The following is a 65,217-nucleotide window of genomic DNA, read 5'->3' as shown; positions in this document are numbered from 1 at the left end:
CTAGGGGTGGTTGAGAATAGTCACAGGAGGCAGGGGCAATGCTGCATGCTGTGCAGCAGGTAGTGCTGGTGCTCGCTGCGGGCGGTGTGCCGTTGGGCCAACCTGAAAACCAGGTTGGCGGTGTGGACTTCAAATAATGCCGCACAGAGTTGGCGCGTGCGCAAATTGAGCTCTCGGCTCAGGATCTCATCTGTGCATGCGCTGCCTCTGGCCCATTGATCTACCAGCAGCGGACTTAAGGAAAATAGTGCCTGGAGGTGGCGTGTGCGCAGATGACCTCTCGGCTCGTCATTGAGCTAATAGCACAATATTCACACATGCTGACTACATTTTTTTTTTTTTTGAAGGCCGCACTGCCGACAATTACTGTATGTTCCTGCCTCACAGCAGCCGCAGTGAGTATCCGGATCACCTGCCGCACCACTGTACTCCACCACTGTCCCTGCTCCCCCGGTAAGACCTCACTGGATTATAAGATTATAAGACTAATACATATATATATATATATATATGAGAGAGAGAGAGGTGTGTGTGTGTGTGTGTGTGTGTATGTATATGTATATATATAAGCTAAATTACCATATTTTGTATTTTATAAGACACACTGGATTATAAGACGCACCCCAAATTTAGAGATATATATATTATATATATATACACACACACACACACACATACACAGTACACACACACACATATACATTATATATAATGCTGCTAATTATGCACGCACCCCCGCCCATCACCCCGCCCACCTGTCAGCGCCGGTTTCGCTGAGAGATGATGGGCGGGAGGATGGGCGTGCATATATATGTTACAGCCTGCTCGTGCCGCCGATGACACGCTGCACCGCGGCACTGGATTATAAGACGCACCCCAAATTTAGAGATATATATATTATATATATATATACACACACACACACACACATACACAGTACACACACACACACATATACATTATATATATATATATAATATATATATATATATATATATATATATATATATATATAATATATATATAATATATATATATATATATATATAATATATATATATATATATATATATATAATGTATATGTGTGTGTGTGTACTGTGTATGTGTGTGTATATATATATAATATATATATCTCTAAATTTGGGGTGCGTCTTATAATCCAGTGTGTCTTCTAAAATACAAAATATGGTAATTTAGCTTAATTTAAATTTATTTTAATGCTAGTGACAAGACAGCCCTTATTGAGTAGACCTTATTTCGATGTGATGGCTTTTTGCCTTGTTTTTATTTTTTCAAAATAGTGTCAACCAAATGTTATTTATGTGTACAATGTACTTACTACAGGGTATTTGCTAATTTTCTTTTTACCCTTTTTTGACTGATATTGTATATTTATATAATCACCGGTGTCCTTGGCTTTGATACAGGCTCACACGCTGAGACCGCATCTCTCCCTGCACTTGATTGGACCATTTAATTAGCCATCAAGTGCCTCTAACAACCGCAGGTGAATCTGAAATCTATGACAGCGGCATTTAACACATGCGCACAGAAGGGGCGTCATTGATCCTGCTCATCGGCACCCCATCACCTGATCACGGGCTGCTGGTGGGTTGTCATAACAGCCGGAGGTTAGCTGATAACCCCTGTCAGTGTCATTATGATCCTTCTGTTAATGCCGCATAGACTGCTCAGCACAGTACAAGAGATCGGATGATCGTAGCTATAAGTCTCCTTAGGAAACTAGTATATCCAGTAAAAAGTATTAAAAAACTGTTTAAAAAAATGTGAAAAAAAAATCACAAAAGCTCAAATTCCCCCCTTTTTTACTCCAAAAAATGGACATATTTGGTATCACTATGTTCAGAAATGTCCGATCCATCAAAATAATTAATTTTGATCGGTGTAATAAGATTAAAACTGCAAAATAAATTTTTTGGGGTAACGAACATTGCAACAAAAGGCAATTAAAACATCGATAAAAATGGAAGATTTTGACAAGTTTGTTTTTTTTTTTTGACAAATTTCAGATTTTTTTTTCACCACTTAAGTAAAAAAATAAAAAACTTGACATGCTATGCATACTCATATGTTGTTGTGAAGTCCGTTTTACCATATATTGAACATGGTAAATCGATAAACAAAGAAACTATCGTGGAATTGCACTTATTTTGCAATTTTATCGCAATTGGAATTCTTTTCCTGTTTTTTAGTATACTGTGTGGCAGGATGAATGGTGTCATCTTAATATACAACTTGACCTTTAAAACAATTAGCCCTCATATGGATATATTTACTGAAAAATAAAAAAGTTATGGCTCTTGGCAGAAGGGGAGGAAAAAATGGAAAACAGAAAATTGCCGGAAGGTGAAGGCGTTAATGTGTGCACATTGCGAGTTCACCAACTCATTGCACTTATACCAACGTGATCCAGCTCATTTAGTTGGTTTTATTTTAGTTTTTATTTATTTTAATTGCTGAGAATTATTTTACTTTTGAATATTCTTTTGAACTAAGCTTTTTGTATTTTCTCATGAATTTATATGATTGCATATTTGTCAGATAGATCCACAGGTATATTCAAGATTAATTCCAGATGCTTTTCAATCATGTTGCATTAATTAACAATTAAATATCACAGAAACTAGAGCCAATCTGACATATTTTTAATCAGCACTATAACCTTAATATAAAATCGTTCAGACATTGTTGGCATCAAAATCACTGTCTACCAGTGTAATTAAAGAAGTGGTTCACCGATATTCATTACTGGCCACATCGATATTATGTTGAGAAATAAGGCTTCTCTCAAATACCTTGTGTTGCCTATAGTGCCTGTAAGTGGCGCTATTATGGACCGCTCTTCTCTATCGCCTGACCGCCGGGCTCCATGGCCTCAGGGATCCGGTGATGTCACGTCAACTTCCTGTTCACCTGATATCACCATGAGTTACTGGGCTGTGGGCGGTGTTTCCTGTTTGCTTGCTCTGCTGTGAAGGAGGAGGGAGCAGGGAGATGCTGGGTTGTGATGAGCGGGGAAACGTCGCCCACAGCCCAGTCACTTAGAGAGACTGCGGCCCGCCTCAGTTGACGTCACATCACCGAAACCCAGAGGTCATGGAATCCAGGGGTCACGTGAAGGGGGTGAGTAGAGCACAATAGCGCTGCCCACCGGAGCTATTGGCAACACAAGGTATTTGAGAGAAACCTTGTTTCTCAACATAATATTGATGTGGCCAATATTGAATATGGGTGAACCACCCCTTTTAATATACCATGCTAAATACATCTTAATGTATTCTGTAGTGATGAGCAAGCACTACCATGCTCGGGCGCTTTGTACTCGTAATGAGCAGTTAATGGTTGGATGGGCACAACTCGAGTGCCTGAGTATAATGGACATCAATGGGGAACTCAAGCATTTTTCTGAGATTTTCCCCATTGATTTCCATTATACTTGGGTACACGAGTCATGACCATAGAGCATTAACTGGATTTTATTTTGGATTTTCTATCTCTCACTGTTAAAATTAACCTACCCTTAAAATCATAGACTGTTCATGTTTGTCAGTGGTCAAACTTACAAAATCATAAAGGGATCAAATAATTATTTCCTTCACTGTAGGTTAGGTCATGGGTTGACCTTGATGGACTTAACTCTACCTTCAACTTTAAACACAATGAAACTATGAGTAGGTGGTACTACCGGTAGCATTCCTGATCTCTTCCTCTCTAGAGAGGCTACTTGCATGAATAGAAGGGACATTTAATAAAGGATCAAGTTTCACAGGGTTTGTTTGTAATGTGCTTTATTTTTCATTTCAGGTACATTGGAGCAATAGAAATGGTTTGTAAGAGTGAATAGACCCTTGAATTCTGCACAGAAATGATCTATATCCTTATTATACGAGGGGCTGCTCATAAGTCTTTGGCTTTGTGATCTTTTTTTGTTTCTGTGGTAACGAATGTTACATCACATGAAAGCCTTATGTGTCGAATATATGTTTTCAACAATTTGTGTTTGTTACTTATGGCAATAGTGTTCTACACATGTGGGAAAAGAAAATGGCGGAGTCTAATGTGATATTCACAGCAACTGAGAGCAGAGGAGTGATAAAATTCTTGTTTCTGCAAGGAAAGTCCGCAAAGGATATTCATGGTGATATGTTGCAGACATTGGGGGATTAATGCTTTTCATATTCCACAGTTAAGAATTGGGTTGCCAAATTTAAAACTGGCCACTTCAGCACCAATGATGAGGAACGTCCTGGACGACAGAGAGTGGTTGTTGTTCCGGAGATCGTCGATGCTGTGAACAACCTCAAACTGGAGAATCCACAAATTTTAAGCTAAAGCAATAGCAGACATCATGGGGATTTCCCGTGAACGTGTTTGTCTCATTATCCATGAACATTTGGACATGAGGAAGCTATCTCCAAAGTGGGTCCCGAAATGTTTGACAACAGATCAGAGACGCATGCAAGTTTCTGGACTGATAAGAATTTCCTGGATCGATTGGTCACTCTGGATGATATCTGGATTTATTTGTATGATCTTGAAAACAAGGAGCAGTCAAAAGAGTGGAGGCACAGTGGTTCTCCTCGTCCAAAGAAGTTCAGGGGGCAAAAATCAGCCACTAAGGTGATGGCGTCTGTGTTTTGGGATAAGGAGGGCATGCTGCTAGTGGACGACCTTCAAAAGGGTTCCACCATCAATACAAGGTATTACATTGAACTTTTGGACCAATTGAAGGCAACCCTGAAGGCCAAAAGGAGCAGCAAGCTGTCCAAAGGAATCTTGTTCCTGCAAGACAACACCTCCGCTCACACTGCACAAACGACCACGGCAAAACTGGCAGAGCTGGGCTTACAGCTGGTTGACCACCCACCTTATTCACCAGATCTAGCTCCCTCTGACTATGATCTGTTTCCAAACCTCAAGAAACACCTTAAGGATACCAAATTTCACACCACTTGGCTCCTTTGGATGCCTGGTTTGAGGCACAACCAAAATCCTTCTTTTTGCTAGACTTAAGGGTACTGTACACACTGCGACCTCGCTAGCGATCTGATTAGCGATGTGAAATTCTAGATCGCAAGTGCGATCTTTTGAGGGCGCACATAGGTTATTTTACGCATGTGCGATCTCGGAAGATTGCACTTGCGATGTAGAATTTCACATCGCTATTGAGATCGCTAGCGAGGTCGCAGCGTGTAAAGTACCCTTTACTGTACTTGGAATACCGGTGTAAGAAGTGTGTTGTCATCAGTGGAGAGTGTGTGGAATAATTGTAAAGTTTTTTTTTATTCTATCTCGTTTCTTTCTGGGCAAAGCCAAAGACTTATCAGCAGCCCCTTGTATATTCCTGTATAGCAATGTAGCATCGCTGAAAATACTCCTACTAAATCGACTTGTACAAAGATTTGATGAAAAAGAAAAGAAACAAAGCCGTGTCTGACAGCAGGAAGGAGGTGGTTACACGAGTTCATCCGAGCTGCATCTTACTTCTGCCTAGAGAAGACTGAAAGTGGAGTCATCTCATCATGGTTACTTGGATTTATGCTGCTTTTTACCTTTTTCTCCGTAGTGAGTATTTTATCTTTTGATCATGATCACTGTATGTTGGATTGTCCGTCTGACGAGGCAGGATTCACATGATCTTTATGGTTATATTGGTTTTCTTCATGTTTATACTTTATACTATGTTTAAGGGGATTTATGAATTAAATTTATACTGGGCCTATTGTCAGCGAGAGTGAAATTCAACATCCTTTTGATATATGAAAACACTTCATGCAATGTTTTTCCAACTTAAATCACTGATATTGCATGTGCCCCAATTTTGCGAGGGTCTAACGGCTGTGAGGCCGATACAGCCACTGATACCTTATTTTAGTAATCATTAATACGCTGTCATTGGTATAATATCAGGGGTAAAATGTCTGCTGTTCCTAAAAACAAACATGAATGGGGCTGTTCTTACACAGTGCCGTATTCCACATCCTTTTAGAGACATTGTCGACATTGTGACTCACCAACATAAAGTCCACATCACTGTCTTTTAAAGTGTGGGAGGAAATCCTCGCAAATACGGGGAGAACAGACAAACTCCTTACAGATGTTTTCATTAATTCTACTAGAAACCAGAACCCCAACAATGCAAACAATGAAAGTCACTGTGCTAACCTTAATAGATTACGTAGATCTAGAAGCTAGATTACTTGTTTTGATGGTTTCCCAGTTACAACTTAAAAAATAAAAGCAAATTGCAAAATTTCGGGTTTCTCTACGACCTCTTCACTTTACCTTTATTCCTGGCACAATTCATATTCATACCTGTGGTTTAAAAAGCTCTATGATTTTTTTTTTTCCTTGCATAGATATTCAAATAATTTTTACATATTTTTTAGAGATACACAGGCTTAATTTTTATTGTATTTTCACCTTCTCTTTTTTTATTGGTGGGACAACAAAGCAAATACGTGTCTACCATATTTGATTTTTTTTTTTTAAGGACCACGCAGGACAACTAAAATATATTTTAAAATTTGTTCCCCTTTCTGTAACAGAATCTATCTGATAAGGTGGGGTTTTTTTTCCAACAGGAGTGGAGCTGGTGGAGATTTGGATTGGCAATGACTTTTATTTCCTTTTTTTTATCTTGCTTTTATTTTTATTTATTTATATATTTTCAATTTGTCTCACAGTTTTATTTTTTAATGTAATTCTTTATTATTTATTTCACATATTGTGTTTCCCCTAAAGTCATAAAAGACCTTCAGGGGTCATTTCAACATTTAAATTATTTATTTATTTATTTATTTTTTAATCTGATTATCCCTTTAACTGACGCTGGTATATTATCCCCAGTTACAGTGGAAATGCTGCCTGGCTGAATAGCAGAGATGACTGGTTCTCATAGGACCCAGAAGCTCCTGCTCCCTTCTTAAACCCAGCAACCTAATGACCTTGGGTCATGAGGAGGAAGCGCTGTTAAAGCTGTCTTATGACTGTATTTATAGCGCTTGTTTAGCACTGTGTATACAGCGATTGAGAAGGCAATGACTGTAATAAACTGTCTGTGTCTTCTCTATGGGGAATCCAGCTGTATCCTATAGCTGGCTCCCCACTCCCTTAGGTGCACAATCACATACAGAAGCTCAACTATGCAATGTCACTGCAGAGCATAATGCAGACCACCCCAACAGTTAAAGTTTATGGGCAGTGCGGTGGCTTACTTATTTAAAGAGGTGGTCCATTACTCAACATTAATGGTCACATCAACGTAAAGTTCATAGAGAAGACTTTTCTCAAATACCTTGAGTAGTGAACTCTGCCTGTGAGCGGCGCTATTGCCGTCCGCTCATCCCCATGAAGTGACCCCTGGGCTCCATGACCTCTGAGATCCGGTGATGTCTTGTCAACTTCAGTTGACCTGACATCACTGCGGCGGCCCAAGTCTCTCTGAGTGACTGGTCTGTGGGCAGAGTTTCACCACTCAGCACAGCCCAGCATCGCTTTCGCTTGTGGCGCTCTACAGCGAACGAGAACGCGTGAGATAATGGGCTGTGACGAGCGGTGAAACTCCGCTTACAGCCCAGTCGCTCACTGAGACTGGGGCCGGGCTTGGTGATGTTGGGTCAACTGGAAGTTGATGTGACATCACCGGATCCCAGAGATCACTGAGCCCAAGGGTCACAAGATGGGAATGAGCGGGCTTCAATAGTGCCGCTCACAGGCAGAATTTACTACACAAGGCATTTGAGAAAAGCCTTCTCTATGAACATTACATCGATGTAGCCATTAATGCACCCCTTTAATCAAACATCGTATTAGGCTTAATTTTTATCCAGCCTTATTTTTTAAAATCATTCTACTGCCCCTGATTATATCATACGTCTTATTTTACATGATTACTTTCAGGCTTTATTTTTTGTACCTTTTTTTATGATCATTTTAATCCATATAAACATAGTAAGGAAACTTAGAAGGTCCGTACTTACTCCAGCACTTAAAGTGTTGCATATTGTCTACCTGCTTTGCCTTCTGACCGCCATTGAGGATAATATGTACTAAAAAGCAATAAATGACTGGAAGTGCCAGATTGGAAAGAGGAAAGATTATCTAGTGCAGCCAGAGAAACGATTTATAGTAGAGAATTCTGTTTTAGTAGAGAATCCCGTATGTGTCATTATTCCCATATTTCAGTTCTGGCATAGGAATCTCCAAACGCACGTATGAACAGAGACCAATGGAGCACCCCCTACATTTTTGACAACTTCATGCAAAAATTGGAAAACGTAAATTTCAAAATAAGTTTATCAAAATTTAGATAATATAGTTAATGTATAATTTTCTAATTTATCTCTGTTACGTGAAAAAGTGCCCACTAAATGCTAAATCAATCCTTACAGTTCAATAGTTTGTAATTACATTTACAATATCATGCACCAACTTTAATGCCACCACGATTACATTATAATTATAATATTTCTAGGGAAACCTTGGTAATTTAGCATGTTTTATTTTTGCATATTTATTTGTCAATTTTTTCCAATTTGTTTCTATATAAATTCATGAGAACCTACATATGTCTGTGTGTATAATGTGAGGGACTTTGGCGTGTGGAGGAAACTGGAGAACCTGGAGGAAATTCACACAACCATGGGCAGAACCTGCAAACTCCTTTACGATGGTGTCTTTGGTGGGGTTTAAACCAAGGACCCCAATGTTGTAAAGCTACAGTGCTAGCCACTGAGCCACCCAGATGCCCTAATATGCCAGTTTTACGCAAATCAACATTCATTGTCAAAGTATAGATCACGATGTCTGGAAGAATGGCTGCAGGTCTCTTGACCCAAGCTCAACATTACCATAGTCATTGTACCATCATACAAAGTCCATGCTACCAGAATTGATTAATATGTGGTGCGACATACAGTTAGGTCCAGAAATATTTGGACAGTGACACAATTTTCGCGAGTTGGGCTCTGCATGCCACCACATTGGATTTGAAATGAAACCTCTACAACAGAATTCAAGTGCAGATTGTAACGTTTAATTTGAAGGTTTGAACAAAAATATCTGATAGAAATTGTAGGAATTGTACACATTTCTTTACAAACACTCCACATTTTAGGAGGTCAAAAGTAATTGGACAAATAAACCAAACCCAAACAAAATATTTTTATTTTCAATATTTTGTTGCAAATCCTTTGGAGGCAATCACTGCCTTATGTCTGGAACCCATGGACATCACCAAACGCTGGGTTTCCTCCTTGTTAATGCTTTGCCAGGCCTTTACAGCCGCAGCCTTCAGGTCTTGCTTGTTTGTGGGTCTTTCCGTCTTAAGTCTGGATTTGAGCAAGTGAAATGCATGCTCAATTGGGTTAAGATCTGGTGATTGACTTGGCCATTGCAGAATGTTCCACTTTTTTGCACTCATGAACTCCTGGGTAGCTTTGGCTGTATGCTTGGGGTCATTGTCCATCTGTACTATGAAGCGCCGTCCGATCAACTTTGCGGCATTTGGCTGAATCTGGGCTGAAAATATATCCTGGTACACTTCAGAATTCATCCGGCTACTCTTGTCTGCTGTTATGTCATCAATAAACACAAGTGACCCAGTGCCATTGAAAGCCATGCATGCCCATGCCATCACGTTGCCTCCACCATGTTTTACAGAGGATGTGGTGTGCCTTGGATCATGTGCCGTTCCCTTTCTTCTCCAAACTTTTTTCTTCCCATCATTCTGGTACAGATTGATCTTTGTCTCATCTGTCCATAGAATACTTTTCCAGAACTGAGCTGGCTTCATCAGGTGTTTTTCAGCAAATTTAACTCTGGCCTGTCTATTTTTGGAATTGATGAATGGTTTGCATCTAGATGTGAACCCTTTGTATTTACTTTCATGGAGTCTTCTCTTTACTGTTGACTTAGAGACAGATACACCTACTTCACTGAGAGTGTTCTGGACTTCAGTTGATGTTGTGAACGGGTTCTTCTTCACCAAAGAAAGTATGCGGCGATCATCCACCACTGTTGTCATCCGTGGACGCCCAGGCCTTTTTGAGTTCCCAAGCTCACCAGTCAATTCCTTTTTTCTCAGAATGTACCTGACTGTTGATTTTGCTACTCCAAGCATGTCTGCTATCTCTCTGATGGATTTTTTCTTTTTTTTTCAGCCTGTTCTGCTTCACCTCAATTGAGAGTTCCTTAGACCGCATGTTGTCTGGTCACAGCAACAGCTTCCAAATGCAAAATCACACACTTGTAATCAACCCCAGACCTTTTAACTACTTCATTGATTACAGGTTAACGAGGGAGACGCCTTCAGAGTTAATTGCAGCCCTTAGAGTCCCTTGTCCAATTACTTTTGGTCCCTTGAAAAAGAGGAGGCTATGCATTACAGAGCTATGATTCCTAAACCCTTTCTCCGATTTGGATGTGAAAACTCTCATATTGCAGCTGGGAGTGTGCACTTTCAGCCCATATTATATATACAATTGTATTTCTGAACATGTTTTTGTAAACAGCTAAAATAATAAAACTTGTGTCACTGTCCAAATATTTCTGGCCCTGACTGTAGCTTTACACTGAAAAATCAGCTGATTGACATGGGTATGAAGATTGGGACCTCGGATGATAAGCTGATTGCCATGAGAGCCACATTAGCTGAAGGTGTTATCCCTGGTTTGGTGAGACTTCTGCGATCCAGACCCTATGTGACGGCTTAACTCAGGTACATATAGGACACACAATTATATGACCTCTCTATGGAGATAGCTAAATTAGTGGCTCATGTGTGGCCACCTCTTATACATTGGATAGCCTTACCACACAATCCTAATTTCCTAAAGGCTGGAGATCCATACTGATGTCAAGAGCAAAGCTATAAAATGCTTAGCCCATAGCTTGCTTTAGAAAGATTGGGTCAGAACTACAACTTCCACTATAGTCTGGTCAATGGTCAGTAATACTGGGAATTTGGATTGGAAGAATACCCCTAGAAATTGAGTGTGGGTGTTAGAAGCCATGGGACACATCTAACAGAATGAGTTGCCATTGGACTACGAAAGTATGTAATTTATTCTTTATCACCTTCTCATTATACAGATATGGCCGTAGCGGAAACAATTACCCAAGAACCACGCACCCTAACGCTGCCTAAAATGGACACTGCCAGAATAAGCTGCCACTGGACCGATGAAGGGGCTCGGCAGGTCCGTGTTGAATGGAGAAAGCAAATCTCAAGCACAGGAGAAGACAACGGGACCGTATTATGTTCTGTACTGAAAACCGAGCAACACCGCAATTCATCAGTGAGAAATAATAATATTACATGTAGTGTGACCAATAATACCGCACTGCTGACCATAGAGGGAGTCACAGAGGACGATGGAGGCCGGTATATCTGTAAAGTTACAGGGGAAATACCGAAACTGTATAAAGCAGAAGGAAATGGGACACAATTATATGTCCAGGATAGTAATAATGGTGGTAAGTAGACACAATCTTGTGGACCAAACCCCTTTGATAAGTTTTTTTAGTATATACAGTATAGCGGTCATAAAGGTGGTTGCCCAGTTCGGGAACCTTTCTTCGTGCTACAACAGACAGACCACTAAGCAGAGAGGATCCTTTATTATACAGCCATGACATTATTTGATTGAGTGCCATGGATTTTTGCATTTGCCGCTCAGTGGTGTCTGCAAAACGTTTATTTCTTTAAAACGTTTTTCTTGAATATCCATAGAAAATAGACAAACAGCCAGCCCACCACTTCCACAATCCGGAGTGTGTCACGATGTCTATATGAAAGATCCCGGGTCCGGGATGGATTTGCTTTTGTCTATTTGAAGTTTCCTCGCATGTGGTGTTTACGGCGTGTCCCTAGGATATGCAATAAATATGTAATATATTTAGTGGCTCCCAAACAATCAACTATGATTTCTGGTCTGATTTAAATACCACTTTTACCATCTAAAAAACAATAAAAAAAAACCAAACAAAAATATTACAGAACTATAAAAAGGACATACGATATATATTCAAGTAGAAGATGAGTTTTTCAGCCCATTTTTTTATGCTGAAAACACCCCCCTCGGCTTATACTCGAGTGAGGTTCCCACAAAAAATTATTCTCACCTGTCTTCCGTTCCTGCGGTGTCCTCTTACCTGCTTCTTGCAGACCACAGGCACATAGACCCCTCCATGATCGCATTTGACGAATGGGACTGCCACTGTCGTCATTGCTATACTGCTGTGAATACTTTACTCGAGTATATACGGTAATTACCATTGGTTCAACAGTAATGATAAAATGAATGCGTTATTTATCCCAAAACGGCCAGAATCGTTGTTCATTTTTATCTGGCTTTCACAGAAAGTAGTAAAAAAAAACCCCGATCCATAAGTGGTACATACTCCAAAATTTGATATATATCTTACTTGTCCAATGATAGAAAATAAAAATAAAAATTTTAGAGGTCTTGAAATTCAGCCATGCTAAAACATCATAAAAAAGTGTTTTAATTGTGCAAAAAATAGTAAAACACAAAAATTATTTTTCAAATCTGTGTCACCATAACACCGTAAATGCTAAATGGTTAAAAATGTGAAAATAAAAATGTCAGAATTGTAGTTATATTTATCTTTCTCTGCAAAGCGTTAAAGTGATTGTATCAGAAAATAACCTTTTGTTAAAATCCATATATATTTTTTGTTTTAGTTTGATTTTAATTTTCATATCAATATCTGTTAAATTACATTTTATGAATGGTAGATTTTATATTATATACTGTGCTATAGAGGTGTTATCTATCATTATAATCCTGACTGTACAGATAATGAGACTACTGAAAAATCTCTTATTATAATCCTGACTATGAAGATAAGACTAGTGAAAAATCTCTCATTATAATCCCGACTGTGACGATAATGAGACTGTTGAAAAATCTCTCATTATAATCCCCAATGTGAAGATAATGAGGCTGATGAAAAGTCTCTCATTATAATCTTGACTGCGAAGATAATGAGACTGTGGAAAAATCTCTCATTATAATCCTGACTGCGAAGATGAGACTGCTATAAAATCTCTCTTTCTAATCCTGACTGTGACGATAATGAGACTGCTGAAAAATCTCTCATTAAAATCCCGACTGTAAAGATAATGAGACTGCTGAAAAATCTCTCATTAAAATCCCGACTGTAAAGATAATGAGACTGCTGACAAATCTCTCATTGTAATCCTGACTGTAAAGATAATGAGATTGCTGAAAAATCTCTCATTCTTGAAAAATCTCTTTATAATCCTGACTGTGAAGATAATGAGACTGCTGAAAAATCTCTCATTCTAATCATGACTGTGACGATAATCAGATTGCTGAAAAATCTCTTAAGGGGTCTTTACATGCTGCGACATCGCTAACATTATATTGTCGGGGTCACGGTGTTTGTGACGCACATCAGGCGCTGTTAGCGACATCGCAGCGTGTGACATGTACGAGCGACCTTCAGCGATCCCAAAAGTGGTAAAAATCGTTGGTTTTGGAGAGGTCGTTCTAAAACCAAATATCGTTGTTTGGGCACTAGCGATGTTGTTCCTCATTCCTGCGGCATCACACATCACTATGTGTGACACCGCAGGAACGAAGAACATCTCCTTACCTGCGTCCACCGGCAATGCGGAAGGAAGGAGGTGGGAGGCATGTTACGTCCTCATCTCCGCCCCTCCGCTTCTATTGGCCGGCCGCTTAGTGACGCCGCAGTGACGTCGCTATGACGCCGAACGCACCTTCCCCTTGAAGGAGGGATTGTTCGGCGGTCACAGCGTCGTCGCTGACCAGGTGTGTGCTGTAACGCTGCCGTAGCGATAATGTTTGCTACGGCAGCAATCACCACATGTCGCACGTACGACAGGGGCGGCTGCTTTTGCGCACGAAATCGCTAGCCATCGCTGGCGATGTCGCAGCATGTAGAGCACCCTTAATTCTAATCATAAGACTGCTGAAAAATTTCTCATTATAAGCATGTCTGTGAAGATAATGAGACTGATGAATACTTTTCAGTACAGAACAAGGAAGTGTGGAATGTGAGAAAAATGAGATTTTTGTTACATAGGGATATCGGAAATTGAAAAAGAAAAAAACAATCATTATCACTAAGTAACTTTAAAAACACGTAAATGCATAACATAAAAATCTGGCCTAAGCATAAAGTAATTTTATTGATGACACATTTTTTAACCTGTTCCTATCATCTGTATGCATGTATCGCACAAGTCGTGAGAGGGTGTATGGTGCGTAGTCAGAGGGCTTTTCCAGCATACTGTATGATGGCTGTTCTGGAGATAAATTGAATTAACATTTTCCCCATTGAAAAAAAAATAATTATATGACATTTTTGTTATCTTTATCAGAACACAACATAAAGAATAAAGTTAGCAACACCAGAATTGCATTTTATTGGTAGCCACATTTTTTTTCTTCATACAATCCATATTAAATCTGAAAAAACAATTGCGTTTCATTCCATTTCCCTGTGCTTGGGATTGTTTTCCCATTTTCCAGTACATTGTTTGATAAAATGAATGGAGTTATTCAAAATGACAACTTGTCCTGCAAAAAAAATATAAGAAAAATAAAAAGTTATTGCTGTTGGAAAAAATGGAGGAAAAAACGAAAACGCAGAAATAAGAAAATTGGCTGCGGAGGGAAGGAATTATTAAAATTCAAATCAAAATCTTATCCCACACATCATGGCATTGACAGTTACAAGAAAAACAAATACTGATTTTACTGAATTGATGGAAAAATTAATTTATGGCTGCTGAAATGCAAAGGGGAAAAAAGTAATAAAATTTCTGCATTATTAAAGGGAATCTGTCACCAGGTTTTTGCTCCTCATCTGAGAGAACCCTGATGAAGGGACAGAGACCTTGATTCCAGTGATGTCACTTTCTGGGCTGCTTGCTGCAGTTTTTATAAAATCACTTTTTTATCTGAGGCACATCTACCAGTTCTCTGAATGCTGAGCTCTGTATTACCCGCCCACACCCCTGATTGCCAGCTTTCTGTGTACACTGTGCATAGGCAGAAAGCCGAGATTGCCAGCTTTCTGTGTACACTGTGCATAGCCAGAAAGCTGCCAATCAGTGGTTGGGGTGGGGTTATACAGAGTTTATGAATATGCTGGACTAACCTAGCAGCAGGTTTACTAGTCCTTTAATGACAATAATGATTTCATAAAAGCTACAGCAACCAGCCCAGTAAGTGATACATCGCTGGAATTAGGGTCTCAGTCTCTATATTGTAATGTTCTTAGATTAGGTGGAAAAAAGTTGATAACAGATTCTCTTTAAGGGCTCGTTCACATGAGTGTATACATTGAACCAGATTTATCTGATTTTTTTTTTTTATCAGATAGCACTCAGCAGTGCTGATCTATAATTTTTTTTCTTAGCGCAAATCAGATGCCATTCACCCATTCAAGTCTATGGGTGTGTGGAAAATATCAGACTGCACTTGATTGACATCCAAGTGCAGCCCGACACAATGGGAAAATGGAGAAATTTTGTTTCCCTCTTCTCCTCAGAGTGTGCTCGGAGTTTCTAATCGGAGAGAATCAGATCACGCTGTGCTGATGCTCGGATCAAACTCTGTCCCTTACATAATCGATCGAATTTTCTCAAATGAGAGAATCTACCATCATGTGACCCTGGCATTCATCTCAGATCAGGTTCTTAAGAGGTAAAGGAATTTTCTAGGCAAAAAAGTAATCCTTAAAGGGAACCTGTCACCTAGAATATACGTTCTGACCTATCAACAGACGCATGTGTGCCCTAATTACACCTCCCTACCCATCCTTGTGTTGTAAAATTGTGTAATATGAAAGTAATAAAAAAAGTTTTATTACTTTCATATTTCCTATGTAAATTAGAGAGCCGCAGGCCACATGGGCGGCGCCTTGCCCTATGGACGTCTGCATACTTTCCGTGGTATCACGCCCCTGTGGGCGTGATACCATGGAGTCACATGAGCGACGTCCCCGTTGCTCATTCTATCCTGCGCGCGTATATACTTACCATTGCGGCAGGCTTCTCCTCCGGGTTCTCCTTGTCAGTTTCAGATGCGCACTGCGCAAGCGCAGTGCGCATCTGAAGCCGGCGAGTGAACACCCGGAAAAGAAGCCTGCCGCAATGCGCACAGGATAGAATGAGCGACTGGGACGTCGCTCATGTGACTCCATGGTATCGCGCCCACAGGGGCAGGATATCACGGAAAGTATGCAGATTTCCATAGGGCAATGCGCCTCCCATGTGGCCAGCGGCTCTCTAATTTACAGTACATAGGAAATATGAAAGTAATAAAACATTTTTTATTACTTTCATATTACACAATTTTACAACACAAGGATGGGTAGGGAGGTGTAATTAGGGCACACATGCGTCTGCTGATAGGTCAGAACGCATATTCTAGGTGACAGGTTGACTTTTAAGAGGTTGTCCACTGCTTTAACATTGATGACCTATCCGTAGGATAGGTCATCAATGTCTGATTGGCCGGGTTCCAACACTCGCACCCACAATGATCAGCTGTTCTTTGTGTCAATGGCGGCAGCAGGTAGATGGAAATACTCAGTTGCGGAGCTGCCTTGTCAACTTATAGCAGCCGGGTACTGCACATCCACCTCCTATTCAAATCAGTAAAGACTGACCGCGGCCGCTATCAGAAGAGGGGCAGCTCCAGAACTGAGCATTTCTGGCCACTTGCAGCACCAGGAACAGCTGATCGCTGGGAGTGCCGGGTGTCGGACCCTGGCCGATCAGACATTGATGACTTATCCTAAGGATAGGCCATCAATGTTAAAGTAGTGGACAACCTCTTTAAATATTGAAAATATTGAATTACATATAAGCTACTACTATAGTTCTATTAGGATAGATGCTATTGTCTTGTTATAACTGCTGCATCCAAGGTTCCAGGGCAGCTTTTGTTTTGTTGGTTCATGACCAGCGCAGTAAGAGAAGGGGACTGGCTTATCTAATGAACTATGAAGTCAGACACCCCCCTTCACGTACTGTGCCATCATCATGTCCCATCACAAGAAATGCTGACCTCTGCTGAGCACAAACCAAGATGCCAGGACTCTAAAAAGAAAACTACAAGAGAAATACACTTGACCGACTAGAACTGTGTTAGCAAATTATATAATTTAGTATTTAAAAATTTAAAAATAAGTTATTTTACTTATATACAGTGTGTCCACCCATATCATGTCCACTGCCATTAACTTGAGAACGGCAGCAGCTATAGGCATAGAAGTGGTGTCTAGGTATAGTAAAGTAGCCATCCGCTATACAAGGAAACCACCTATAGCGCCACCTGGTGGAAAACAACGGAGTAAGTATTTTTATCTCGAAAACGGAACGAGAAAGAGAAAAAAAGTGAGTTAAAAAATTGTAGGGCATCATCACTTCAATACGAATCGACACCTTGCATACAGAAATGCTATGATATGAAACCCATGACCCCCAAAACATTGAATGCTGGTCACGCATATGGCGCTCATTTAACTTTGATGTTCAAAGTGGCCTCCATCAGCTGCAATGCACATCTGGACTCTGGACAGCATACTGTATCTTGCTGCACGTTGTGCAATATGGTACGTGACACGTTTGCACAAGCAACTGTAATACGTCATCGTAGGTCCTGCAATGTTGGTGGAGGGATTGCATACACCTGCTGTTTGATGTGGCCTCACAGAAAGAAATCCAGTGGGGTCAGGTGAGCTTGGAGGCCACTCCACACAACCACCATACCCAATGACTTGTAGGAAGGTCTCCATGAGGTATTGCTTCACGTCCGCAGCCTTGTGAGTTTTACACGTTCTAATCATAGCATTTCTGTATGCAAGGTGTTGATTCGTATTGAATTGATGATGCCCTACAACTTTGCAATTCACTTTTTTCTCTATCTCGTTCCATTTTCGAGATAAAAATGCTAACTCCGTTGTTTTCCACCAGGTGGCGCTGTAGGTGGTTTCATTGCGTAGCGCATGGCTATTTTAATATACCTGGACACCACTTCTATGCCTATAGCTGCTGCCGTTCTCATGTTAATGGCGGTGGACAGGATATGGGTGGACACACTGTATAAGGCTATGTGCGCAATATGACATTTTTGCACTTCTCAAAAACGCTGCGTTTTTGGCCGCAAAAAATGCACAAAAACGCACTCACGGCAAAAACACAGCGGTAAAAACGCATGCGTTTTTACTGTGTTTTTACTGCGTTTTGATGCGTTTTTGGCTGTGTTTTGCTCCATTTTTTCAATGCATTGCATAAATGAAAAACGCAGTAAAACGCAGGAAAGAATTGACATGTCCATTTTTTGTTTTTAGCTCAAAAACGCAGCTAAAAAAAACTGTGTGCGGACAGCAAAAATGAAAAGTCCTAGACTTTGCTGGGGAAGCAAAGTCATGCAGTTTTGAGGCCAAAATGCACAAAAGCGCACCTGAAAAACGCACAAAAACGCCTCAAAAAATGCTCAGTGCGCACATAGCCTTACCATTTAAAGAGTTTTTTTTAAAGTATGTGGCACTTGGATCTTTACCCTCATAAAATAGTTTGCAGCACATAAATCATAAATATAAACCAAAAAAGCGTGAAAAAAATTGCAGGACCTCAAAACTATCATGTATATACTGTTCTTTGCACCCTCTATAGATAAGTTTCTGTATAGGATAAATAAGGAGGCATAGGCCACACTAGATCTAAAGTCCTTTCTTTCTCTCTCTCAACCAGGGATTCTCTAAATAGAAAGCGCGTCACCCTGTAAATTGATATGTAAATAGCCTCTTCTGAGAGGAAGAGGATGACTCTAGTGCCACCTATTGGATATAACAAGACTAAAACTGTAATGGTTCGATGTTGACTTTTAAGATTGCTACGTCCAATAGGTAGCGCTATAGTTCCTGTTCTCTTCCTCTCTGATGAGGATGTGTAAAGAGGATCATTGAATGGCCTATATGTCTCCTTACACTTTCATGGTGCTCTCCACAAGGAGAAATGTTCCCCCCTTCCATAGTCATCGTGTGTATTAGAATGTGAAATTATATTCTGCAATTAATACAAAAATGTTTCAGTTTTTGTTCTAGATATCAGGTTTTTGTACCTGACTGCCATTCTCATTATCCCCATACTGATAGTTGTGTGCTGCCTGTACTGCAAGAGGAAGAAGAAAAAAGGTAACGAACTGTAATTAAACTTCGGCTGCATTGTTAGTATAGGGGAATTGTATTATGAACAGTGAGGACCCTATTGAACTTGGTATGAAACCCTAATGCACAATGGGACTCCCCATAATAGCTGTCACAAGGGTACGACGACGGAGAATGGTCCCTCCGATTTCTGGTGTCAGGAGATCACAGCGCAGGGTTTCATACACACTTGCTCAGGTTAATATTGCTGGCTGTGCAGAGTCTCCTGTATCCAGTGCTGCTAGGGTTAAGTGGATCCTCTGGTCTCATGAAACACTGAGTATAAGCAATAGTCAGCTGTTCTCTAATGCTACTTAGCTCTGCTGTAAAGACTTCCCTCCTAGCTCAGGTAATTGCTGGTGATAGTTTCTGCTGTACTTGCCTCTAGAGCAGGGGTGGGCAATTAATTTTCCCATGGGGCCGCATGAGAAATTGGGATGGTTTTAGAGGGCCGGACTAATATAATTAACTCAGTTTTACCCAATACTGTATATAGCATATATACTATCCCTTCATATACAAACAGTAAGTTACGGACTGTGTGACCCCTCGTGGCCCTGCACGCACACATGTCCTTTTTTTTCTCTGGCAGCACGGGTGTCACACGGATCGCACACTGATGTGATCTGTGTGACATCAGTGTGACAAATACCAGAGAAAACACGGGTCTTTTTAATAAAAAGATTTTCTATATTTGCCTCTCCCCAGCGCTGCTGTCTCTGGCTCTGCTGCCTCCCGCTCCTTATCGCTGGTAATTATACTCACTGAATATTCACTGCAGTGAGCAGCTGGAAGCAGGGACAGCGCTGGGGACCGCATCGCTGGGTGAGTATACAGGTGTGTGTGTATGTTGAGAACCTGGAAGCCGGAGCATCTCGGGGACTCGTCACAGTTCCCAATGAACTCTGATGAACCCATGAAGCTGTAGCGTGGGTGTCGCAGGATGGTCATCAAAGTTCATTGGAAACTCTGATGACCTCCTGGAGGTCACTGTGCTTGCAGAATACTCACCTGTCCATGCGGTGATGTCCTCAACGGAGCTGTGCCCGGTGCTGTCATCGCGATGCTCCGGCCTCCAGGTCCTGAGTGCGGTGAATAATCAATGAATGAGCAGTGGTCAGGAGCGGGAGGCAGCAGAGCTGAAGAAAGCAGGTAAATATGGAAAATCTTTTTATTTCACAGACTCGTGTTTTCTTCGGTACCAGTCACATGTATGCAAACAGGTACCGGAGAAACGCAATCAGGCCCTGTAATGGAGGTATGGCGCTGCAGGGGGCGGGGAGAGAGCACGTGGTACCCGATGTAACTCCAGTACCACTCGCAGTTACGGGCTTTTCTCTCTGCACGCACGCACACATACATACACACACGCACACGCTATATACATATATACACAAACAATCCCCATATACTACATCACTACACCCCCATATACACCTGTAATATGCATCACTTCACCCCCATATACACCTGTAATATACATCACTACACCCCCATATATACCTGTAATATACATCACTACACCCCCATATACACCTGTAATATACATCACTTCACCCCCATATACACCTGTAATATACATCACTACACCCCCATATACACCTGTAATATACATCACTACACCCCCATATACACCTGTAATATACATCACTACACCCCCATATACACCTGTAATATACATCACTGCACCCCCATATACACCTGTAATATACATCACTGCACCCCCATACACACCTGTAATATACATCACTACACCCCCATATACACCTGTAATATACATCACTGCACCCCCATATACACCTGTAATATACATCACTGCACCCCCATATACACCTGTAATATACATCACTGCACCCCCATATACACCTGTAATATACATCACTGCACCCCCATATACACCTGTAATATACATCACTGCACCCCCATATACACCTGTAATATACATCACTGCACCCCCATATACACCTGTAATATACATCACTGCACCCCCATATACACCTGTAATATACATCACTACACCCCTATATACACCTGTAATATACATCACTGCACCCCCATATACACCTGTAATATACATCACTACATCCCCATATACACCTGTAATATACATCACTGCACCCCCATATACACCTGTAATATACATCACTACACCCCCATATACACCTGTAATATACATCACTACACCCCCATATACACCTGTAATATACATCACTTCACCCCCATATATACATCACTACACCCCCATATACACCTGTAATATACATCACTGCACCCCCATATACACCTGTAATATACATCACTACACCCCTATATACACCTGTAATATACATCACTACACCCCCATATACACCTGTAATATACATCACTTCACCCCCATATATACATCACTACACCCCCATATACACCTGTAATATACATCACTACACCCCCATATACACCTGTAATATACATCACTACACCCCCATATACACCTGTAATATACATCACTTCACCCCCATATATACATCACTACACCCCCATATACACCTGTAATATACATCACTGCACCCCCATATACACCTGTAATATACATCACTACACCCCTATATACACCTGTAATATACATCACTACACCCCCATATACACCTGTAATATACATCACTACACCCCCATATACACCTGTAATATACATCACTACACCCCTATATACACCTGTAATATACATCACTACACCCCCATATACACCTGTAATATAAATCACTACACCCCCATATACACCTGTAATATACATCACTACACCCCCATATACACCTGTAATATACATCACTACACCCCCATATACACCTGTAATATACATCACTGCACCCCCATATACACCTGTAATATACATCACTACACCCCTATATACACCTGTAATATACATCACTACATCCACATATACATCTGTAATATACATCACTACACCCCCATATATACCTGTAATATACATCACTGCACCCCCATATACACCTGTAATATACATCACTACACCCCTATATACACCTGTAATATACATCACTACATCCACATATACATCTGTAATATACATCACTGCACCCCCATATACACCTGTAATATACATCACTGCACCCCTATATACACCTGTAATATACATCACTGCACCCCTATATACACCTGTAATATACATCACTGCACCCCCATATACACCTGTAATATACATCACTGCACCCCCATATACACCTGTAATATACATCACTACACCCCTATATACACCTGTAATATACATCACTACACCCCTATATACACCTGTAATATACATCACTACACCCCTATATACACTTGTAATATACATCACTACACCCCCATATATACATGTAATATACATCACTACACCCCCATATACACCTGTAATATACATCACTACACCCCCATATACGCCTGTAATATACATCACTACACCCCTATATACACCTGTAATATACATCACTGCACCCCCATATACACCTGTAATATACATCACTGCACCCCCATATACACCTGTAATATACATCACTACATCCACATATACATCACTAGACCCCTATATACTACACCTGTAAAACTACATTGCCATATACTACATCACTACACCCAAAAATTACTCACCAGTTACCCCCCCCCCCCTCCTCCCTTCCACTCCCCCCATTGTCCCCTCAGATTTCTAGTCACCACTCACCTTTCCCTCCTCAGGCACCTCTGTACGGTCTCCCGCTGACATCCTTCTTCTCTTGTACGGCTCCCGCTGAGCTGCTTCCTCTCTCCGTACGGGCTCCGGCTGCTGCATCTTCTTCTCCTGCCGGGGTGGGAACTTTTCAAATGACACACACGCGCGCCGTACTGACGACATCAGGGCGCGCGCGCGTGTGTCACAGAGAAAGTGCCGGCAGGAAACAGAGGACAGATTCCTGCGTTCCGCTGCTGCACTGTGCGGTGCTGCAGTATCTGTCCTCTGTTCCTTGCCGGCACGCAGCGTGTGATGAGGGCAATCTGACCACGGGCCGCCTGGAGCCTGGAGCTCCGGACAACAGGTCAGATTGCCCTCATCAGTGACCGGCCAGCAAGGACGCCCGGAGCCAGGCGGGCCGGTCACAGAGAGTAGGCGGGCCGGATGTGGCCCGCGGGCCGCCCCTTGCCCAGGTCTGCTCTAGAGGGAACCTGTGAGCTGAGGACAAGGAAGCCATTCAGAGAACATTTGCTGTGTGAAAGTTGTGTTTGTTTTCCCTTCCTTAGGGGTACTTCTCACATAGCGAGATCACTGCTGAGTCACGGTTTTTGTGACGCACCAGTGACCTCATTAGCGATCTCGCTGTGTGTGACACTGAGCAGCGATCTGGCCCCTGCTGTGAGATCGCTGCTCATTACACACAATGCTGGTTCATTTATTGGACGTTGCTCTCCCGCTGATAAGCACACATCGCTGTGTTTGACAGCGAGAGAGCAATGATCTGAATGTGCAGGGAGCAGGGAGCCGGCGTCTGGCAGCCTGCGGTAAGCTGTAACAAAGGTAAATATCAGGTAACCAAGCGAAGCCCTTTGCTTGGTTACCCGATATTTACCTTGGTTACTAACGTCCGACGCTCTCACACTGTCAGTGTCGGCTCCCTGTACAAGTAGCCGGAGTACACATTGGGTAAGTAAGCAAAGCGGTTTGCTTATTAACCCGATGTGTACTCTGGCTAGGAGTGCAGGGAGCCAGCGCACACCACTTAGCGCTGGTATCCAAGGTAAATATCGGGTAACTAAGCGCTTGGTTACCCGATACTTACCTTAGTTACCAAGCGCAGCATCGCTTCCACGCGTCGCTGCTGGCTGGGGGCTGGTCACTGGTCGCTGGTGAGATCTGCCTGATTGACAGCTCACCAGCGACCATGTAGAGACGCACCAGCGATCCTGACCAGGTCAGATCGCTGGTGGGATCGCTGGAGCGTCGCGAAAGTGTGACGGTACCCTTAGTCCTCTATGGTCTTTCTCTCTGGTCCGTTCCTCATTATTAACTCTTGTTGTTTGGAGTACTTTGTATGATTGCTGTTTATTACCCGTGTCTGTCTAATCCTCCTTGTGTCTTTAACCTAGAGCAGGACTAGCGTTCCCGCTGCCCTGCGCACTATACAGGGCTGAGTCCAGGGAAAGACAGGTATAGGCATGTGATCCGCGACAGGGTTAAAGAATCCGTATAGAGATGTTAGAGAGTGCAGGGATCAGTCTCAAGTGAGTTTAGGAGGTGACCCTACTCCCCTTTCCCTAGCACAAGAGCCCACCGTTGTAACGTGTACCCTGTGTGTTGCGGCGCTTGCTGGGGGTTCCCATGTACCTGGCGGAACCACAGCATTCACTGCGTGACAATAGGACCCCTGTCTATTTACGAGCCCGGCATTACTACTACTCTACTGAACCTATTGTGAGTTTTTAACATTTTGGTAATTCTTTTTTTTCAGAGGAATTTGGTCAGAGATGACTCAGCTGCATTTCATTGTAACAGGACATTAATACGTTGAAATGCACAGGTCACACGCTCTACCCACATAGATTAACTAGATAACCACATGTATAAGAACATAGAGGTCACTAGACAGCATGTTCAATGCACGTCCGCATGTTACCCGGCCAAGGTTATTAGCGAGGAGTTTCAAGTTTTGTGGTTTGGAGCACAAATATAGTATAACAAAGCAATGAGAAAAATCCAGCTGGACTCCAGAGGATAAATAAAAATTCTTCTTTATTTATTTCAACTTGATTAAAAAAATATCCATATTGCAAGTAAAGACAACGGCTTGTGCACACTGATGAATGGCAGATGTATACCACAACGCGTTTCGGCGAGACGCCTTCCTCAGGTCATAGTCAATACAAGACTGAAAGGATATTTATAAATGTTTTTCCTAAGCAGCGAGCCAACCCACATGTTCTTAATAAATTAATTAAATAAATAGGGAAGTATATGCTGCTCAGGTAAAATCACAGAAACAAAAAGATCCAAAAATACAAAAACAGACCATGAAGTATTTATCTAACCATAAATATTCATCCAGATAGACCAAAGAAAATTAAAAATCAAATATAATTAGTCAATTTACATTTAAATATGTATAAAATATTTATATGCATTTCTTTTTTCAAAATGGACAGGAAAATCACTAGATGCAATACAACCCCTGCTAAATAAATATATACAGTCATGGCCAAAAGTTTTGAGAATGCTACAAATATTAATTTTTACAAAGTCTACTGCTTAAGTCTTTCTAATGGCAATTTTCATATACTCCAGAATGTCATAAAGAGTGATCAGCTTAACAGCAATTATTTGCAAAGTGAATATTGGCTAAGAAAATGAACTTTAACCCCCAAAACACATTTCAACAGCATTGCATTCCTGCCTTAAAAGGAGCAGCTAACATTGTTTTAGTGATTCCATTAACACAGGTTTGGGTGTTGATGAGGACAGGGCTGGCGATCAATCAGTCATGATTAAGTAAGAATGACACCACTGGACACTTTAAAAGGAGGCTGGTGCTTGGTATCATTGTTTCTCTTCAGTTAACCATGGTTATCTCTAAAGAAACACGTGCAGCCATCATTGCTCTGCACAAAAATGGCCTAACCGGGAAGAGTATCGCAGCTACAAAGATTGCATCTCAGTCAACAATCTATCGCATCATCAAGAACTTCAAGGAGAGAGCTTCCATTGTTGCCAAAAAGGCTCCAGGGCGCCCAAAAGGACCAGCAAACGCCAGGACCGTATCTTAAAACTGTTTCAGCTGCGGGATCGGACAACCAGCAGTGCCGAGCTAGCTCAGCAATGGCAGCAGGCTGGTGTGAGTGCTTCTGCACGCACTGTGAGGCGGAGACTCTTTGAGCAAGGCCTGGTTTCAAGGAGGGCAGCAAAGAAGTCACTTCTCTCCAGAAAAAACATCAGGGACCGCTGCTGGGACTGCTGAGGACTGGGGTAAAGTCATTTTCTCAGATGAATCCCCTTTTCGATTGTTTGGGACATCAGGAAAACAGCTTATTAGGAGAAGAAGAGGTGAGTGCTACCACCAGTCTTGTCTCATGCCAACTGTTAAGCATCCTGAAACGATTCATGTGTGGGGTTGCTTCTCAGCCAAGGGAATCGCACCACTCACAGTCTTGCCTAAAAACACAGCCATGAATAAAGAATGGTACCAGAATGTCCTCCAAGAGCAACTTCTCCCAACTGTCCAAGAGCAGTTTGGCGCCCAACAATGCCTTTTCCAGCATGATGGAGCACCTTGCCATAAAGCAAAGGTGATCACTAAATGGCTCATGGAACAAAACATAGAGATTTTGGGTCCATGGCCTGGAAACTCCCCAGATCTTAATCCCATTGAGAACTTGTGGGCAATCATCAAGAGACGGGTGGACAAACAAAAACCAACAAATTCTGGCAAAATGCAAGCATTGCTTATGCAAGAATGGACAGCTCTCAGTCAGGATTTGGTCCAGAAGTTGATTGAGAGCTGCCAGGGAGAATTGCAGAGATCCTGAAGAAGGGTCAACACTGCAAATATTGACTTGCTGCATTAACTCATTCTAACTGTCAATATAACCTGTTGGTACTCATAATATGATTGCAATTATATTTCTGTATGTGATGTAAACATCAGACAAACACAATTAAAAACCAGAGGGCAACAGATCATGTGAAAATATAATTTTGGTGTCATTCTCTAAACTTTTGGCCATGACTGTAGATATAAATAATTATATTCATTTGTCAAACACATTGAAGGAACCCGGGTATACATGAAATTAGTTGCCTGTAGGTATATGAAAAAATCCAAAAACATCAATAGCATAGGATCAAATCTTGTCTGCTATTTAGTCCCTTGGGGAGGTGAGTATCTAGCATAAAAATCCATTGGCTTTCATGATTAAGTAGCTTTCTCCTATAGTCACCTCCTCTCTATGGTTTAAAAACTTTTTCTATACCTTTAAATTTGAAGGCTATCAGATCAAATTTAAAGGTATAGAAAAAGTATATATATAATATATACACTGCTATTATTGTTCTTCTCTTATTTATTTATTGTTAGAATATCTACATGTGTGCAAATAGCTACTTTAGAGAGGAAGAAGACAGGGACTCTAGCACCAATATTGGAAGGAACAACCATAAACATTAGTGATGAGCAGACTTGTTCAAAAGAGGTTCACCAATTTTAAATTCGGTACAAGCCTTGGCTCGTTCGATTCTGTCCCAGAATCATGATAATTTTCAAAAAAATCGGCAAAGATCGGTTTTGTTGCGTCACTGTTCACGGTTACACTATTGCAGAAACCATCCACTTCTGGTCCATCACAGCCATGTCAAGTATTGACATGACTGTGATTGGCCAGGGAAATCACTGTAAAAAAAAAAAAAAAAATAAGGAAGCAAAATGGTTAAAGCAGGACATACCTACCAGTCTGCCTGCGGCTGTAACACTGCTTCCGGGGCTGCTCATTATTCCTCGTGCATATGCACTGCTTCCCCCTCTCTCCATCTGTGAAAGCATCTGTGATTAATTGGCCTCACAGTAGTGGTCTGTCTGCCCAAGTGAAGTGTAAAAATAAATAAATAATTGGAGTAGGGTCTCCCGTAAATGGATATGCAGCGCAGATAAAGCATACGGCTACAGCTGCAGCCCCCAGTTGTGCATGATATCTTGGCTGTGTATCAAAAGACGAGGGACCCCATGCATCTTATTTAATTATTTAAATTAAATTTAAAAAAAACAGCGTGCAGTCCCCCCAATTTTGATACCCAGCCAAGTTAAAGCCAACAGCTGGGGGCTGGCATTCTCAGGTTGAGGAGATTATTGGGCTCCCCAATTTGTTGGAAAGCCCCTGATGAGCCCCTGAACATTGACAAGGGCGAAATGCGTCGGGCATTTCTTGAACTTTCATATATCCAATATGAATCATGCTCTTATTGGGCATCCGTTGCACTAATCTGAACTGTGTCTATAATTGACAAAAGTATATTATGGTCATAATCTATGTGACTCTCATTTCTATCCTTTATACTGAGCACATGGACTCGTAATACATGACGACATCCCTAGACCCCACCCTCACTCACCTAAGTAGTGATACAGACAAATTAGCTACTGTGGACTGAGCACCTCTTCCTCACGGTGGTGTTACCAGTGTTGGGGTTGATTCCATCTATTAGGGGACACTTCTAACCCTTCAGGGAGGGACTAACTAGGGTCAAGCCGTCGTGGAACGGGGGCGTCTTCACTTTAGGACGCCGACCCCCGTTATTGAGGAAGGGTCAGGTTAGGGAAGTTTTTTCCTCCCTTTCTCAAAATACACCCTTATTTTAATTATACATGTTTGTAAGTGATTTTTGATAAATAAAACATTCTAATTTTAAAGTAGTCATACTCTGGTTTTTGCTAAAATTTCTACTTTATGTCATCTATATTGGTATATAAGAGATTATTGGGCTCCCCAATTTAAAATAGCAGCCTGCAGCCACCCAGAACCGTCGCATCCATTAGATGTGTTAATCCCTGCACTTTACCCAGCTCATCCCGATTGCCCTGGTGAAGTGGCAGTCAGGGTAATATACAAAGGGTTCATGGCACCTCACAGCTGCCGCTAAGCCCTAGATTAGTAATGGGAGGTGTCAGTGAGACCCCCATTACTAATCTGTAAGTGAAAAGAAATAAACACAAACACCAAAAAAACCTTTATTTGAAATGAAATATAAAAAAGCACACTCCTTCACCCCTTTATTAACTACCAAAACACCCAGGTCCGACGTAATCTACACAGCTGCCTGCTGCGGCTGCAAACAGAGACTGGCTGATCCACAGCTATGAGTAGTGACGACATTGAGTTTATGTGCAGTCACAGCTGGAGGTTGCCATGATACCGCACTTGTGGTCGCAGAAAAGCTCACCTTAGGTGAATCAGACCTGCATCTCCTGGCAGAAAAACTCATTTTTTTTGCCCTGAGATGCAGATTTGATGCTGAAATTTATACACCAAATTCCTGCGTCAAATCTGCATCTCCTGGCAAAAGATTGCATCACAACTACATGCGTTATGATGCGGTTTTGATGTGTTTTTTTTTTTTTTTGCCAGGAGATGCAGATTTGGTGCAAGAATTTGGTGTATAAATTTCAGCACCAAATTTGTGTCCAAAACAGTTTAAACGCCATTTCAGTGCAGTTTTCTGCCTGGAGATGCAAATTGGGTGCAGAAATCTGGTCTTCCAGCAATTGTGAGGCCCAGAAACCTTAAGGGAACCTTTTAAGAAAGCCTTTAGGTTTCTTGGAGTTCCCAGCTGTTGAGACACCTGGAGGCTGTTAACTTTGGTAACAGTTCACAGCCTCCAGATAACCCAGCAGCTGGGATTTCAAGGAATGTTAAAGGCTCTCTTAAAGGCTCAATTAAAGGCTCTCTTAAATTTAATGGGTTGAAAGCTGCCACAAGACCCAATGGATGTGAGCTCTGGTAACCGAAGGTTAATTTTTTTTAATTATTTATTTAAACAAATAATAAAAAAAAACTGTGTAGGATCCCCTCCATTCTTCAAAACCAGCCAAGGGACAGCAGACAACTGAGGGCTGATATTTTTAGGGTAGAAAGGGCCATGTTATTTGGCCCTTAACAGGCTAAAAATAGCAGCAACCCTAGAAGTGGCGCTGTACTCAGCTTTTCCTGTTGCACTGGTGCGGTGGGAAACGGGGTAATATATGGGGTTATGCCAGGTGTGAATTGTTAGCAGGCATCAAGCCCTGGTATTGGTAATGAGTGGGCATCTATCATACATCACCATTACTAATCCAATAGAAATATAAAAAAAATTATATGAACAAACACCCCCTACTACAGCCCTAGTTCAACAATTTATTAAAATTGTATTTAAAAACAAGTCCGCCGTAATCCATTGCAATATCGCACGACTTTCCCCAAAAGCAAATCCGAAACACATAAAAAGAGAAAATGATCAAGGAAATTAAGACAAGACACCCTCATTAACCAATTTATTTCCCTGCAAAAATTGAAATCCAAATTCCGGCATAAACCAAAAGGGGGTCCCACGATGTTCCAAGACTCACTGTCCAAGCCAATCAAGAACAGGGCAGGGAAAGCAGTTACTGCAGATTCGTACACTGCTGTGAGAACCACAGCAATGAACTGGGATGCCTCATGAGGTCAGCCCAGGTCACTGCAGCGGGTCACACAGTAGTATATGAGCCGCAGCAGGCAGTGACGAATGGTGACAGTATGAGTTAACCGCAGGTCAGTGCCCGCAGCTCTCTTGCGAAGCATCACAAGAGCCCGTGGCAATGAACTTCAATGAACTCATGAGTTCACCGCAGTTCAATACCCACGGCTGTTCTCATGACAAGTATTGCGAGAGCCCTCTTGCATTTCTTGGCTTGAGAACCGCGAGCAGTGAACTGAGTTGACTAATCTAGGGCTTAGTGTCAGCTGTGAGCTGTCATTAACCTTTTATATTACCCTGATTGCCATCACACCAGGGAAATCGGGATGAGCCGGGTAAAGTGCCAGGATTATCACATCTAATGGTTGCGACAATTCTGGGTGGCTGCAGACTGCTATGTTTAGACTGGGGGGCAAAATAACCATGGGCCTCCCTAGCCTGAGACAACCAGCCCCCAGCTGTCGGCTTTAACTTGGCTGGGTATCAAAATTGGGGGGAACCGCATGACATTTTTTCGGGCAGACAGACCACTACTGTGAGGGCAACCTATCAGAGACACCAGCAGTCTGACTGTACCAATCACAGATGGTGGGCAGGGGAAGCAGTGCATACGCATGAGGGATAATGAGCAGCCCTGAAAGCAGTGTGACAGCAACGTGGGAGACTCTTAAGTATAACCATCCCTCTTTATTCCCTATTTTCTTTATTTTGCAGCATCCCTAGCCCTTAGTAACACCAGCTTCCCTAGCTCTTACTAAAACATAAGTTATGTCTCCTAATGAATTCAATGGTGTTCGGATATGTTCATCGAGCTGTTTGGTGAACATTGGGAAAGTCGTCGAAAACTAAATAAATCGAACCTTGACAGGTTTGCTCATCTCTACTAAAGATTGATGATGAGTGAAGTGCTCGTTACCCAAATTGAGAGGACCGGCTCGATTCGAGTAACAACTATAATGGATGTCTATGGTTAATTCGCTCATTTTTCTGTCAGACCCTGGAGGACAGGGAAGGCCGGAAAAATGCATGGGGAAGATGCCTGAACAGATCTCTAAAGCCTGCGTTACACGTGTTGATATGTCATGCGATCGCACCCGCCCCCATCGTTTCTGCGGCACGGGCAATTTGTTGAATGTGTCGCACAAAGTCGTAAACCCCCGTCACACGTACTTACCTTCCAAACGACCTCGCTGTGGGCAGCGAACATCCTCTTCCTGAAGATAAAAAAAAAAAAAAAAAAAAAAAAAACACTTTTCTTTATTGTCTTGTGGTATTAGATAGCCTTTTGGACTCAAAATTCATGACAATGGTTCACGCGATTCATGAATCTGGCACAAAGTCAAAAATGGACTTTCTTCCTGACTTGAACTGTTTTTGTGACTGTTGCACAGTGCATTATCCAATCTGTGTGACTGACAGCCTATCATGCCCTGCCTCGGCAGGATCTGAATGGCTTAAGAGCATGGCAGACACAAGGGCCATTGTGGGGGTGCCAATGATCTGACAGAGAGTGATCTCTTGTTAGGGACCATGCGCACGCTGCATTTTTGTCGCGTTTTGGGGTTCAGTTTGTGGCACAAAACTGAATGCATTTCCTACCCTAGCAATGTCTATGAGCTTTCAGTCTTGCTGTGCATACGTTGCTTTTTTTATGGCTGCAGTTTTGTGGTGAACTCCAAAATGCAACATGCCAATTCTTTTTGCATTTTTCCCTGCGTTTTTCACGCATTGCATTCAATGAAAAAAAAAACACATTATCAAAAACGCATAAAACTTGCATGGAAAACGCATGAGTTTTTGGATGCCTTTTTGGGGCAACAGGGTGCAGTTTTGTGCACCGTACAGATGTAGGAAGTGGTTGATTCGCTTCCACTCCTACTAAGCAGTGTTTCCCCGATTGTACAGCGTTGTGATATAAATGTATTTAATTTTGAATTTATTTTAGTGCGGCGATGTAGCAGAGTTAGAGCAGTGCACCAGTCGGTGCCATCTAGCGGCCGATAGGTTATAGTGTTTTATTGAATATCGAGTTTATTGCTAGTGTGCGTTTTAGTGTAGTGTGTAAGTGTGTAATGTATGACATAACGTGTTGGCCTAATGAGCTGGGTCAGGAAGGAGGCACAGTTTGGGGACTCATGTAAAGCATATATAGGAGTAACGAGTATATAGGAGTTACAGGTATTCATAATACGGAATGTTTTAGGTTAAGATTTAGTGTAACGTAGGGACTAAGAGTGCAGGAAGGGGTGTAAGTGGTGCATATGTGGTGCCCCTGAGGCTTCAAGCGTCACAGGGTACTGCACCTCCATTAGGTTGTAGTACTTATCCCGGGTCCAGGGAAGGTCAGTAACGGTTTCCACTTACACAAACATACAGTCGCAGTGGGTTGCCCTCCCCAATGGAGACCAGGTCAGGGTCGGATCACAGTAGGGAGTCACTACTGCGGTGGGTTTACAGGACGCCACCGCAACAGGGTGTTATGATGTGGTAACCATGGACGATCACGAAAAATCCCAATAATAAGGAAAAACCAAAACCACAAGAGTAGTTGGAAACTAAGCTGAACGCAATCCCATATCGGACAACACTAGAAGCAGCAGTGGGATGTTCCTAACACACCTAGACACCTCGTCACTGCCTGAGAAACTTGCTACACCTCAAAAATAGAAATGAGGAATCCTAACTTGCCTTGGAGCAGTCCCTAAACATGCAACAACGGTGATGTAAGAAAACACAATACACAGATAGAAAATATAGATCATCAGGTGAGGCCTGACTTACTAGATAGAACAGTACAGGACAGATAACTGATAGGAAAAAGATCTGAGACCACATGTTCTCTCCTGTTGTGAACATATTTGTACTGGGTTGCGGTTTGGGGCTCACTCTTGTGGCCAGTGCTGGTAGTAGAGTTAGTCTGCTTAATAGAAGCCAGGCAGCAGATGATGATTGGAAATCAGGCTGCTCAGACTGGGCCTATATAACTGAGTAGTGTTCTCTCTGTCTGGGCCGGTGATCAGTGTTGTCCCCTGTGGTGCTGTGGACATTCTGGAGCCTGCCCTATCTTCTGTTTTCACCTGAACTCCTTGCACATAAGTTTTGTCTTTGTACCATTTGCTGATTTGTTTCCACTTTCTTGTCGTTTTTATTTCTGCAGTATTAAGGCTTGTTTCCTGGTTTCTGTTTGTGTGGAGTTCTGGGTGGAGTTGGATTATTCCCTGCTAGGAATGTCTGTGTACCCAGCTCTATATTCTGCAATGTATTTTTGTCTTGTCATGCTTGGTATTAATTTCAGTCCTTCCTCTATATTAATGTTTTGCTTGGATCCCAGTAACACCAGAGTACTGATATAGTGGGGGAGAGATCATGTGGTCTCAGTTTTTTTCATATCAGGTGTGTTGTTTGTTGTTTTTTTTTTTAGGGTTTTGCGCGGCTACAGACAGTGCTCTTTTCTGTTCTTTCCTATATAGATAGTTTGGGCCTCATCTTTGCTGAATCTGTTCTCTACCTGTGTACTGTGTTACATCTTATACTAGGATGGGGCTATATACCAGGATACATTATGGGAGCATATATACCAGGATGGGGACATAATGTGAGCATATATACCAGGATGGGGCCATGATGGGAACATATATACCAGGATGGGGCCATGATGGGAACATATATACCAGGATGGGACCATGATGGGAACATGTAAACCAGGATGGGGCCATGATGGGAACATATATACCAGGATGGGCCATGATGGGAACATATATACCAGGATGGGGCCATGATGGGAACATATATACCAGGATGGGGCCATGATGGGAACATATATGCCAGGATGGGGCCATGATGGGAACATATATAGCAGGATGGGACCATGATTGTAACATATATACCAGGATGGGGCCATGATGGGAACATATATACCAGGATGGGGCCATGATGGGAACATACAGTCAGGGCCAGAAATATTTGGACAGTGACACAAGTTTTGTTATTTTAGCTGTTTACAAAAACATGTTCAGAAATACAATTATATATAATATGGGCTGAAAGTGCACACTCCCAGCTGCAATATGAGAGTTTTCACATCCAAATCGGAGAAAGGGTTTAGGAATCATAGCTCTGTAATGCATAGCCTCCTCTTATTCAAGGGACCAAAAGTAATTGGACAAGGGACTCTAAGGGCTGCAATTAACTCTGAAGGCTTTTCCCTCGTTAACCTGTAATCAATGAAGTAGTTAAAAGGTCTGGGGTTGTTTACAGGTGTGTGGTTTTGCATTTGGAAGTTGTTGCTGTGACCAGACAACATGCGGTCTAAGGAACTCTCAATTGAGGTGAAGCAGAACATCCTGAGGCTGAAAAAATCCATCAGAGAGATAGCAGACATGCTTGGAGTAGCAAAATCAACAGTCGGGTACATTCTGAGAAAAAAGGAATTGACTGGTGAGCTTGGGAACTCAAAAAGGCCTGGGCGTCCACGGATGACAACAGTGGTGGATGATCGCCGCATACTTTCTTTGGTGAAGAAGAACCCGTTCACAACATCAACTGAAGTCCAGAACACTCTCAGTGAAGTAGGTGTATCTGTCTCTAAGTCAACAGTAAAGAGAAGACTCCATGAAAGTAAATACAAAGGGTTCACATCTAGATGCAAACCATTCATCAATTCCAAAAATAGACAGGCCAGAGTTAAATTTGCTGAAAAACACCTCATGAAGACAGCTCAGTTCTGGAAAAGTATTCTATGGACAGATGAGACAAAGATCAACCTGTACCAGAATGATGGGAAGAAAAAAGTTTGGAGAAGAAAGGGAACGGCACATGATCCAAGGCACACCACATCCTCTGTAAAACATGGTGGAGGCAACGTGATAGCATGGGCATGCATGGCTTTCAATGGCACTGGGTCACTTGTGTTTATTGATGACATAACAGCAGACAAGAGTAGCCGGATGAATTCTGAAGTGTACAGGGATATACTTTCAGCCCAGATTCAGCCAAATGCCGCAAAGTTGATCGGACGGCGCTTCATAGTACAGATGGACAATGACCCCAAGCATACAGCCAAAGCTACCCAGGATTTCATGAGTGCAAAAAAGTGGAACATTCTGCAATGGCCAAGTCAATCACCAGATCTTAACCCAATTGAGCATGCATTTCACTTGCTCAAATCCAGACTTAAGACGGAAAGACCCACAAACAAGCAAGACCTGAAGGCTGCGGCTGTAAAGGCCTGGCAAAGCATTAAGAAGGAGGAAACCCAGCGTTTGGTGATGTCCATGGGTTCCAGACTTAAGGCAGTGATTGCCTCCAAAGGATTCGCAACAAAATATTGAAAATAAAAATATTTTGTTTGGGTTTGGTTTATTTGTCCAATTACTTTTGACCTCCTAAAATGTGGAGTGTTTGTAAAGAAATGTGGACAATTCCTACAATTTCTATCAGATATTTTTGTTCAAACCTTCAAATTAAACGTTACAATCTGCACTTGAATTCTGTTGTAGAGGTTTCATTTCAAATCCAATGTGGTGGCATGCAGAGCCCAACTCGCGAAAATTGTGTCACTGTCCAAATATTTCTGGACCTAACTGTATATACCAGGATGGAAACATATATGCCAGGAAGGGGCCATATATACCAGGATGGAGCTATATATACCAGGCTATATCCATGATATGTGGTCTGGTCATAGTGTCGCGGTATTTCTCCCTTGTACTCTATGTGGTAATATTCGGTTACTACGTGGTGTAATTATGGTGGGGTGGTATTACTCTCTTGTATGTGGTTGTATTTGATCACTATGTGTTGGTAAAATGTTATCTGGTCATAGTGTCGTGGTATTTCTCCCTTGTATGTGCCTGTATTCGGTCACTATGTGGTGGTAATATGTTGTCTGGTCACGGTGTGGTGGTATTTCTCCTTGTATGTGGTATTATTGGTCTTGGTATAGTGGATTGTTTTGTGTGTAGAGGTCACTTTTTCTCTCTGATATCAATATGGGGAAGATTATTTCCTGTTTTCTACTGCTAAATTGGCTTTGACTACGTCTTCATATCTACAGTGTGGCTCTCGACCAGCTTTCAAAGTTGAATATGACTCTCAAGGTAAAAAAGGTTGGGGAACCCTTCCTTAAACAAATAAAACCACTGCATTATGCAAGTAGACTTCTTACCGTCAGATTAGTTAAAAGAAATTGTTCAAAATCATTTTGGAAGCCTATTGAATTTTCTCAGCATTATTATGCTTGCCTATATAGTGCCATCATATTTCAGACATCATCATCACTGTGAACATTCGGAATAACAATCTAAATTTCCTATCAGTATGGGAGGAAACCTAAGTATCTAAAGGAAACCCATGGGGAAAACATGCAAACACCTTGCCGATGTCTTTTGGTGAGATTTGAACCTAGGATTTGAATGCTGCAAACCACTGATGCATCCATTGATATGGTGTCGTTGGGCAGATTTTGGCTCTCCACCCTATGATTTCTCTGGTGTCTGGGATCAACACTGGTAGACTAGGGCATCGAGCCGATGTGTGCTGATTCATAGGCTGGCTAGCAAGAGTTAATCTCTGCTGGTCTGCTTGCTCTTTTGATCACATATTGTTGGGACACGTATCACATCTGCTCCCCTCCTATTTATGCTGGAGGAATCCTTCAATCCATGCCAGCTATAGTTTATTCTATGTTGGTCTGTGAGGTGTGGTGTCCCAGACTTACTGGTGAATGTTTTGCTCATTGTTTGGAGCGGTTGTGAAGTTTACCCCTGTTGTTTTGTAGCTTCCTTCCTGCTCTTTTTGAACCTATTATTCTCTATACCTTTGTGTGTGCGTGCTGTGTGACAAGGTTTGGTTTTCCTTTGTCTTTCTTTTTCTGTGGGTTTCAACACACTCATGTCCTGTCCCTCCCTGGGGGGAGGAGGAGGAGGAATCAGATCAGGACTGGCCAGGAGCAGGGCCAGGAAGGAGACTCAGGCCTCTCCACCATCAGTAGTATCCCTGAGATTAGGGATAGCATATTGCCCCCAGCTTTAGGGACAGCCTAGGAGCCCCGGGTCCCCGCTATCCCATAGTCATCGTGACAATTGTAGAGAATACGATATGAGTTTTTTTGGTCATTGATCTTATTGAGAATTTGTGCCTAATGTATAACTTTTCTTAAGTTTTGACAAATTTACTGTTACATGTGTGATTCTGTGGACCCGGGGGTCACGCGGACACTCCAAATAAAAGGGGACGTATTTGTACGGGATTTGCCGTAATCAGTCTGTGACGCCACCCACGGTGTGTGGTGAAGTGTGGCACCACCGCTGCTTCTGTGGGGCACCCGGGGGCGATGGGATGGCAGCTGGTTGTTAACCCCTCTGTGGGTAGGGATGGTTGCCCCGGGTCCCGGTGACTCGTTGCAGGGGACGGTGATGGCAGTGGCCGGCGCGCCTGATCAGACCAGGGAGTTTCAGCTTACTCAGAGTTAAATAAATCAGACGAGTCCAGTGGTTAACCAAGGTGCTGGTGGCCGCCCACCGCGGCCGGGTGTACTCTGGTCCCCCACCCGGGCTGGTGGTCTGTGTCACTTTCCTCTGCACTGTGTTGTGATGTGGTGGACTTCCTGGTGTGTAATGCGGGAGTCCGCTCCCAGTACTTCTGTTGGGAGCCGTGCCCGCTGACGCTGACCCGTGGGATCTATCGGGCCTTGGCAGATGCCCTATCCCTCTCTGTGGGTGGTTGTCTGCTTTTGGGACTTTGGTTGGGACAGGACCTATAATCCTGCTCTCAATTGGTTAATTAGCTAGGCCGTTGGTTCCGGTCCTGGCTTCAGGGTCACACATGAGCTATTGGAATTGATTAATTATAACATGGGTGTGATGGGGTACCATCATTAAATCCTTTGGTTTTAATGGGAACTATTGCAGAACTATTTTCTTATCAAATCTGACAGAACTGGTAATGGGGTTTCTGTATGGGAACCCCTGACACATACAGTACATTAAAAAATAACTGCTGTTGTCATTTTTATTTCAGAAATTAATAGCATACATGAAAATAGACAGCTTTGTAATATATCTTATCAGAGAATTCAGCTTTTTTCCTCCTGGATTGATTTTTCTCTCTCAATTCTTGGGTAAAATCTGTATTCATTGATTTTCCCCATTGCTAAGATAGGAGATACAAGTTAATGCTTTTAAAATTATAAGGACATTGTGTTGCTGTCATCTCCTATCTCAGTAATGGGAAAATCTGGATTCACTGAATTCAGATTTTACCTAATGAATTGAAAATTTTGAGAATGATTGATTAGTCCAGGAGGTGAAAGAAGCAGATTTCTCTGATAAGATATTTTATAAAGTTTCTTATTTTCATGTGTACTATTGATTTATAAAAAAAAAAATAAATTAAAATGACTGTTCTTTTTCAACAAAATCTAACTTGAATAAATTAATTACTAAATAGAATGAATGACATTGAAAATATTCTACATTTTTTTAGAACTCTTCCTTGATCACATCTACGGAAATGTTAAAAGAAACACATCAAGCAGAAATAGAAAGACGACCATCAAAAGTAAGTGATCCCATAACAACCTGTGTAAGTGGAAGATATTTGTTTTTTAAAGACTTTCATAACCATTATTTTTTATGTCCAAATTTAATAAAATTAATAATACTGGTACCTTATAGTCTTGGTTAAAAATGTTCTATTTTGTGTCTATATATGAACAGAATTCTTTAATTAGTTTAATAAGCCACTCCTTAACTGGGGTTGGGATCTCCTCTCCACAGGAGCACTTAGCCGGTCAGATTGTAGCACTCAAACTTGTCCTCTTCCTCAGTGTAGCGAATGGCATCCCTGCACTACCTTTCCTCTCCCCGGCAGGGACACTGACTCACTTACCCCCGCGACTGGACTGCTTCCTCACTCACACTAACTTGGACGTCCACGTGCTCCTCTGCTGCTGCCTCCTCCTGGGGGCTGTACATGCTGCACAGGTTCCTGGGAGTGCTATTAGGGTGTGTGCCTGCCCTCCTTTTAACGGGTCGGCACACCATTTATGGCTGAGAGGCACTAGGTTTGTAAGGTATCCTCCAACTAGGGGAGGTGCCTGCGCAACGCCTTTAGTTAGTCAGTGTTCCTGATTGCTAGATAGTTATCAGGTCCCGTAGTTCCAGTGTCTGTCACCTCTCTGTGCATGTTAACTCTTTCCTGTCTTTACCTGCCATTCCCTCCATACCTGCCTGCACCCAACCGTCCTGTCTGTGCCTGTCCTCACCAGAGACTTTGCCTGTCAATACCTGACACTGTCCTGGGAGTGGCACCTGGCGTCCACCCTGATGTTTGCTTAGTTAAGCCCCTCCCATGTCAGGGTAAGCCCGGGACCTCCCTGTGGTCTAGTAGGTCCACTCCCACTGTCTGGATCCAGTCTATAAACATTTTGCTCATCTTGTATGTAGTGCAAGCACAGCGCTGTAGTGTCACACAAAACATAAGTGGGTGGAAGTGCAATAATATGACGCTGCTGGTGGCACCAGTGAGTGGAGTCCTGGATGTCTGCCACTACCTATATCTCCTAGAGATATTCTAATACTATCCAAAGTGCACACAAACAATGATGGGGCTGCGATCTTGATGAAAAATCATCAAGACAAACTTACATAGTGACACAGGGAAACAGACAGTGGGCACTGAAGGATAGCTAAGAATGATATATCAAGGTAACCTTAGTACTGTATATTATGGTGCTATAATGCTTGCTGATGTCCTCATCACACATCATTTAGACCAGACCTGGGCAAGGGGCGGCCCGCGGGCCACATCTGGCCCGCCTACTCTCTGTGACCGGCCCGCCTGGCTCCGGGCGTCCTTGCTGGCCGGTCAGTGATGAGGGCAATCTGACCTGTTGTTCGGAGCTCCAGGCTCCGGGCGGCCCATGATCAGATTGCCCTCATCACACACTGCGTGCCGGCGTGCAGGGAACAGATGACAGTTCCTGCAGCGCCGCACAGTGCAGCAGCGGAACGCAGGAATCTGTCCTCTGTTGCCTGCCGGCACTTTCTCTCTGACACACGCGCGCCCTGATGTCGTCAGTATGGCGCGCGTGTGTGTCATTTGAAAAGTTCCCGCCCGGCAGGAAAAGAAGATGCAGAAGCCGGGGCCTCTATGGAGAGAGGAAGCAGCTCAGCGGGGGGGCCGTACAAGAGAAAAAGGATGTCAGCGGGAGCCCGTACAGAGGTGCCTGAGGAGGGAAAGGTGAGTGGTGACTAGTAACCTGACGGTACAATGGGGGGAATGGAGGGGAGGGGGTGGGGGGGTAACTGGTGAGTAATATTTGGGTGTAGTGATGTAGTATATGCCAATGTAGTTTTACAGGTGTAGTATATAGGGGTCTAGTGATGTATATGTGGATGTAGTGATGTATATTACAGGTGTATATGGGGGTGTAGTGATGTATAGTACAGGTGTATATGGGGGTGTAGTGATGTATAGTACAGGTGTATATGGGGGTGCAGTGATGTATATTACAGGTGTATATGGCGGTGTAGTGATGTATATTACAGGTGTATATGGGGGTGTAGTGATGTATATTACAGGTGTATATAGGGGTGTAGTGATGTATATTACAGGTGTATATGGAGCTGTAGTGATGTATATTACAGGTGTATATGGGGGTGTAGTGATGTATATTACAGGTGTATATGGGGGTGTAGTGTAGTGATGTATAGTACAGGTGTATATGGGGGTGTAGTGATGTATATAGTACAGGTGTATATGGGGGTGTAGTGATATAGTACAGGTGTATATGGGGGTGTAGTGATGTATAGTACAGGTGTATATGGGGGTGTAGTGATGTATAGTACAGTTGTATATGGGGGTGTAGTGATGTATATTACAGGTGTATATGGGGGTGTAGTGATGTATATTACAGGTGTATATGGGGGTGTAGTGATGTATAGTACAGGTGTATATGGGGGTGTAGTGATGTATATTACAGGTGTATATGGGGGTGCAGTGATGTATATTACAGGTGTATATGGGGGTGCAGTGATGTATATTACAGGTGTATATGGGGGTGCAGTGATGTATATTACAGGTGTATATGGGGGTGCAGTGATGTATATTACAGGTGTATATGGGGGTGTAGTGATGTAGTATATGGGGATTGTTTGTGTATATATGTATATAGTGTGTGTGTGTATGTGTATGTATATATATATATATAGATAGATAGATAGAGAAAAGCCCGTAACTGCGAGTGGTACTGGAGTTACATCGGGTACCACGTGCTCTCTCCCCGCCCCCTGCAGCGCCATACCGCCATTACAGGGCCTGATTGCGTTTCTCCGGTACCTGTTTGCATGCATGTGACAGGTACCGGAGAAAACACGAGTCTGTGAAATAAAAAGATTTTCCATATTTACCTGCTTTCTTCGACTCTGCTGCCTCCCGCTCCTGACCACCGCTCATTCATTGATTATTCACCGCACTCTGGACCTGGAAGCCGGAGCATCGCGATGACAGCACCGGGCACAGCTCCGTTGAGGACATCACCGCAGGGACAGGTGAGTATTCTGCAAGCACAGTGACCTCCAGCTTCATGGGTTCATCAGAGTTCATTGGGAACTGTGACGAGTCCCCGAGATGCTCCGGCTTCCAGGTTCTCAACACACACACACACCTGTATACTCACCCAGCGATGCGGTCCCCAGCGCTGTCCCTGCTTCCAGCTGCTCACTGCAGTGAATATTCAGTGAGTATAATTACCAGCGATAAGGAGCGGGAGGCAGCAGAGCCAGAGACAGCAGAGCCAGAGACAGCAGCGCTGGAGAGAGGTAAATATAGAAAATCTTTTTATTAAAAAGACCCGTGTTTTCTCTGGTACTTGTCACACTGATGTCACACAGATCACATCAGTGTGCGATCCGTGTGACACCCGTGCTAGCGGAGAAAAAACGGACGTGTGTGTGCAGGGCCACGAGGGGTCACACAGTCCGTAACTTACTGTTTGTATATGAAGGGATAGTATATATACTGTATACAGTATTGGGTAAAACTGAGTTAATTATATGAGTCCGGCCCTCTAAAACCATCCCAATTTCTCATGCGGCCCCATGGGAAAATTAATTGCCCACCCCTGATTTAGACACATTACTGCCTCTCCAAGATAGTCATAGTGTACGAGACATGTCCTAAATCAAACAATACCCGTGGGAGAAAATATCACTGGTAACGAGTGTCATTGGAGAAAACCTCAGAGAAGGAGATGAGAAACTGAAAAGAAATCTCGCCTATCGCCCCTTAGTACAATTAGCCTGTCCTTGAGGTTGCTGGCCATGTCCGCATCCTCTACAGCTGAAAACAGCTCTCGTGTCTCATGGTGAAATCAGTTTAAAAGTTATTTACAAATTAAGTTATAGTAAAAAAAAGTTTTAAAAATCTGTTAAAGAAGGATTAAAAGAAACGTGGCAACATTCTCAACAGAACAGCAGCAAGCAGAGGTCTGGTAATAAATCCAGCACAACCTCTTCCCACTATACGTCTCTATATAAATGAAAAACAGCCTTTATTGAGCTTCAGTAGTGATGAGTGAGCACTACCATGCTCGGGTGCTCGGTACTTGTAATGAGTAGTTGGATGCTCGGATGGGTGCGACCCGAGTATAAAGGAAGTTAATGGGGAACTCCATTAACTTGACTTCCATTATACTTAGATACTTGATTCACGCCCATCCGAGCATCCAACTGCTCATTACAAGTACCGAGCACCCGGGCATGGTAGTACTCGCTGTTCTCTAAGTTCCAGTGCCGCCGTGCCACACCATTCCAGTCCGATGTCTGCAGCCAATCAGTGGCTACTAATGGTCTACTTTACTCTCACTTCCTCCAGAAGAAACTGGTATCCGGAATAAATGAGAACTGCTGCTGCTTTCTCACTTCCTTTGTATATCTGTCACATGGCATAACCATGTAAAGTAGTGCCCGGGGAGACCCAGCACTGACATCATTGGAACGGTGCTAAAACTGGATATGTTTATACACTTTTTTTTTTTTTTTACATGGGGGAATATAGTAATTGAGAAAGGGTTGTCCAGGTAGTGGACAATCCCTTTAAGTGAAATCTCTTACTAAGGGCAGAGTCACAGTAGCGTATGGCATCCGATGCAAGAGCATCGGATGTGATATGCTAATGACCCTCAGCTCGGGCTCTGCTGCAAGCGTGAGCCGAGTGTCATGTGACTGTGATCCGATCCTGCAATTGGATTACAGCTGCGGAGGAGAGGGGGGATTAATCTCCCTATCTCCTCCATTGACAGCCTGTGCGTATATCGCACTGCACTTGGATGTCATCCGAGTGCAGTCCGGTTGTGAAGCCCTGGACTAGTCAGGTCGTCCCAGGTAGTCACACATAACACCACACCCCTCTCCCAGTTAGGTAACATCAGTCAAACTTAAAAGCCTTGTCACCACCCTCCAGGTTTGATGTCCACAACAGGGGGGGTGGAGCCAGATGGTTGGCTCCACCCACCGAGGAGTTCACAGGCCTGGAGGCGGGAACCCAAGTAGTCTAGCTCAGGCTCTGGAAGAGTCAAGTTCAAGTCGAGTGTAGAGCAGACAAGTTCAGGGGCAGTCCTGTGTTCAGGCTGCCCAGAGACTACCAGGTGGCTGGGTCATAGCCCAGTTGCCACTGGCAAGGAGGCAGAGTGTAGTGGCCGCCTGCAGGAGACCGGGAAAACGACCAGTGGAACCGTAAGGGACCGGGACAGGGTAGTGGCCCGCCGGAACCCAACCGGGAAGCCAACTGGATACCGGAGCACCAGGCAGGGTACTCAGACCCCAAACTAGGCTAGAAGCCACCAACATAGTCAAATTAAGTGATTCTGGTCTGCACCTCAGGGGTTCATTCCCACCTAAGTCCCGATTGAAAGCAACAGCCCAACAATTCCGGATAAGTGCCACCGCCAAGGGCAAGAGATCCAAAGGGCCAGCATCTGCGGGCAAACGGGCTCCGACGACAGATACACGTCGGGGAGCGGACTACCGGTGTCTAGGCACAGGAGTCAAGATACACACACAGAGCTGCAGGAGAAAGGCGGACACCACCAACCTAATCTGGGAAAAGCTGCAGCCGGCTGCGGACCCCGTTCATCACTCCGTTTGGTTTACCAGTGACTCCAGTGTCTTGTGTCAGAGTGAGTACACCAGTGCCATCAGGCACCGCGCCGAGCTGCACTGCAACACTATACCCTGCACCCGGGCCCCGGCCCACCGGACCCCGGGACCAACATCCCCTACCCACGGAGGGGTCAACACCTAGATGCGCTACTACACCGCTCCTGGGGTCCCCATACTTTCACCGCAGCGGTGGTGTCTACAATCACCACAACCCGTGGGTGGCATCACGAACTATCATTTCAAACCAAACACCCAAATCCCCGCGTGTAGCGCCAACTCCCTTGCAGAGCGACATGACCCCCGGGTCCGTGAGAGGCTCGAGTCACCACCCGCAGTGCGAGCATGGATCCGAGCGGCGGTACACGGTCTTTCCCTCACATCCACAGTTAAGTATGGGTGCGAGTAATACGAAACTTGCAAAGAATCATAGCATGCTGCAATTTTTCCTCAGTCTGATTAGGGCTGAGGAAAAACTCGCAGATCTGAGCTGCAGCATTATCTTACATGGGGCCAAGTGCAATGCAAGATTTTCTCACTGCACTCGTGCGAGTCATACGCAAGTGTGACTCTGCCCTAAATGTCATCGTGAAGTTCTCATACTAAATTATATGCAATTATTTCAGAATTAACACACATAACAGATCACCAAATTACAAGAAATAGGTTGCTTAGAGAACCACCTTGTTAGCCAGCCAAAATCACATTTTTATATCAGAATGGCTTTGTATGTCTTCACCATGTGTAAACATTCTTTAAAGCGCAATCCTAAAGGGGGCTTTACATGCTACGATATCGCTAGTGAGCGTACCCGCCCCCGTCGTTTGTGCGTCACGGGCAAATCGCTGCCCGTGGCGCACAATATCGCAAACAACAGTCACACGTGCTTACCTTCCCTAGCGACGTCGCTGTGGGCGGCGAACAACCTCTTTGTTAAGGGGGAGGTTCATGCGACGTCACACAGCGGCCAACCAATAGAAGCGGAGGGGCGGAGACCAGCCGCATTATTGACACACCCACCTCGTTGCCAGAGGACGCTGGTAAGTTGTTGTTCGTCGTTCCCAGGGTGTCACACGTAGCGATGTGTGCTGCCTCAGGAATGACGAACAACCTACATCCACAACGACTTACGAGATTTTGAAAATGAACGACGTGTCAACGATTAGGTGAGTATTTTTGATCGTTAACACTCGCCCGGAGCTGTTACACGCAACGACATCGCTAATGACGCCGGATGTGCGTCACGAATTCTGTGACCCCGACGACATATCGTTAGATATGTCGTTGCATGTAAAGCCCCCTTAAGGGGTACTTTGCACGCTGCGACATTGCAAGCCGATGCTGTGATGTCGAGCGCGATAGTCCCTGCCCTCGTCGCAGCAGTGATATCTTGTGATTGCTGGTGTAGCGAACATTATCGCTACGCCAGCTTCACATGCCCTCGCCTGCCCTGCGACGTCGCTCTGGCCGGCGATCCACCTCCTTCCGAAGGGGGCGGGCCGTGCGGCGTCACAGCGACGTCACACAGCAGGCGGCCAATAGCAGCGGAGGGGCGGGGATGAACATCCCGCCCACCTCGTTCCTTCCGCATTGCAGCCGGGACGCAGGTAGGAGATGTTCCTCGCTCCTGCGGCTTCATACACAGCAATGTGTGCGGCCGCAGGAACGAGAAACAACATTGTACCTGTCGCTGCACCGACATTATGGAAATGTCGGACCCCACACCGATGATACGATAACGATGCTTTTACGCTCGTTAATCCTATCAAAAAGGATTTGCACACTACGATATCGACTGTGACGCCGGATGTGAGTCACTTTCGATTTGACCCCACCGACATCGCACCTGCGATGTTGTAGTGTGCAAAGCCCGCCTAAGAGTACATACACACAATGTCTTTCAAACTCAAGTGAATCTCAGTTTTTCAAGCAAAAGACACTTCATGAATCTCTGGCAGGTTTTTTCCTAAAGCATTTTTGAGTAGTTTTTCCAATCTTTTTGTCCATTGGTGTATTTTTGGAGAGTTTTCCCAGGGTTTTTTATAACGTTTTTATTTTTCTTTTACTGATTTATTTCCAGTATTTTTTTTTTCTTTTACTCCATTAAATAATGAACAAATTGCACATCTTTAGTTTTTGGGTTTATTTTTAAAAGCCCAAAAGATGGCCAGTCACCTTCAAGGTGTCTTTTCAGCTCTCCCATTGATTTGTGTAGAAAAGAACAAGGCGTTTTTCAAGTGGGGAACGCCAGACAAATGGACTAGATCCGTTAATGGATCCGTTATTATTTTATAGAAATAGATAGATGGATATAGATGGATAGATGGATGGATAGATAGATAGATAGATAGATAGATAGATAGATAGATAGATAGATACAGAGATACAGAGATAGTATAGTTAGGATAGCTTGTACAGATATTTAGCAGGATTGAAAAATAATTTTAGATAAAAAAAAATGATGTGGGTTCCCCCAGAAATTTCATATCCAGCATAGCTACAGCAGCAGCTGCAGGTTACAATCCTCAGTTGTCAGCTGTACCTTGGCTGTTTTTCTAAAAATTGGGGGTCCTCACTTGCCCATAGACTCTCATTCTGCTTGAACGGATCCGTTAGCAATCCGTATTTGGACCCACACAAGAAAAGTTCTGCAGCCATAACTTTTCGTCCGTCCAAAACAACAGAGGACTAACGGATTGTCACCTAATGGATGACAAGTTTTGACCAATCCATAATCATTATAGTCAATGGATCTGTTAACGAATCCATTTTTTTCAGAATTTGCATTTTCCAAATGGATGCAAAAAACGGCAATGATTACAGGACATGTGAATATAGCCTTATACTGTACATTTATAAAATATGTTTATTTTGATTTTAAACCATTTTCATTATCATCATGACCAATAAATGGTGATCTGATTGTCATCCATATTGAAATTATAGACAGACACAATCTAACTAAACTAGTACAGGAAAAAAAACAAGAAAGTCATCTAAACTGAAAATGGCATGTATTATAAGATGTGCACTGCACTAAAAATTACAAACTGTACTATTATAAATTTGAGATTTTTGGCAAAAAATTGCAATTTCTTGAGCTTCCCCGCCACGTCACGGCAAATCTCTTTTGGACAGTCCTACTCTAAAATATTTTGTATTTAAAATGTGCCATACGGGCTCACATATGAAAAAGTAGAACTGTTTATAGCAGAACTTACCTGGTGCTTTTCAGTCCCGTACCCAGGGCCGGATTATAGGCGGGGCAGGCGGGGCTTCAGCCCCGGGGCCCCCACCAAAAGAGCTTCCAAGGGGGCCCCCACCACCAGGGCCATACTTGCCACCCGTCAGCAATTTTTTTTTCTTTTCTTCACACCCGCTCCCCCTCCGTAAAGACAGTCTAAATCAGCTGTGTTTTCGGGGGGGGGGGGAGGGGGGGGAATCACTTACATTTATTTGTATCTGCGTCTCTAAGACGCAAAAACAAACTGCGGGCGCAGGATGCTGATTAACCTCGGAAGTACCATCGCCTGTACTTCCGGGGTCAGAGGTGTGCCTGCTCCCTGCTCTGCTGCGGTGTCCAAGCTGCGGACGTCACAGCAGGACGCCGCGGCGGCGAAGACCCACGCGCGCGGCCGGCCGCGGCGGCGAAGACCCACGCGCGCGGCTGGCCGCGGAGGAGAAGACCCACGCGCGCGGCCGGCCGCGGAGGAGAAGACCCACGCGCGCGGCCGGCCGCGGAGGAGAAGACCCACGCGCGCGGCCGGCCACGGAGGAGAAGACCCACGCCGCGGCCAGGAGAGGAGACTAACCGGAGCAGGAGGATGGCCGCAGCACCGGAACAGCAGCAGGAGGATGGCGGCCTATACCGGAGCAGCAGGAGGATGGCATCAGAGCAAGTAGGGGCAGAGCTGCAGAAAGATGTGTGGTGTGATGCAGAGCTGTGTGTGTGAAGCAGAGCTGTGTGTGTGTGTGAGTGTGTGTGAAGCAGAGCTGTGTGAGTGTGTGTGAAGGAGAGCTGTGTGTGTGTGTGAAGCAGAGCCGTGTGTGTGTGAAGCAGAGCCGTGTGTGTGTGAAGCAGAGCTGAAGAAAGATGTGTGGTGTGAAGCAGAGCTGTGTGTGAGAAGCAGAGCTGTGTGTGAAGCAGAGCTGAAGAAAGATGTGTGGTGTGAAGCAGAGCTGTGTGTGTGTGAATCAGAGCTGAAGAAAGATGTGTGGTGTGAAGCAGAGCTGTGTGTGTGTGTGTGTGAAGCAGAGCTGTGTGTGTGTGTGAAGCAGAGCTGTGTGTGTGTGTGTGTGAAGCAGAGCTGAAGAAAGATGTGTGGTGTGAAGCAGAGCTCTGTGTGTGAAGCAGAGCTGTGTGTGTGTGTGTGTGTGTGTGTGTGTGTGTGTGTGAAGCAGAGCTGTGTGTGTGTGTGAAGCAGAGCTGTGTGTGTGTGTGTGTGAAGCAGAGCTGAAGAAAGATGTGTGGTGTGAAGCAGAGCTGTGTGTGTGTGTGTGTGTGTGAAGCAGAGCTGAAGAAAGATGTGTGGTGTGAAGCAGAGCTGTGTGTGTGTGTGTGTGTGTGAAGCAGAGCTGTGTGTGTGTGTGTGTGTGTATATATGAATCAGAGCAGTCTATGTGGCACCCCAGAACTATATGGGTCCCCTAGAGCGCTAAGCCACCCATCCCAGTAATGTGTACGCCGCCAGAGCTGTTTGCCACTCCAGTAACGTCTATGCCCCCCCCAGTAATGTCTATGCCCCCCCCAGTAATGTCTATGCCCCCTGCCCCTCCTGTAATGTATATATTGTAGGCCCCAGCCCCTCCTGTGATGTATATACATCAGTGCTGTGTCAGTGTGCATGGTGTCCAGTCATGTCTGTTATTGATGGCCATCATGCAACACAGCCATATGTCCTGGAGGAGCTGAAAACAAGCGGGAGAGGTGAGTGAGGCTGCTTGTGACTTCTCCATATTAACACCTGTAATGCATCTGTGTCTGCATGTATGTCAGTGTATATGACTGTGCATATATTTGTCTGTTTAAATGGATTTTTGTGAATTTGTCTTCAAATATGTATATGAACGTATGCCTGTATGTGTATGTGCGTGTCTGTGTGTGGATGGGGCCCACTGAGACTCAACCGGGGACCACAAAAACCTGGAGCCGTCCCTGGCTGCCTTAACATTGGGATCAATTAAAAATATGTGAGTAAAGGCTACTTTACACACTGCGATATCGGTCCCGATATCGCTAGTGTGGGTACCCGCCCCCATCTGTTGCGCGACACGGGCAAATCGCTGCCCGTGCCGCACAACATCGCCCAGAGCCGTCACACATACTTACCTGTCCGGCGACGTCGCTGTGACCGGCGAACCGCCTCCTTTCTAAGGGGGCGGTCCGTGCGGCGTCACAGCGACGTCACTGAAGCGTCACTGAACCGCCGCCCAATAGCAGCGGAGGGGCGGAGATGAGCGGGACGTAACATCCCGCCCACCTCCTTCCTTCTGCATAGCAGCCGGGAGGCAGGTAAGGGGAGCTTCCTCGTTCCTGCGGCGTCACACGCAGCGATGTGTGCTAACGCAGGAACGAGGAACAACTTTGTTACTGCAGCCCCCTTTACTCTACTTTCTTTGTATAAGTGACGGCTGTGAGTGATCCTGGACTGTATCTGTATTTTACTGTGTGTATAAGTGACGGCTGTGAGTGATCCTGGGCTGTATCTGTATTGTACTGTGTGTATAAGTGACGGCTGTGAGTGATCCTGACTGTATCTGTATTGTACTGTGTATAAGTGACGGCTGTGAGTGATCCTGGACTGTATCTGTATTGTACTGTGTGTATAAGTGACGGCTCTGAGTGATCCTGGACTGTTTCTGTATTGTACTGTGTGTATAAGTGACTGCTGTGAGTGATCCTGGACTGTATCTGTATTGTACTGTGTGTATAAGTGACGGCTGTGAGTGATCCTGGGCTGTATCTGTATTGTACTGTGTGTATAAGTGACGGCTGTGAGTGATCCTGACTGTATCTGTATTGTACTGTGTATAAGTGACGGCTGTGAGTGATCCTGGACTGTATCTGTATTGTACTGTGTGTATAAGTGACGGCTGTGAGTGATCCTGGACTGTTTCTGTATTGTACTGTGTGTATAAGTGACTGCTGTGAGTGATCCTGGACTGTATCTGTATTGTACTGTGTGTATAAGTGACGGCTGTGAGTGATCCTGGGCTGTATCTGTATTGTACTGTGTGTATAAGTGACGGCTGTGAGTGATCCTGGACTGTATCTGTATTGTAGTACTGTAAATATGAATGTGGCAGAACAGGATAAGATACATGTTCATTGGATTTATATCTAAATGCTACAGTTCGTGCTCTACTGTTATGGCTAAAAATGTTAACGTTTATGGGGCCCCCACCAGATTTTCTGCCCAGGGGCCCCACCAACCTTAATCCGGCCCTGCCCGTACCCGTGACTGAATCATGACTGTGGGAGGGACAGACCCAAGCAAATGCTGCATGAAGTAAATAGCCTGTGTACAGGGCCTGATGACTGAATGTGAACAGCCACCAATTGCCAAAATCAAGACAGGTGGAATACAGCCCAAATTGAGGCGCACGGCAAGATGTGGGTCAGCCACTGACCAATTCAACAAAAAAAAACAAAAAACAAGAAAGCCAGCTAAACTCAAAATGGCATGTATTATAAGATATGCACTACACTAAAAATTCCAAACTGTACTGTTATAAATTTGAGATTTTTGGCAAAAACTAGTAGGGTTAGCATTCGTCAGGGGATATTATTATCATTATTTATGCTAAATTGTTTATAAACATATATGATTTCGGATGGTGAGGGGAGGAATGGTGGCCTTCTGGGGTAAGAAAGTGCACTAATAATTTGATTTTAATAAGCACACATTTTTTTGGTCCAGCTGGGAACTAATATTTCTGAAACAGAGCCTGTAAAACTTTAAGTGTTAAAATGTTGTCTTGAGCTCATTGTTTGCTTTTTTAATGTTTTGACAGGAGACAAAAAGAAGATGTCAGTATGAAGATGTCACCGTAAAACCGAGTTAACTGGTTATCCCAGTTTACACCAGCTTGTGCTTTAACAATCACTAACTTGTAGATAGGACCGAGAGGGACAAAATGACGGACTTGTCGTGTGCAAGCATCGAGTGTCCTGGAAAAGGAAGACATTTCTTATTCCGAAGTGTCTAGAAAGTGCAACCTTTGTCTATAATTAAGTGCCAATAGTTTTGCACCAGTATTTATTAATAGGATACAAGGTGACAGTTTTATAAGTTAAACTACTTTTGGTAAAATGGATTTTCTCTGGATACTTCCATCTGAAAGATCATTTCTCGTTGATGTCAATATTTATCAAGCGCAGTCTTCCAAAAATGTTGAAAATGTCAAGGAAAAAGCAACAATTTTGGGTATGGGGATGACATTGGCCACATGTTCATGAAGAAGGTACTGACTGTCCTGGACTATAATGCCTGATTGGCTGCAGCTTGTCCTTTGAAACAAATCATTGTTTTTTCTTATATGGAAATAAAACTTGAAATTTTTCATAATTGGATTGGAGAAAAAAAATAAAATGGAATGTCTACTGTGTGTATTTATATACTGTATATGATTTTCTTTTCATCAGAGGAACAGTGACATATTGTGTTTTTTTTTTATAATTTTGGATTTTTGAAAAATATTTTAAGACTACCTGATTGTAAGGACAGGCGTCTGAACTGTGCTTGTGTTAACAGCAGTTGAGAGATTTGCTTTACAGCAGTCACATGGAGTCTTCTGTCTAGAGAATATGGTGGGCATGCTGTGCAACCTGCGCCGGTCATTATGCGGATAGGGGGAGAAGGTCAGCTGTGGCCATCACTTGTTGTCACTGGTTGATACTGCATTATCTAGATATACAGTGCCTTGAAAAAGTATTCAGGTCATGTGAACTTTTCCACATTTTTTCCACTTTATACTCACAATATTAAAGGGAACTGTCAGGTGCAATATGCACCCAGAACCATGAGCATTGCTAATCCCTGCCTAACCGTCCCTGTATGCACTAGCATAGATAAAGAGATCTTTAGAAAAAGTATTTCTAAAGATCTTTTATCATATGCTAATGAGCAAGGGCAGTAGCCCTCTGGGCGTTTCTTCCCTTGCTAGACGCCCCCATTAGTATGTTAGTACGTCCCTGTGTGTGTGCTAACATGATAATGAATACAGAGCATCACAGGATGATCTCACTCACCTCTCCGCCGCCATCGCGTCCAATGAGGTATTTCGGCTCAGTGCGCATGACTCTATAGTTTGTGTCATGAGCACTATGAAGCCGGATGTACGCGTCCTGGTTTCAAACTGAAGTAGTGTGCATGACGCAAACACCGTGGTCATGCGCACTGAGCCGAAATCCCCCGTTGGACGCGATGATAGCGGAGAGGTGAGTGAGATCTTCCTGTGACGCTGCGTATTCATTAGCATGATAGCACACCCACAGGGACGTACTAACATGCTAATGGGGTCGACTGGCAAGGGAAGCAACTCCCAGGGGGCTACTGCGCTCGCTCATTAGTATACGATAAAAGATCTTAAAGAGATCTTTAGAAAAGTATTTCTTATCTACGCTAGTGTATACAGGGACAGTTAGGTAGGGATTAGCAATATGCTCCCAGAACTGCTCGTGGTTCTGGGTGCATATTGCACCTGACCGGTTCCCTTTAAATCTGTTTTATTGGGATTTCATACAGTGCCTACAAGTAGTATTCAACCCCCTGCAGATTTAGCAGGTTTGATAAGATGCAAATAAGTTAGAGCCTGCAAACTTCAAACAAGAGCAGGATTTATTAACAGATGCATAAATCTTACAAACCAACAAGTTATGTTGCTCAGTTAAATTTTAATAAATTTTCAACATAAAAGTGTGGGTCAATTATTATTCAACCCCTAGGTTTAATATTTTGTGGAATAACCCTTGTTTGCAAGTACAGCTAATAATCGTCTTTTATAAGACCTGATCAGGCCGGCACAGGTCTCTGGAGTTATCTTGGCCCACTCCTCCATGCAGATCTTCTCCAAGTTATCTAAGTTCTTTGGGTGTCTCATGTGGACTTTAATCTTGAGCTCCTTCCACGAGTTTTCAATTGGGTTAAGGTCAGGAGACTGACTAGGCCACTGCAACACCTTGATTTTTTCCCTCTTGAACCAGGCCTTGGTTTTCTTGGCTGTGTGCTTTGGGTCGTTGTCTTGTTGGAAGATGAAATGACGACCCATCTTAAGATCCTTGATGGAGGAGCGGAGGTTCTTGGCCAAAATCTCCAGGTAAGCCGTGCTATCCATCTTCCCATGGATGCGGACCAGATGGCCAGGCCCCTTGGCTGAGAAACAGCCCCACAGCATGATGCTGCCACCACCATGCTTGACTGTAGGGATGGTATTCTTGGGGCCGTATGCAGTGCCATCCAGTCTCCAAACGTCACGTGTGTGGTTGGCACCAAAGATCTCGATCTTGGTCTCATCAGACCAGAGAACCTTGAACCAGTCTGTCTCAGAGTCCTCCAAGTGATCATGAGCAAACTGTAGACGAGCCTTGACATGACGCTTTGAAAGTAAAGGTACCTTACGGGCTCATCTGGAATGGAGACCATTGCGGTGGAGTACGTTACTTATGGTATTGACTGAAACCAATGTCCCCACTGCCATGAGATCTTCCCGGAGCTCCTTCCTTGTTGTCCTTGGGTTAGCCTTGACTCTTCGGACAAGCCTGGCCTCGGCACGGGTGGAAACTTTCAAAGGCTGTCCAGGCCGTGGAAGGCTAACAGTAGTTCCATAAGCCTTCCACTTCCGGATGATGCTCCCAACAGTGGAGGACAGGTAGGCCCAACTCCTTGGAAAGGGTTTTGTACCCCTTGCCAGCCTTGTGACCCTCCACGATCTTGTCTCTGATGGCCTTGGAATGCTCCTTTGTCTTTCTCATGTTGACCAAGTTTGAGTGCTGTTCACAAGTTTGGGGAGGGTCTTAATTAGTCAGAAAAGGCTGGGAAAAGAGATAATTAATCCAAACATGTGAAGCTCATTATTCTTTGTGCCGGAAATACTTCTTAATACTTTAGGGGAACCAAACAGAATTCTGGTGGATTGAGGGGTTGAATAATAAATGACCCTCTGAATAAACTTTTCACAATTTAAAAAAAAAAAAAGAAAAAAAGAAATAACATTCTTTTTTGCTGCAGTGCATTTCACACTTCCAGGCTGATCTACAGTCCACATGTCACAATGTCAAGTTAATTCCGAATGTGTAAACCTGCTAAATCTGCAGGGGGTTGAATACTACTTGTAGGCACTGTATATCAAAACAAAGTAGAAAGTATGTGGGAAGTATGTGAAAATTATATAGTTTTTTTTAAAAAATAAATAAAATATAAATCTGAAAATTGTGGTGTGCATTTGTATCAGCCCCCTGTATTGTGATACCCCTAATAAAATCCTGTGTTACCAATTTCCTCCAGAAGTCACCTAGTTAGTAAATTGTGTCCACCTGTGTGTAATTTATTCTCAGTATAACTACAGCTGTTCTGTTTACTTACCGAGTCTCTCCGCGGCTGTATTTGCTAACATGGCTGTACTTACAAGGCTGCTGATTATCCCTCATGCACTCATGCATATGTACTACTTTCTCTGGCCACCAGTGTGTCTGGCTGCTGTCACACCCCGCGCCCAGGACAGCATGTGTGATTTGTTGGAATCACAGACCCTATCTTCGGGTCCAACGTAGTATAAAATAAATAAATAAAACAATTAGCATAGTGTCCCCCACTCTGTTGATACCAGCACAGATAAAGCCCATGGCTACAGGCTGCAGCCCACAGTCATGTGCTTATCTTGGCTGTGTATCAAAACAAGAGTAACTGCATGTGCCTTTTTTTTTTAATTATTTAAATAAATAATTTAAAAAAGGCATGTGTTCCCCTCGATTTTGATACCCAGCCATGATATGTCTGACAACTGGGGGCTGCTATTCTCAGCCTAAAAAAAGCAGCTTGCAGCTGCCCAAGATTGCCGCATCCTTTAGATGTGACAATCCTGGCATTTTATCCAGCTCATCCCGATTTGCCCTGGTGCGGTAACAATCATATGAGGTTAATGACAGCCTACAGCTGCCACTAAGTCTTAGATTAGTAATGGGAGACACCTATGAGAACCCACATTACTAATCTCTAAGTGATAGTAAATAAACACCAAAAACCACTTTTTTTAAATGAAATATAAAAAACACCCTATTTTACCACTCTATTAACCCACAAAACCTCCAGTTCCAATGTAATCCACACGAGGACCCCCATCGATTCCAGCTCCTCTACATCTGAAGTTATACTAAGCAGCCATAAAACATGTCCGCATGATCAGTGGTGACATCACTCAGGTTAGCCACGGCCACAGCTGGAGGTTCCCACAGCCCTTTACCTGTGACCGCAGGTAACCTGATCTCAGGGGACCTCAATGAACTCTGTGACCTCACCTCAGGTGAGATCACTGAGTTCACAGACCTGGATCTCCTGGCAGAAAAGTGCACCCAATTTACACCTCCTGGTAAAAAAAAATGCAACATTATCACATGTGCTATGATGCAGTTTTAATTCATTTTTTTGCCAAGAGGTGTAGCTTGGATGAAGGAATATATTGTAGAAATTTCAACACCAAATCTGCATCTATTAGCGAAAAAATGCACAAAATGGTTTTCATGTGTTGGTTTTCTGCCAGGAGGTGCAAAGTTGGTGTTGAAATATGGTGCAGACATTTCAGCACCAAAGCCGCACGTCTTGGAAGAAAACTGCATGGAAACGGCATCAAAACCGTTGTGCATTTTTTTGCCATGAGATGCAAATTTGGTGCTGAAATTTCTACATGTTCCTGCATGTAATCTACATTTACAGGAAAAAAAATTGCATCAAAACCGCATCATAGCGCATGCGATAGTGATGCAATTTTTTGCCAGTAGGTATATATTGGGTAAAGGAGTGTGGTGTAAAAATTTCAACACCAATTCTGCATCTCTTGGCAAAAAACCACCCAGTTTTCTGCCAGGAGATATAGGTCTGTGAACTCAGTGACTTCACTTCAGGGTGACTGAGTTCATTGAAGTCCTCTGAGGTCAGGTTATCTGTGGTCACAGGTGGAGGCCCATGGGAACTTCCAGCTGTGTCCACAACTCACCTGAGTGATGTCACCACTGATCGCTGAGGCTCAGTCTAAGCCTGAAGTTTGCAGCGAACATTCTTGTTCTATGGTTGCTCGGTGTAATATCAGATGTAGCAGAGTTGGAGACATTGTGGGACCTCGTGTGGATTACATTTGAACTGGGTATTTTGGATTTAATAAAGTGGTGAAAGAGGGTGTTTTTTCTATTTTATTTCAAATAACATTTTTTCGTTGTTTGTGTTTTTCTTTTCCCTTACAGATTAGTAATGAAGGGGATCTCAGACCCCTCCCATTACTAATTTAAGGCTTAGTGGTAGCTGTGAACTGTGATTAACCACTTATTACCCCCAATTGCCACCGCACTAGGGCAATCAGAAAGAGCCAGGTAAAGGTCTGAGACTGTCGTATATAATGGATACAACAATCTTGGGCAGCTGCAGGCTGCTATTTTTAGGCTTGGGGCAGCCAATAACCATGGGTCTCCTCAGCCTGAGAATACGAGCCCCCAGCTGTTGGGCTTTATCCTGGTTGGGTTTCAAAATTGGGGGGACCGCATTCTGTTTTTTAAATTTTTTTTTATTTAAATAATTAAAAATAAAAAGCGGCATGTGATTCCTCTTATTTTGATACACAGCCAAGATAAGCGCATGGCTGGGGGCCGTAGCCATATGCTTTATCTCTGCTGGTATCAATAGATGTGGGGACCCCATACCAATTGTTTTATTTATTTATTTTATACCAATCACAGACCCTTTGTGGGGGCAGGGTCTGACTGCAGCCAATCAGAGACGCCAGTGGCAGGAGAAAGCAGTCAATATGTATGAGGGATAATGAGCGACCCCGGAAGTAAAGCCACGGGAGCAGTTACAGCTGCTTCCTTTTATTTCAACAGTGATTTTCCTGGCCAATCACAACTATAGCAATACTTGACATGGATGTGATGGGGTCAGGAGTGGGTTTTCTGCAAACGAACAGTTACTGAACATTGCTGACTTTTAAGCAAAATGTTCCCATATCCGAGCCCGAATGAACAGGCTAAGACCCATGCCAAATCTAAAATTGATGAACATGAACTGAATAGGTTTGCTCGTCTCTACTCTGGAGGAGCTGCAGAGATCCACATCTCCGTTGGGAGAATCTGTCCGCAGGACAACTATAGTCATGTACAGGGCCGCTATCGGGGCATTATTGCCCTTACTGATGTATGGAGCCTGGAGATCAGAAGTAAAGAGGGAGGCCTGGCCATGCTCACAAAGCACTGCCCTCTCCGCTCCTGCGCAGCACTGATCTATGTGATAGGTGCAGAGCAGGACAGGAAGCTTACCAGAAGCTGGACGGAGGCTGAAGGAGCCATGCATCTGAATTACCTAAATTAGGAACTTCAGGACCTGTGACTGATCAAGTGTCCGGAAAGGTAAATTGGAAGATCCTGCCACTGCTCAACTGCTGCAACGTCCTTGCAGGTTCAAGTAGCTTCTCTTCTGCCCTCCACCGATAAGTAACTGCACGATACGGTAATGTATAGTGTTTATGTAAGTACAGTGCCTTGTGAAAGTATTCAGCCCTTTTGAATTTTTCAACCTTTTCCCACATTTCAGGCTTCAAACATAAAGATAAAACATTTTAATGTTATAGTGAAGAATCAACAACAAGTGGGACACAATTGTGAAGTTGAACGAAATTTATTGCTTATTTTAAACTTTTATAAAATAATAAACTGAAAATTGGGGCGTGCAATATTATTCGGCCCCTTTAAGTTAATACTTTGTAGCGCCCCCTTTTGCTGTGATTACAGCTGCAGTCGCTTGGGGTATGTCTCTATCAGTTTTGCACATTGAGAGACTAAAATTCTCGCCCATTTTTCCTTTGCAAACAGCTGGAGCTGAGTGAGGTTGGATGGAGAGTGATAGTGAACAGCAGTTTTCAGCTCTTTCCACAGATTCTCTATTGGATTCAGGTCTGGACTGTGACTTGGCCATTCTAACACCTGGATACATTTATTTGTGAACCATTTCTGTAGATTTTGCTTTGTTTGGGATCATTGTCTTGTTGGAAGACAAATCTCTGTCCCAGTCTTAGGTCTTTTGCAGACTCCAACAGGTTTTCTTCAAGAAAGGTACTGTATTTGGCTCCATTCATCTTCCCATCAATTGTAACCATCTTCTCTGTCCCTGCTGAAGAAAAGCAGGCCCAAACAATGATGCTGCCATCACCATATTTGATAGTGGGGATGGTGTGTTCAGGGTCATGAACTGTGTTGCTTTTACGCCAAACATATCGTTTGGCATTGTGCCCAAAAAGTTTGATTTTTGTTTCATCTGACCAGAGTACCTTCTTCCACATGTTTGGTGTGTCTCCCAGGTGGCTTGTGGCAAACTTTAAACAACACTTTTTATGGATATCTTTGAGAAATGGCTTTCTTCTTGCCACTCTTCCATAAAAGCCAGATTTGTGCAGTGACCAACTGATTGTTGTTCTATGTACAGACTCTCCCAGCTCAGCTGTAGATCTCTGCAGTTCATCCAGAGTGATCATGGGCCTCTTGGTTGCATATCTGATCAGTCTCCTTGTTCGAGATGATATTGTGATGCCCTGGCAAAACCAGGTAGTCACAGATTACTGTACCCCCACCAAGGGTACAGGAATCGCCTCCTCCTTGGGAATTTACACCACACATCCCACACACAGGAACATCAGCCACAAATCCTAATCGCCCCCCCATGACACACAGGACACACCAGTGGGCGGGACCAGGTGGATGGGAACACCCACCTAGGGGTCTTGAGGTGCAAGGGGTGGGAACCAGGCAGTGTTTCAGTTCAGTTGAGAGTGTGTGCAGTGGCAGTGAGAGTCGGAGTGCAGTGTGGTCAGGGTTGGAGCCCTGGGACCACAGGAGGACCGACTAGGTGGCAGACAGCTCTGTAGGGCCACAGGTGACGGAGACCCGGTCGCGGGAGACCTGAAGTAGACTGGGGCAGAGTTGTAGCCCGCCGGTACCGACTACGGGAATCCAATCCGGGGGCCGTGCACAGGCGGGGTACCTGGACCCTAGGACGAGGCAAGCCTCAAGCCCCTTGTTAATTGACCAGCGGGACAACGTACCAGGCCTTGTTCCCGAGGAGAGAAGCTCAGATAGGGCAGCCCAACGCAGGGGACAGGGTGTCTGCCAAGAACCCACTGAAGTCCCATGGGTCAGCGTCTGCGGGCAACGGCCCCTCTGCGCTCAAAGTTGCAGGGGAGCGTATTTCTCCCGTTCCAAGCCGGGTTAATCCATACACCAAAAGACACAAGTGCAGGAGGAAGGGCCCCTACATTGTTAACCCGTGTGCGGGAGCAGCACACCCCTCCAGAGGCAACCAGCATCCGGCCTTGGTTTACAGTACGGACTCTGTGTGGATTATTCATAATCGTGAGTACACCGGTGTCACCCGGTCCAACCTGCCGACAACGTCCCAGCCCTGCTCCTTACCCACACCTGGGCCCCGGGACTACACCAAACCCCTACCTGTGGAGGGGGAACCACCTTGCTGCCTCTACATCACCGGTCCCGGACGTCGGCCCTGAGAGGCAGCGGCGGTGCCACCATCCCGTCACCGCAACCCACGGGTGGCGTCACAGACAATCTCCCCTATAAATACCTCTCACCCCGAGGACGGGCGGATCCGAGCGCCCCTCGAGCAGCCCCGGCCGCCGCAGCAGAGGCGGCACCTGTCCGTGCCAATATTTTTGAGGGACAGCCGGGTCTTGGTAGATTTGCAGTGGTATGATACTCCTTCCATTTCAATATGATCGCTTGCACAGTACTTCTTGGGATGTTTAAAGTTGTGGAAATCTTTTTGTAACCAAATCCGGCTTTAAACGTCTCCACAACAGTATCACGTACCTGCCTGTTGTGTTCCTTGGTCTTCATGATGCTCTCTGGGCTTTAAACAGAACACTGAGACTATCACAGAGCAGGTGCATTTATACGGAGACTTGATTACACACAGATGGATTATATTTATCATCATCAGTCATTTAGGACAACATTGGATCATTCAGAGATCCTCAATGAACTTCTGGAGTGAGTTTGATGCACTGAAAGTAAAGGGGATGAATAATATTGCACGTCCCACTTTTCAGTTTATCCTTTTTTAGAAAAGTTTAAAATAAGCAATAAATTTCGATGAACTTCACAATTGTGTCCCATTAGTTGTTGATTCTTCATCATAACATTAAAATTTTTATCTTTATGTTTGAAGCCTGAAATGTGGGAAAAGGTTCAAAAATTCAAGGGGGCCGAATACTTTCGCAAAGCACTGTAAGTAAGTAAATGTGCCTGTTGCAGGGCTGTGTGTGTCTATTTGTGCATGTATTGTGCTTGTAACATAGCTTTGTTTGTCTATGGTGCTTCTCCTGCTGCACTTTGTTATGGTGGTCTCCAACTCTCTCACACCCCCCGCCCCAGTAACAAGCATGGTGGAGGAGTTGGTTTGCTCCTGTCCGACCAATGCTCCTTTACACCAATTCCACTACCACCCTTGGTTACTCTGCCCTCTTTTGAGGTGCACTCCGTACAACTCTACTCCCCTTCCAACCTCCAACTGGCTGTCATTTATCACCTCCCAGGGCCAGCCACTGCCTTTTTTGACCATTTCACCACCTGCCTACTACATTTCCTTTCCACCGACATCCCCACCATCATCATGGGTGACTTTAACATTCCCATTGACACTTCTCACTCATTTGTCTCTAAACTTCTAACACTCACTTCCTCCTTCGGCCTCAGTCAATGGTCCCCTGCAGCTACTCACAAAGATGGCCACACGCTGGACCTCATCTTCACTCGCCTCTGTTCCCTATCTAACCTCTCTAACTCTCCTCTCCCCCTATCTGACCACAACCTACTCACATTCTCTTCCCTCTCCTCTCCAAGTACGCAACCCACCCTCCACAAACTTTCACACCCCCGCAGAAATCTCAATCACCTTGACTTACACTCACTTTCTCAGTCCCTTCTCCCTCTCGCAGGCATTGCTTCTTCACACGATGTGTGACGCCCTGGACTAGTCAGGTAGTCCCAGGTAGTCACACACACACATCACCCCCTCCCCGAGTAGGTGACAGCAGCCAACCAAAAAACCCTTGTCACCTCCCTCCAGGTTTGATGTTCACACCAGGGGGCGGAGCCAGGTGGTGGGCTCCGCCCACCGAGGAGTTCACAGGCCTGGAGGCGGGAAAAGACACAAGTTGTAGAGCAGTTGAGAGAGTAGCCTTGACAGTGAAGGAGGGAGGACGAGTTCAAGGGCAGACCTGTGACCAGGCCTGCCAAGAGTCTACTCAGGTGGCTGGGTCGGAGCCCAGTCACCTTTGGCAAGGAGGCGGATGGTGGTGGCCACCTGCAGGAGCTGGGGTTACAGCCGGTGGAACCGTAGGGACCGGGGTCGGGCGGTGGCCCGCCGGTACCGAACCGGGAAACCGATTGGAAACCGGAGCACCAGGAGGGGTACTCAGACCCAGTACAAAGCCCTGAACCGACAGGGCCGAGTCAAATCAACTGATTGAGGACTGGACTTTAGTACTTATCCCACACAAGACCCATTAGAAGACAACAGCCCAACCATACAGGGTAAAGCCACCGCCAAGGCATAGAGACCCAAAGGGCCAGCGTCTGCGGGCAAGCAGGGCTCTTCTGACAATCAGCAAGCCGGGGAGCGGACTACCGTTGCTTAGGCATAGGAGTCAAACGTTCATATAAAAGGTGCAGGAGAAAGGCGGAAACCACCAGCCCAATCAGGGAGAAGCTGCAGCCGGCTGCGGGCCCCATTCATCATCCCGTTTGGTTTACCAGAGACTCCAGTGTATTGTGTCATAGTGAGTACACCAGTGCCTTCGGGCCGCGCACCGCGCCGCACCGCACCAGCATACGCCTGCACCCGCTCCCACGCCTCAGCACCTCCCTTGAGCCCCCGGGACCATCACTCCCCTACCCACGGAGGGGTCAACACCAAGCTGCGCAACACCGTCCCCGGGAGGCCTAGTTAACGGCAGCGGTGGTGTCCATCTATTCACCACAACCTGTGGGTGGCGTCACCAACTTACATCCCAAACCAAACCACCGTGGCCCCGGCCGTGGAGCTTCCCCGTCAAGTCCCTGCGTGTAGCGCCAACCCCCTTGCAGAGCGACGTGACCCCCGGGTCCATGAAATGCACGAGCCACCACCCACTGTACGAACACGGATCCGAGCGGCTCGGCGGTCGCAGCCGAGCCCGCGGGGCGGTACAGATGCAGATGCTGCTGCCATTTTATACAACACCACTATCTCTGCAGCTCTCGAATCAGCTGCCCCCTCACACACACCAAAACCCGCACAATCAACAGGCAACCCTGGCACTCGAGTCAGACAAAAAAATTGAGACAGGCTTCCAGAATTGCTGAGCGCAGATGGAAGAGGTCTCACTCAACTGAGCACTTCATTACATACAAACAAGTTCTCACCACTTTCAAGTCTGCACTCACTGCTGCAAAACAAACCTACTTCTCATCCCTCATATCCTCTCTATCTCACAACCCAAAACAGCTATTCAACACTTTCAACTCTCTCCTCCGTCCCCCGACAATACCTCCGTCTCCTCTCATCTCAGCTGAAGACTTTGCCTCTTTCTTCAAGCAGAAGATTGACAACATCATAGCAAACTTTGGCCCACAATCACCACAGACACTCCTCACAACTACTCAGCCTTCTTCCTCCAAATCCAGCTTCTCCCCCATGACAGAAGATCACCTTTCCACTCTACTCTCAAGATCACATCTCACAACCTGCCTGCTTGATCCACTCCCATCCCACCTCATCCCCAATCTCAACACAGTCTTCATCCCAACCCTAACCCATCTCTTCAACCTATCACTAACAACTGGTGTATTCCCTTCATGCTTTAAACATGCCTCAATCACACCCATCCTCAAAAAGCCCTCCCTTGACCCTTCCTCTGTGCAAACTATCGCCCCATATCACTTCTCCCCTATGCCTCAAAACTACCTGAACAGCATGTCCATCTTGAACTGTCCTCACACCTCTCTTCCTGCTCTCTCTTTGACCGGTTACAATCTGGCTTCCGACCCCATCATTCCACTGAAACTGCCCTGACCAAAGTCACTAACGACCAACTCACCGCAAAGCCAAGCGACACTACTCTGTCCTTATGCTCCTGGACCTGTCCTCTGCCTTTGACACAGTGGACCACTCCCTTCTACTACAAATTCTCTCATCTCTGGGCATCACGGACTTGGCGCTATCTTGGATCTCCTCATACTTAACCAACTGAACTTTCAGCGTCTCCCACTCTCACGCCACTTCCTTATCTCGCCCCCTATCTGTCTGTGTCCCCCAGGTTCAGTTCTTGGACCCCTGCTGTTCTCCATTTACACCTTCGGCCTGGGACAGCTCATAGAGTCCCACAGCTTTCAGTATCATCTCTACGCTGATGATACGCAGATCTACCTCTCTGGACCTGATATCACCTCCCTACTAACCAGAATCCCACAATGTCTGTCTGCTATTTCATCCTTTTTCTCTGCTCGATCCCTAAAACTGAACATGGACAAAACAGAATTCATTGTCTTTCCTCCTCCTCACTCAACCCCCCCCACCTGACATATCCATCAATGTCAATGGCTGCTCACTTTCCCCAGTGCCATGTGCTTGCTGCCTGGGAGTAATCCTAGTCTCTGATCTCTCTTTCAAACCACACATCCAAGCCCTCTTCACCTCCTGCCGCCTCCAACTCAAAAATATTTCCCGTATCCGTACATTCCTTACTCAAGTAGCTGCAAAAAGCCTAGCACATGCCCTTATTATCTCCCGCCTGGATTATTGCAACCTCCTGCTCTGTGGCCTCCCTTCTAACAGTCTCACATCCCTACAATCTATTCTAAACTATGCTGCCCGGCTCATCCACCTGTCCCCCTGCTAATCCCCGACCTCTCCTCTCTGCCAATCCCTTCACTGGCTTCCCATTGCCCAACGACTCCAGTTCAAAACACTAACCATGACATACAAAGCCATCCACAACCTGTCTCCTCCCTACATCTCTGACCTAGTCTCCCGGTACTTACCTGCACGTAACCTTCGATCCTCACAAGACCTCCTTCTCTACTCCCCTCTCATCTCCTCCTCCCACCATCGCATCCAAGATTTCTCCCGTGCCTCCCCCATACTCTGGAATGCACTGCCTCAACACATCAGACTCTCGCCTACCTTGACAAGCTTCAAAAGGAACCTGAAGACCCACCTCTGCCGACAAGCCTACAACCTGCCGTAACCCTCAGTCTGATACAGCGCCGCACAATCAACTCTACCTACCTACCCTAAGTACCCTAACCTACTGTATCCTCACCTATCCCTTGGAGACTGTGAGCCCT

The 65,217-nt window shown here is 44.2% G+C and overlaps 1 protein-coding gene across 1 annotated transcript; it reads left to right on the top strand.

Moving 5' to 3' along the window:
- The first annotated feature begins 5,468 nt into the window (after positions 1-5,468).
- On the top strand, positions 5,469-52,212 carry LOC142286390 (cytotoxic T-lymphocyte protein 4-like). Its single transcript, XM_075333361.1, has 5 exons — positions 5,469-5,588; positions 11,118-11,501; positions 19,149-19,250; positions 38,947-39,021; positions 51,636-52,212. The coding sequence occupies exons 1-5, from the start codon at positions 5,546-5,548 to the stop codon at positions 51,659-51,661; spliced, it is 630 nt and encodes a 209-aa protein (XP_075189476.1). The 5' UTR covers positions 5,469-5,545; the 3' UTR covers positions 51,662-52,212.
- The last annotated feature ends 13,005 nt before the right edge of the window (positions 52,213-65,217 follow it).

The sequence above is a fragment of the Anomaloglossus baeobatrachus genome, chromosome 1 (genome assembly GCF_048569485.1).
Source record: "Anomaloglossus baeobatrachus isolate aAnoBae1 chromosome 1, aAnoBae1.hap1, whole genome shotgun sequence".
Taxonomy (NCBI): domain Eukaryota; kingdom Metazoa; phylum Chordata; class Amphibia; order Anura; family Aromobatidae; genus Anomaloglossus; species Anomaloglossus baeobatrachus.
Note: the sequence above shows the minus strand (reverse complement) of the source record. Positions and strands in the feature narration are given on the sequence as shown.

What these genes read in the sequence shown, in the direction of transcription:
- LOC142286390 (XM_075333361.1), top strand. Translation starts at nt 5,546, where the DNA reads ATGGTTACTTGGATTTATGCTGCTTTTTACCTTTTTCTCCGTA. An exon ending in CAAGAGGAAGAAGAAAAAAG is followed by an intron (nt 19,251 to 38,946) that starts GTAACGAACTGT and finishes ACATTTTTTTAG; the next exon opens with AACTCTTCCTTGATCACATC. An exon ending in TAGAAAGACGACCATCAAAA is followed by an intron (nt 39,022 to 51,635) that starts GTAAGTGATCCC and finishes ATGTTTTGACAG; the next exon opens with GAGACAAAAAGAAGATGTCA.